This window comes from Primulina tabacum, chromosome 8, assembly GCF_025594145.1.
Source record: "Primulina tabacum isolate GXHZ01 chromosome 8, ASM2559414v2, whole genome shotgun sequence".
NCBI lineage: Eukaryota > Viridiplantae > Streptophyta > Magnoliopsida > Lamiales > Gesneriaceae > Primulina > Primulina tabacum.
Window position 1 is genome coordinate 31807562 of NC_134557.1, and position 72089 is coordinate 31879650.

The 72089-nt window shown below is 37.6% G+C and overlaps 2 protein-coding genes and 1 non-coding gene across 4 annotated transcripts; all 3 read right to left on the reverse strand.

Moving 5' to 3' along the window:
- Window positions 1-5377: 5377 nt before the first annotated feature.
- LOC142554887 (small nucleolar RNA R71) lies at window positions 5378-5484 on the reverse strand. The gene has a single exon (XR_012822252.1). It is a non-coding gene; the product is annotated as a small nucleolar RNA R71 (small nucleolar RNA).
- A 14285-nt stretch (window positions 5485-19769) lies between these two features.
- On the reverse strand, window positions 19770-28108 carry LOC142554679 (uncharacterized). The gene is made up of 5 exons (XM_075665345.1): window positions 26398-28108; window positions 25471-25788; window positions 24738-25185; window positions 23702-24653; window positions 19770-19886 (listed from the first exon to the last, which is right to left on the reverse strand). Exons 1-5 carry the CDS (start codon window positions 28106-28108, stop codon window positions 19770-19772), a joined length of 3546 nt encoding a protein of 1181 aa, XP_075521460.1.
- Window positions 28109-35930: 7822 nt separating this feature from the next.
- Window positions 35931-57257, reverse strand: LOC142553911 (protease Do-like 2, chloroplastic). 2 transcript variants are annotated; one of them, XM_075664449.1, is made up of 21 exons: window positions 56968-57257; window positions 56161-56307; window positions 55741-55791; window positions 54784-54857; window positions 54506-54569; window positions 51557-51601; window positions 51281-51388; window positions 50619-50696; window positions 49909-49975; window positions 49595-49653; window positions 49281-49380; window positions 38798-38877; window positions 38448-38504; window positions 37656-37759; window positions 37420-37507; window positions 37231-37316; window positions 37136-37160; window positions 36961-37032; window positions 36617-36667; window positions 36371-36431; window positions 35931-36237 (listed from the first exon to the last, which is right to left on the reverse strand). In XM_075664449.1, exons 1-21 carry the CDS (start codon window positions 57151-57153, stop codon window positions 35984-35986), a joined length of 1857 nt encoding a protein of 618 aa, XP_075520564.1. In that variant the 5' UTR covers window positions 57154-57257; the 3' UTR covers window positions 35931-35983. The 2 variants fall into 2 exon arrangements, with proteins under 2 accessions (XP_075520564.1, XP_075520566.1); XM_075664451.1 differs by having other exon boundaries at window positions 56161-56298; window positions 56968-57256.
- Window positions 57258-72089: the final 14832 nt, after the last annotated feature.

Consider the following 72089-nt stretch of genomic DNA (forward strand, 5'->3'; position numbering starts at 1 on the left):
TTGATGCGACTGAAGGATTATGCAGCTGTCATTGCTTGTGCTTTTTAAGCTGAGCAAGCCTGGAAGTATATTGATTTTGACATGCAGCGCAAGAGGCAGCAGCACCAGCAGAATTCTCAGCTGAATAAGCGGCAATTTATGGGACCTTCCGAAGCTCAAGGGCGGCAAAAGCCCCAAGGACAGCCGAAGAAATCGGGGCAACAGAATCCACCACAGTTTGGAGCCCCAAAACCTGAAAACTGTGAAAAGAATGAAATCGCCTTCACTTTGCCAAGTGCACGTGAAGAACACACAAGTGTTTTATTTGCAAGGAGGAAGGATATAAAGCCATAGATTGCCCAAAAAAGAAAGGACACACTGTTGGCAGAGCTTATGTCATGCACGCTGAAGAGGTGAAGCATAGCCAGACACGACTATGATTACTGGTAACCTAGTTGTTTAAAATATTTATATTGCTTTTATTATAAGAAATGTTAAATTGGTTATTGAAACTTATTGGGATAATGAAGAACTTAGAGGAAAATAGGTTGCATGCTTTACTTTAGTTGGAATTAAGGATGATATTGAAAATTATAGAAATTGGGCATAAAACATAAGCTTTAAGAATGTAAAGGAATGAATTGAACCAAATAAGAATTTTAGGGCTTAAAATGAAGGGACCGAAAAGTTAAAGGATCAAAGTGCAAAACCGAAAGTTTAAGGATTAAATTGCACTAGGCCGAGAATTTCAGGGGTCAAACAGTAAATTTTAAGAAGTCCAGGGATTGAATTGAGATGACAAAAATTATAAGGTGAAATATGGAAATTTCGGAAATTCAGGGGCTAAATTGCAAAGTTTTGAAAGTTCAGGGTTGTGTTGCTGTGACACCTCGACCCGTTTACAATAACAGTAGCAGCGGAATTTAAAATTTTCTTATAAAATGAAGGAAGGTTTCAAAATACATCACCATAAAATGTTTAAAAGTAAATAAATGATCATTCAAATGATATAACAAAATACAAAATATCATTCCTATGATCATGATCCAAAAATACTTGCAAAATAACATCTTCCTTCCAACATTCGTATGCATATGACTCCGGGCCACAATCAACGTCCTGGTCCGTCGCTCTTATCTGCATCACATGAAATAACTGAAATGAGTATAAAACTCAGCAAGTGGAACTCTTACATAGCAATGATACATAGTATATTCTGTAAAACATGGCTTTGGAAACATAAAATACCATCACTTCTGAAACATAAATATCGTAGCAATAGCATAACAATGAGATGGTATTTCTCTTTACTATGGTGGATTGATATCAATAGTAACTCTGTCTGTGGTGCTCTTATCCCATCGATATAAATCGACAACTCTGAGGGATATAAGCCTATGGTCGTTGATCAACTAATTGCATGCAATCTCTGACTATGTATCTATCAATCCATAAAACATTTAAACTCTTTCTTTGGGACATTTCATCAAACACTTTGATAATCTTTCTCTTTTGTATTCCCTTCTCAAAGTTGAGACATCAATTGCCTCCACAATATACAACAAAGGTATCAATACATAATAGTGAATCAAATGAAGGGAATAACACAATAAAACCTTTGAAACACAATACGTATATAATCATGTGAGCACAAGAATGAAATTCCACTTACAACCACTTGAAACCTTGATTCTATACACTTGGTAGCAATCCTACAACAATAAACCATAATTTGCACTATCAATAACCCAATAACCCAACAACAATAACATAAAAGCCAAAGAATCAACATCATCACAAACCCATAACATCTCCAACACAAAAAACTAAGAAATAACCAAACCAAAAGCTTACCTTAGCTTCCTTGATCCCAAAATAATCTTGCTCTCAACACAAATAACTAACAAGAAGCTTGAATCAAAGGAAATGAAGAAGGAATGAGAACCCTAGCTCTACTTTGAAGTGAAGAACCGAGAAGAATGGAGGAAATGAGAGAAATGAGGGCAAACACTTGTATTTAAACACTAAAAATACCAAAACACGATTTTAAAAAATCGCTGGCCGCTCGGGCGAACAAATTTTTCCGCTCGGGCGCGGAATTCACTGCCAAAACACAATATTTTCGAGGTAGGAGCCGCCCGGGCGCACAAACATTCCCGCCCGGGCGCGCACTCTTCGCACTGCCACTCCAAAGATCGCTTCTGAAACGCCTCTTTCCTTCATAACTTGGAAAAGTGGTAAACTACAAAGTTTTAGCTCTGTGTCTTATCTTGAATCCCTCAAAATTTCAGATCAATTGGACGTCTGAGTAAAACGTTATGCCCATTCTCCCAACATGTGTCACTGGAGGAACGTCGAAACACACGAAACACTTCGGGGCACTTTTGGCTTACCTTCCACAATGATTTGAACAAAACTCAAAATAAGAAAGTTACACCTCTATGTCTTATCTTTCTAATGGAAAAGGCCTCACCTCATTTGGATCAATATACAATTTATCATGAATTTAATCGTAACGCCGCTACAGAAGCACTACACATCATCTATAACCAACCATACTATAAATCATAAATCGAAACTCTTAACATCCAAACTATACCTAAACTTGACCAAGTAGTCAATAAACTTATGAAAACATTAAACCGTACCGTACACCAGGCTTGGCTATTACAGTTGAGAATTCTAGATTAACAGAATTTAGGGACCAAAACAACAAATTCTAAGGGGATAGGTTTGAAATGGAGTGAATCCAAAATTTAATGGAGCTAAGATGCAATTTTTTAAAATTTCAAGAACCAAATTGAAAAAATTTTGAAACTTTAATGGGCTGAAATGCAATTTCGAAAACTTATTTTGGGTAAATTGTGCATTTTCTCCACGATTCTAGTACTTTTCCTTTCTTTATTTATTTTTATAGAGATTGTAAGACTAGCCATGCGTGACTAATTTTCTAGTTTGATTTAAGAGTTGTTTTTACTGTTTAATTTATTATTGTGAGGTATTCGTTCTTAGATTTAATATGATTGTTATTCCAAGTATTTGTCGATTTATGATTTAAGCCTATGAATATTGTATATCGATTATCTGACAATTTAATTCGATATATGATTTTCTAGTGCTAACAATGAATTCAATGATTGGTACACGAGTAGCATAAATTAGATGTGTTGTGCTATCATAATATATTTAATCTAAATAAATCAACAAAACTGGATTTATCAATTGCAGCTATCACGGTTGTTAGATTTCAGGATTAACTGTTTTCACAAATCTAAAAGCTATCATTATTTCATTTGGAACGCTATCGTGCTCAATTGGTTATTGATAAGTTTTGACGGGATGCTGGGTTCGGTCAATTAATTTAAGAAAACACAAGAATTTTAGCGGCTATCCCTATAATTATAAGGTTAATTGCTTGGAACAACTTGAATAAATTATTTGTTAGCCGATGAACAATTATATAATTAAATAGTTGAACTCTCTTGAATCAGATCTTGCTCGTATTAAATTCTTCATTTTATTCTACTTGATTAATTATCATTTTAATTTATTGTTTTTTCTTTCTTGGATAAATTTAGTTTAGTATTTTATATAATACATATACCAAAATCCCCATTTTAATTGCATTTTACTCGAAAGAAATCATGCCCCATTCTCTGTGGATTCGACCATGCTTACCATTATACTAATTTTATTTAGAGATAAGGAATATAAGTTTGGTGGCTCAACGACAACACACCAAATTTTGGCGCTGTTGCCGGGGAACGGTGCAAGGTTCACTACAAAAAAATATGCCTTCAACAACACTCAAAATACAACGGTTTTATTGGAAAACCGTTGTGTTTTTACTTTTAACAAGCGATTGTTGTTAAAACCGTTGTGGATTAGCGTGTTTTTTGGACAAACGACAACATTTTTAGAAAATCATTGTGGATTAGTGTGTTTTTTGGAGAAACAACAACGTTTTTAGCTAACCGTTGTTGATTAGCATGTTTTTTTTTTGACAAACAACAACGGTTTTAGCTAACCGTTGTTGATTAGCGTGTTTTTTTAGAAACGACAACAGTTTTAGTGAACCGTTGTTAATTATATTTAAAATCGTTGCAATTTTTAAACTAGCGACGGTTTAAACAACAACCTTCGCTAATAGCGATGATTTTTGCTTAACCTTCGCTAATAGCGACGGTTTTACCGAAAACCATCGCAAATTATCTATAAATACTCGTATTTTCGATACATTTTCCTCCACACTGTCCACAACTACGATAAATTATTCTCTCTTAGACGATTTTAGTTTCGATTTAGGGTAAGTTTTTTCGCTTCAATTCTTGGTAAATTTCTAAGTATTAGTTAAGATCATTAATATTATTAGCTTAGTTAGATTGTAATTTTTTTTGGTAGATTTATTAAATTATAAAAGTAATTTTTTTATTTTACTTAAAAAATTAACAACGGATTATGTCTAAACCGTCGCTAGTTGTTTCTCTAAACTGTCACTAATTAGCGACAGTTTAGTCAAAAACCGACGGCTTAGTCTAAAATCGCTAATTTTATTGATAGTCTATCCTAAACCGTCGCTAATTAACGACGGTTTAGACATAATCCGTCGCTAATTTTAGCGACATTATATAATAAACCGTCGCTAAATAGCGACGGGTTTTACCCATCGCAATATGATAGCTACGACAACGGTTTTACCGTTGTCGTTGAGCGCACTTTCAACAACACTGCCAATTACAACAGTTTTCTGGCATCCGTTGTCGTTTTGAGTTTTTGTTGTAGTGGTTAGTTTCTTTCGAGTTTATTTATTTTCTTTTCTTTTATGTCTCGTTCTTCTCGTACAGGTGAACTATAATATATTTCGGAAATCAAGAATACAACTAGAAGATTGAGAGAAAAAGCAAGGCTACGGGGTAAACAACCATCATCATCATCATCTCTTGGTTTAAACATAGCATTGGAGTCAACTGACACTGAAAGAGAATTTGATCTTGATCTCAACACTGAAAGAAGCGAGAGTGATGAAGAAGTAATGGCATAACCAATTCAAAGAACTCTCAGGGAGTTAGCTAATCCTAATGTTATTCAGCAGCCATTATGTATTCAATTCCCTACTACTGAAGCTACTTTTGAATTAAAATCAGGTTTGATTCATTCATTGCCTACCTCCTGTGGTCTTGCATGTGAAGATCCTCACAAACATCTGAATGAGTTTCATATTGTGTACACTAAACCACAAGGGATTACGGAGGAGCAAATCTCATTGCGAGCTTTTCCATTCTCTTTAGCCAACAAAGCTAAGGATTGATTATATTACTTGCCCTTTGGGATGATAACGACTTGGGATAATATGAAACAACAATTTTTGGAGAATTTCTTCCCAGCTTCGCGAGCATCAAATATCAGGAAGGACATTTGTTGGATTAGACAGCTGAAAGGGGAGACTTTATATGAATATTGGGAGAGATTTAAGAAATTATGTGCCAGTTGTCCTCAACATCAGATTCCAGAACAGCTCCTAGTCCAATATTTCTTCTACGAGGGTCACTCACTTTTTGATAGGAACATTATTGATTCTGCAAGTGGAGGTGCATTGTTAAACAAAACGCCTCAAGAGGCACGAGCTCTAATCTCCAACATGGCTGCCAATACACAGCAGTTAGGAACTAGGCAAGATAACACCCCCCCCCCCCCCCCCCCCCCCCCCCCCCCCCCCCCCCCACGACAAGTTAATGAGGTAAGCAGTAATCCTATCGATCAAAAGTTAGATTCTTTGACATCTCTTTTCGAAAAGTTGGTTGTAGGACAGGTACAACATGCCAAAGTTTGTGGTATATGTGCGATTGTTTGACATTCGACGGATATGTGCCCGACATTACAAGAAGATCCAACACAACAAGTTAATGCAATTGACAAATTTTGTGACACCTCGACCCGTTTACAATAACAGTAGCAGCGGAATTTAAAATTTTCTTATAAAATGAAGGAAGGTTTCAAAATACATCACCATAAAATATTTAAAAGTAAATAAATGATCATTCAAATGATATAACAAAATACAAAATATCATTCCTATGATCATGATCCAAAAATACTTGCAAAATAACATCTTCCTTCCAACTTCGTATGCATATGACTCCGGGACACAATCAACGTCCTGGTCCGTCGCTCTTATCTGCATCACATGAAATAACTGAAATGAGTATAAAACTCAGCAAGTGGAACTCTTACATAGCAATGATACATAGTATATTCTGTAAAACATGGCTTTGAAAACATAAAATACCATCAACTCTGAAACATGTATATCGTAGCAATAGCATAACAATGAGATGGCATTTCTCTTTACTATGGTGGATTGATATCAATAGTAACTCTGTCTGTGGTGCTCTTATCCCATCGATATAAATCGACAACTCTGAGGGATATAAGCCTATGGTCGTTGATCAACTAATTGCATTCAATCTCTGACTATGTATCTATCAATCCATAAAACATTTAAACTCTTTCTTTGGGACATTATAACAAACACCTTGAATACTATATCTTTGTATTCCCTTTCAATACAATTGAGACATACAATGCCTCCAATAGATATAACAAATGAATCAATACATAACTATGAAGCAAATGAAGGGAATAACACATTACAACCTTTGAAACACAATACATATAACATCATGTGAGCACAAGGGATGAATTTCCACTTACAAACCACAAGAACACCTTGAATCTAACTCCTTGGTTGAAATCCTACAACAATAACCCGTATATAACACCATCATCAACTCAATAATCAAGAACCCATGCCAATTAATCCATAAAACCAACATAACAACAAACTCATATCATCTCTCTTCCAAAACCAAGAAATAACAACACCAAAAGCTTACCTTAGCTTCCTAGCACCAAGAAGAACTTCGATCTTAACTCAAATCACCAACTAAAAGCTTGAATCAAAGATAGGAAGTGAAAGAAATAAGGAACCCTAGCCTTCCCAAGGAGAGAAATCCGAAAATGAGAGGTGAGAAATGAGAGAAATGGAGCAACACTTGTATATAAGCACTTAAAACTCCAAAAACACGCTTTTTAAAAATCGCTGGCCGCTCGGGCGGACATATTTTTCCGCTCGGGCACGGAACTCTCGGCCAGAAATCCAAAATTTTTGAAGTAGGCTCGCCCGGGCGGACATTTATTCCCGCTCGGGCGCGCACTCTGCGCACTGCCACTCAAAAGATCGCTTCTGAAATGCCTCTTACACTCATAGTTTGGAAAAGTGGTAAACTACAAAGTTGTAGCTCTATGTCTTGTCTTGAATCCCTCAAAGTTTCAGATCAATTGGACGTCTGAGTAAAACGTTATGCCCATTCTTCTAACATGTGTCACTGGAGGAATGTCGAAACACACGAAACACTTCGGGGCACTTTTGGCTTACATTCCACAATGATTTGAACAAAACTCAAAATAAGAAATTTACACCTCTATGTCTTCTCTAACCACTCCAATTGGCCTCATACCAATTGGCTTAACATACGAATTATCATGAATTTAATCGTAACGCCGATACAAAAGCTCTACACATCATCTATAACCAACCATAGTATAGATCATAAATCGAAACTCTTAACATCCAAACTATACCTAAACTTGACCAAGTAGTCAATAAACTTATGAAAACATAAACCGTACCGTACACCAGGCTTGGCTATTACAATCTCCCCTCCTTAGAGGAATTTCGTCCTCGAAATTGACGTCATTGCACGAACAACTCAGGATACTTCTCTCTCATCTCATCCTCTGGTTCCCACGTAGCCTCTTCAATCAAATGATTCCTCCAAAGGACTTTAACGATGCCGATATCTTTGTTCCTCAAAACTTTAAATTTGCGGTCCAGTATCTGAACCGGAATCTCTTGGTACGTCAAATTCGGCGTCAAGTCCAATGGCTCGTGGCGAAGAACATGGGAAGGATTCGCAATATACTTCCTGAGCGTCGATACGTGAAAAACATTATGGACTCTGTCAAGATCTGGCGGTAGGGCTAACCTGTAGGCTCGATCACCAACTCTGTCCAAAATCTCAAAGGGGCCAATAAATCTCGGACTCAACTTGCCCTTCTTGCCAAACCGCATCACACCCTTGAGAGGTGCTATCTTCAAAAACACGTGATCGCCAACCTCAAACTGCAAAGGTCTACGACGTACATCTGCATAGCTCTTCTGTCTCGACTGCGCTGTCTTCATCCTCTCTCTAATAACAGCAACTACATCAGCAGTCTGTTGGACCAACTCTGGACCCAACATCTTCCTCTCACCAATCTCATCCCAATACAAGGGAGATCTACACTTCCTGCCATAAAGTGCTTCGTACGGTGCCATCCCAATCGTCGCCTGGTAACTGTTATTGTACGTGAACTCCACAAGAGGCAATTTAGAATCCCAGCTACCAGAATAATCAATAGTGCAAGCTCTGAGCATATCTTCTAGAATCTGAATAACTCTCTCTGATTGACCGTCGCTTTGAGGGTGATATGCTGTACTGAAAGCTAACCGTGAACCCATAGCTCTGTGCAAACTCTTCCAAAACTCTGAGGTAAATCTAGGGTCACGATCAGACACAATCGACACAGGGACACCGTGAAGTCTAACAATCTCTGCTATATAATCCTCGGCATACTGGTTCATGGAATACGTCGTCTTGACTGGGAGAAAATGCGCTGACTTGGTCAATCGATCCACAATAACCCAAATAGAATTAAAACCCTTCTGCGTCCTTGGAAGACCAGTCACGAAATCCATCGTAATATGCTCCCATTTCCACTGAGGAATTGGCAATGATAGCAATGTCCCAGCAGGTCTCTGGTGCTCAATCTTCACCTGCTGACAAGTTAGGCACTGAGAAATAAACATGGCAATATCTTTCTTCATACCTGGCCACCAGTAGAGTCTACGAAGATCCAGATACATCTTGGTGCTGCCTGGATGTATCGAATATGGTGCGGTATGTGCCTCTGTCAAGACGTCTCGTCGAATATCATCACCAGCGGGAACACAAATACGGCCTCTGAAAGTCACCAAACCATCTCCATTCACCCCAAACTCTGAGTTACCTTTCTCCTCTGCTCTAGCTCTCATCTCTGTCAACTGAACATCAACAGTCTGCTCTCTACGGATCCTGTCCGTCAAAGTAGCCCGAATGACCAACGCTGAAAAGCGAGCAATGGTTCCAGGGACTACCAAAGAAATCTCCTCTCGCTGCAAGTCCAACAACAACGGCTTCTGAATCATCGAACTCAAGGAAGAACTCGATTTACTGCTCGAAGCATCAGCGACTACATTCGCCTTCCCCGGGTGATAACTGATCGTCACATCATAGTCTTTGACAAGCTCTAACCACCTCCTCTGTCGCATGTTGAGCTCTTTTTGGGAAAACAGATACTTCAAGCTCTTGTGGTCCGTGAAAATTTCACACTTTTCGCCATATAAGTAATGTCTCCAAATCTTCAAGGCGAAAACCACAGCTGCCAGCTCCAAATCGTGCGTAGGATAATTCTTCTCATAGTCTTTCAACTAGCGAGAAGCATAGGCAATGACCTTACCACGCTGCACCAAGACCCCTCTTCGATGCATCGGTGTACACAACAAAATCCTCTGAACCACTGGGCAATGAAAGAACAGGAGCTGTCGTCAACTTGTCCTTCAACTCTTGGAATGCACTCTGGCAATCATTGGACCACTCGAACTTCACAGTCTTCCTCGTCAGATTGGTTAACGGCAGGGCAATCTTAGAAAAATCTGAGATGAAACGACGATAATAACCTGCCAACCCAAGAAAACTGCGTACCTCTGAGACAGTGGTAGGAATAGGCCACTTCTGAATCGCCTCAATCTTTGCTGGATCAACAACTATACCATCCTTCGAAACAACATGGCCTAGAAAAGAAATCTGCTCCAACCAGAACTCACACTTCTTCAACTTAGCATACAACCTCTTCTCTCTCAACAACTGAAGAACAACTCTGAGATGTTCTGCATGAAGCTCTCTGGTCTTGGAATAAATCAAAATGTCGTCGATGAAAACAATGACAAAGCTATCCAAATACAGCTTGAACACACGGTTCATCAGATCCATGAAAACTGAAGGAACATTGGTCAGACCAAAAGACATCACAAGAAACTCATAGTGACCATACCTGGTCCGGAACGCTGTCTTAGGGATATCAGATTCCCTAACCTTCAACTGATTGTAGCCAGACCGAAGATCAATCTTCGAAAATACAGTAGCACCTTGCAGCTGATCAAACAAATCATCTATCCGTGGCAACGGATACTTATTCTTGATAGTCACTTTGTTGAGCTCCCTATAGTCGATACACAGCCGCAACGACCCATCTTTCTTCTTGACAAAAAGAACCGGAGCTCCCCAAGGCGAAGAACTCGGTCGAATAAAACCCTTGTCTAAAAGATCCTGCAACTGCGTCTTCAACTCCTTCATCTCGGTAGGAGCCATCCTATACGGAGCCTTAGAAATAGGAACCGTACCTGGAGCTAGATCAATCACAAACTCAACATCCCTGTCCGGCGGCAAACCCGGCACATCATCCTCAAACACATCAGCAAACTCCCTCACAACATCGATATCATCTATATTCAACTTAACCATTCTATCCACATCCACAATCGAAGCCAGAAACACATCACAACCTCTACACAGCAACTTCTCATCCTCAAGACAAGAAATAAAAGGAAGGACCAGCGAAGTACCTGCACTGGCGAGCGTACCTTCCCTATTGCCATCATCTACAAAAGTCACCGTCTTAGCAACGCAATCAATCACTGCACGATAGGTTGATAGCCAATCCATGCCAAGAATAACATCAAATGCAACCATCGGGATGACAATCAAATCAGCAAAAACCATACGCCCATCAATTTGAACAGAGCACGCATACACAATCGATGTCGGGCACAACACATCTCCCGAAGGCAAAACAACATTGAACTGGAGGGAAAGAACAGAAGGAACTATACCCAAAGATCTCAAAAACAATTCAGACATAAAAGAATGAGTAGCACCAATATCAATCAATGTCGTAGCTACTCTGCCTGAAATTAAAATAGTTCTAGAGATCACAGAAGAATCATGGTTTATACCTTCCTTGGTCATCGTAAAGATGCGACCCTGCACCTTATCCTTGCTCGCTCCCCTTGGACAATCTTTAGCAATGTGGCCAGCCGTGCCACAACGATAACACATATGAGTACCAAATCTGCACTCTCCTCGATGATGTCTGCTGCATTTAGGACACAGCGGCTTCTCAGGATCAACTGGAACTAGAGGCGGTCTAGGACTCGATTCCATCTTGCCCTTCCCTTTGAAACGATCCTTGCCTCTCTGATTCGAGCCCTGGCCTCTCTGAGCAATGGCCTGCTGTCTCGCTTGCCTCTCTCTGGCTATGTCTTTCTCATCTTGCTCAGCCAACAAAGCCTTAGACACAATTTTCTTGAACGTCACAGCCTTGGACATGTTGATATCTCTTCTGATCTCCGCTCGAAGACATCTGATGAGATGAGCACCTTTGTCCTTGTCGTTGGAAGCAATATACGGAGCAAATAGACAACCCTCCTCGAACTTCAAGATGTACTCATAAACGTTCATACCTCCCTGTCGAAGCTCCAAGAACTCTGTCACCTTCCTAGCTCGAAGTGCGTCTGGGAAGTACTTGTCGTAAAACAGATCAGTGAACTCTGACCAATTCAAAGCCCGTAGATCAACACTAACCTTGGTCGCATTCCACCAAATACGTGCAGCCTTGACCAACATGAACACTGCACAACTGATTCGGTCCTTGTCCTCGTAGTAGAGATGATCAAAGATAGCCTCAAGAGCCTTGATCCACTCCACAGCCACTAACGGATCGGTGCTCCCTACGAATTCCGGTGGATCCATTCTCTTAAAAGCAGAAAAGACGGCATCAGTGCCAACTGCCTGAGCTACTTGGCCTCACACTTGACCTCTACCCTGCCATGTTCCTTGCAATCGAAGCAGCTACTGAATTTGCTCGCTATGGACTTTGGTCTGCTCTTTAAGCAACTTGCCGAACTCGTCGACAACCCTCGAGGAAGAACTATCTTCACCCTCTGACGCCTTACGCTTAGGAGGCATACACTACAATGTGCTCGCAAAAGACATATCAATAAATAACAATGAATAGATGCAAAAGAAAACATACCCGGACAGTTGAAAGTAGACGAAGTCATATGCATTGGTCCGAAGAACGGTGCTCTGATACCACTAAATGTGACACCTCGATCCGTTTACAATAACAGTAGCAGCGGAATTTAAAATTTTCTTATAAAACGAAGGAAGGTTTCAAAATACATCACCATAAAATGTTTAAAAGTAAATAAATGATCATTCAAATGATATAACAAAATACAAAATATCATTCATATGATCATGATCCAAAAATACTTGCAAAATAACATCTTCCTTCCAACTTCGTATGCATATGACTCCGGGCCACAATCAATGTCCTGGTCCTTCGCTCTTATCTGCATCACATGAAATAACTGAAATGAGTATAAAACTCAGCAAGTGGAACTCTTACATAGCAATGATACATAGTATATTCTGTAAAACATGGCTTTGAAAACATAAAATACCATCAACTCTGAAACATGTATATCGTAGCAATAGCATAACAATGAGATGGTATTTCTCTTTACTATGGTGGATTGATATCAATAGTAACTATGTCTGTGGTGCTCTTATCCCATCGATATAAATCGACAACTCTGAGGGATATAAGCCTATGGTCGTTGATCAACTAATTGCATGCAATCTCTGACTATGTATCTATCAATCCATAAAACATTTAAACTCTTTCTTTGGGACATTATATCAAACACCTTGAATACTATATCTTTGTATTCCCTTTCAATACAATTGAGACATACAATGCCTCCAATAGATATAACAAATGAATCAATACATAACTATGAAGCAAATGAAGGGAATAACACATTACAACCTTTGAAACACAATACATATAACATCATGTGAGCACAAGGGATGAATTTCCACTTACAAACCACAAGAACACCTTGAATCTAACTCCTTGGTTGAAATCCTACAACAATAACCCGTATATAACACCATCATCAACTCAATAATCAAGAACCCATGCCAAATAATCCATAAAACCAACATAACAACAAACCCATATCATCTCTCTTCCAAAACCAAGAAATAACAACACCAAAAGCTTACCTTAGCTTCCTAGCACCAAGAAGAACTTCGATCTTAACTCAAATCACCAACTAAAAGCTTGAATCGAAGATAGGAAGTGAAAGAAATAAGGAACCCTAGCCTTCCCAAGGAGAGAAATCCGAAAATGAGAGGTGAGAAATGAGAGAAATGGAGCAACACTTGTATATAAGCACTTAAAACTCCAAAAACACGCTTTTTAAAAATCGCTGGCCGCTCGGGCGGACATATTTTTCCGCTCGGGCGCGGAACTCTCGGCCAGAAATCCAAAATTTTCGAAGTAGGCTCGCCCGGGCGGACATTTATTCCCGCTCGGGCGCGCACTCTGCGCACTGCCACTCCAAAGATCGCTTCTGAAATGCCTCTTACACTCATATTTTGGAAAAGTGGTAAACTACAAAGTTGTAGCTCTATGTCTTGTCTTGAATCCCTCAAAGTTTCAGATCAATTAGACGTCTGAGTAAAACGTTATGCCCATTCTCCTAACATGTGTCACTGGAGGAACGTCGAAACACACGAAACATTTCGGGGCACTTTTGGCTTACCTTCCACAATGATTTGAACAAAACTCAAAATAAGAAAGTTACACCTCTATGTCTTATCTAACCACTCCAATTGGCCTCATACCAATTGGCTTAACATACGAATTATCATGAATTTAATCGTAACACCGCTACAAAAGCACTACACATCATCTATAACCAACCATACTATAGATCATAAATCGAAACTCTTAACATCCAAACTATACCTAAACTTGACCAAGTAGTCAATAAACTTATGAAAACTTAAACCGTACCGTACACCAGGCTTGGCTATTACAGATTTCCTGGAAAACCTCAGCGTCTTTACGATCCATATTCTAATAGCTTCAATTCAGGATGGAAATATCACCCGAATTTCAACTATAGAAATCAAGGAGTTCAACAAGTATATCCACAACAAAATTTTCACAAACATCCATCACCTGCACAAGCCTCTAACTCAGGTATGTCCATAGATGAAATTGTGAAGGCTTTAGCTAAGAACACTCAAAAATTTCAACAGGAAACGAGGGCTAGCATTCAGAATTTTAGCACTCAAGTAGGACAGTTGGCGACCGCAATTCACAAGTTGGAAGAACAAAATTTAGGTAATCTACCTTCTCAGACAGTGGTGAATCCAAGGGAGAATGTGAGTGCAATTACTTTGAGAAATTGTAAAGAATTGGAGGTTCAATAATTGGGCTACAAGCATCAGCAAAGCAAAATGAAGAAAATGAGATAAAAGTTGAGGATAAAATAATCAATCAAGATGATGCTCCTCGGAAGGTAAGTTTTCTCCTCTATGTGAGTATAAACCTATTCCCCCGTTCCCTCTTGCATTGAATAGGAAATTTGAAAGTATTAAGTAGTTGAATGACACTTTTCGTAGAGGAGAGGTAAATATTCTTCATTAGATGCTATTAAACTAGTATCTCGTTGTTCTAATTTTTTTAAAAAATTGTGTACTACACGAAAGAGACATAAGTTTAAGGGATGCAAAAAGGAAAATGTAGGAGAACATGTTTCTGCTGTTATTCAAAAAACTATTCCCTTCGAATGCAGTGATCCAGGTATGTTTTTTATCCCTTGTACTATTGGCAATACTAGACTTAAAAAGGCTATGTTGGATTTGTATGCTTCTATCAATGTCATGCCTGTTTCTGTTTATAATTATTTGGAATTTCGACCTATGACTGAAACCGGCATTGTGATTCAGTTGGCTGATAGGTCCACTTTTTATCCTAGAGGTGTAATTCAAGATGATCTTGTGAAAGTTGAAATTTTGGTTTTTCCTGCTGACTTTTATGTGCTTGACATGAAAAATGATGACTTGAATAGTCAAATTTTGCTAGGAAGACCATTTTTAAAAACTTCAAAGTCTTTCATAAATGTTAATAGCGGTATCCTTACTATTGAATTTGATAGTGAGATTGCTAAGTTTAATATTTATGATACAATGAAATATCCTCTTAGTGAAAGCATTATTAATACTCTTGATATCGCTTATCACTTGTCACAAGAAAACTCAAAATTTGTGGATAAGAATGATTTAGAGGAGATTATTGAAAGACATGTTGAAAATTATAATACTAGATTTTCTCTCTCTGATTCGTAGACATCTAAAATTGAGCGAAAACTCCCTCTAGATCGACCCAAGCATGTACTCATGAAAAAAGGAGGAAATATTAAAGGGATAGCGATTTCCAAGAAATTCAAAGAAAACAGGCACATGCTGAAATTTGCTATGAAAATACTCAAGTGGAATAAAGTGGACAAAGTGACCATCTATGAACCACCATGAACAACAAGAAAGAATGAATGTCAAGCATAACGACGTAAAAAAGTTGCGCTTTTGGGAGGAAATCCAAATTTTTTTGGTTTTTATTCTTTTGAATTTTTTTCCTTTTTGTTTTTTTTTTCTTTTTTTAAAAAATAATACAATTTTGTTACCATTGTGCAGAAGATGTCTTCTAACAATGCGTGACCACGCTTTATAAAAATTCCACTTCTGTATTTCGAAAAAAAAATTTCCTTACGCGCACTAGATGTTTTCTTGCAAGGCTTGATCACGCCTTGTGAGAAAACATCTCCTGTTTTTTAGAAATATTTTGGCCTTATATGCAGAAGATGTCTCTTAACAATGCGTGATCACGCCTTGTGCGAAAACATATTTTGATTTTTAAATTTTTTGGCCCTATACGCAGAAGATGTCTCTTAACAAGGCGAGATCACGTCTTGTAAGAAAACGTTCTTCTGATGATTGTTTCAAGGGCAAATTTAAAAAAAAATTTAAAAATTTTATGTTTATTTTATATAACCCCATTTGTTCTCACCCCTCATTTATCTCTTCTTAGCCGCTTCCATCAAAGTGCACGAAGCACCGTTCATCCACCCCTGTTTATGCAAACGTTCGCACCGCCCTATGACGCCCAACAATTTTCAGGGGAGTTCTCTAACTTCCTTTGTGTTTTTACTGTCTGCGTTGTGTATCTACTTTTTGTGTCATTGAGGACATGGCCACATATAGGTGTGGGAAGGGATATATAGCCTTATTTCTAATTTCAATTTCTATTTTTTCCCGTTTTTTGCATGTTTATTCGAAAAAAATTATGATAAGTGAAAAGAAGAGAGAGAGTACGGCAGAGTGAAGATGTTTGATCCATAAAGCATTTAGAATTTATTCGTTATCTCTCTCATTTGAATTTTGAATGCCTCTGATGCGAGTCTGTGAAAAAACCTAATGTTTTCTTTTTATGCAACTGATTTTGCATTCTTACTGCTACATTTATGGGTAGTTGCTTTGGATGATGTGTTGAAATGATAAGTTTATGGGGTCTAGCACACATATCGTTTTCTTTGGCGAGCTTTAAGCCTATGAGCAAACGTTATATCATGCTTAATTTTATTTGGTTGTGTGTTGGTAATGCATTGTTGATTTTTCTAGAAATTGCATTGTTATACATGTCTTTGTTGACAACTTGTGATGTATTAGAGGCATAAACAAAGTAAAGGGCATTAGGTTCAAACCGTTTTCTTTCGCATCATCAGTGCGGTTCTTTTGAGCCTACCCTGATTCATTTACACCTAGTAAGCCAAGTTCGAGCCTAAGCCTATTCGTTGGAAAATAACCACGTTACAAGCCATGATAAATCCCTTTTGTTGGTTATCCCTCTATTTGAACCTTGAATTAGAGAATCATACAAACTTTTCGCATTTAGCATCGTTTTGAGCCAAGAAAGTGCAAATTGTTAAGATAGAGTGATTCATGCTCGAAGTCGTTGTCTCAAAAACTTCTTATGCAAAAAAATAAAAAATATATAAGAAAAAAAAGGAGAGTGAGAAGGAAAATAAGAGCAACAAAAAAAAAATGTGTTCTTGGATATTATAATGAGATTGAAGATGTTATTGTTAGCTGGATGCAATTGTCTCTGTGGAAAGTGAGTATGTGTTCTTCAGTTCCATAAACCGTTGTACTTCGTTCCTACCTGAACTATAGCCACAGTACAACCCATTTCTAGCCCTTGTTTGTGCATTTCAATCCATTCATTTGGTGAAGGATGTGATATATATGCAAGCTTATGGTAAAAAAATTTCAGTGTTTTGACATGAGAGCTCCATGACACATACCTAGACACTTAGATCACATACCTAGACACTTAGAGTGAAATGAGCGAATCTTGTTAGGAGTGTTTGCACCCTATGCATTTTTATTTCTACACATTCGGATGGAACTAATTGTTCATGATGTTGGATGTTAGGTGCTTAACAATTAAATTGCTTTGGTGCATGAAAAAATATTTTACGGACAAGTAAATGAAGCAGAAAGAGGATAATGAGTTGAAATAATGAATTGAATTCTTTTATGCTTGAAGACAAGCATGGTTTAGGTGTGGGAGATTTAGTAGGCTCATAATAGTTTGTATTTTGTTGTCGTATCTCCCATTGTTACAACTTCCAGGGTGCTCAATTGACACATTTTTGTGTGATTTTATTGTAGGAGGAAGTTTTCTCATCTTGCGATAAATTTGGGCTGAAAAGGATAATTTTATATCACAATTAAAGTTGCCGATATGAACTTAGTGGAAGACTTGAAGCAGAAAAATTCAGAAGTGATTTTTGGACAAAGCTTGATCACGCCTTATGACTACTCTTCAGCTGCCTAATGAGATAAAGAATTGTTATATCAATGAGGAAATAAAAGATAGAGTTTTTCCATAAAAAAACTCTATATTCTTGGAAGATATTTTCTTAGTATCATTTAAATTTTATTGATTAGATTTTATTTTAGATTATTGGGCTTTTATGCTTTTGGAATCATTTTTCTTTTGATTTCCCTACTATTCACGTGAACAAGGGAGGCGGCATAAAGAGAAAACACAAGAAAAAAGTCTTCCTAACCTTCTCCAAAGAAAACTCACATGAAAAAGAAGAAAAGGGCTCAAGGATTTTTTTTCTCCAATTTTCTCCACGATTCTAGTACTTTTCCTTTCTTTATTTATTTTTATGGAGATTGTAAGACTAGCTATGCGTGGCTAATTTTCTAGTTTGATTTAAGAGTTGTTTTTACTGTTTAATTTATCATTGTGAGGTATTCGTTCTTAGATTTAATATGCTTGTTATTCCAAGTATTTGTCGATTTATGATTTAAGCCTATGAATATTGTATATCGATTATCTGACAATTTAATTCGATATATGATTTTCTATTGCTAACAATGAATTCAATAATTGGTAATTGTCATGAATGATTGGTACACGAGTAGCATAAATTAGATGTGTTGTGCTATCATAATATATTTAATCTAAATAAATCAACAAAACTGGATTTATCAATTGTAGCTATCACGGTTGTTAAATTTCAGGATTAACTGTATTCACAAATCTAAAAGCTATCATTATTTAATTTGGAACGCTATCGTGCTCAGTTGATTATTGATAAGTTTTGACGGGATGCTAGGTTCGGTCAATTAATTTAAGAAAACACAAGAATTTTAGCGGTTATCCCTATAATTCTAAGGTTAATTTCTTGGAACAACTTGAATAAATTATTTGTTAGCCGATGAACAATGATATAATTAAATAGTAGAACTCCCTTGAATCAGATCTTTCTCGTATTAAATTCTTCAGTTTATTCTAGTTGATTAATTATCATTTTAATTTATTGTTTTTTCTTTCTTGGATAAATTTAGTTTAGTATTTTATTTAATTAATATACAAAAATCCCCCTTTTAATTGCATTTTACTCGAAATAAATCATCTCTCATTCCCTATGGATTCGACCATGCTCACGATTACACTAATTTTATTTAGAGAGTAGGAATATAAGTTTGGTGCTCAACGACATCACACAAGTTGGACCTGAAGCGAGACATCTTGCGTTTTGTGTCCGAGAGTTTGACATGCCAGCAAGTTAAGGCAGAGCATCAGAGGCCAGACGAGAAGCTTAAGCCACTTCCTATTCCCGAGTGGAATTGGAAAACATTGTTATGGATTTTTTTTTTGGATTGCCAAGGACTATCAAGGGATTCAATGTCATTTGGGTGATAGTTGATCGTCTTACGAAATAAACGCACTTTCTACCTATTAAGACGCATTCACCATGACTCGGTATGCAGAGCTTTACATCCTTGAGATAGTCTGACTGCATGGAATTCCAGTGTCTATTTTTTCTAACAGAGATCCGAGGTTCACATCCTCCTTCTGGAAGAGTCAGCATTCAGCGATGGGAACGAACTTGTTGTTCAGTACAACGTTTCTTCCTCAACCCAATTGTCAATCCGAAATGGTGATTCAAACTTTGGAGGATTGACTCTGCGCTCTTTTGGTTGATTTCCAAGGAAGTTGGGAACCGAAGTTACCTCTAGTGGAGTTCACCTTTAACAATAGTTATCAATCGTCTATAGGTATTGCTCCTTACGAGGTACTTTATGGAAGGAAGTGTATATCACCGTTACATTGGGATGAGGTTGGTGAAAGAGGAGAATTTGGTCCGGACTTGATCAAGCAGACTGGAGAGCTAGTAGCCAAAATCCGAGATAGGATGAAGACTGCTTAAAGTAGCCAGAAAAGCTACGCGGATAAGCGACGAAGGGAGCTAGAGTTTGCAGTAAGTAACCCTGTATTTGTGAAAATAGCACTTACAAAGGGTGTTATAAGATTAGGCAAGGAAAGCAAACTCAGTCCGAGGTTCATAAAACCGTTTGAGATTTTAGAGAAGATTGGAACATCAGCCTATAAAGTGGCTTTGCCACCAATGCTGGCTAGATTGCATAATGTGTTTCATATCTCGATACTACGAAAGTGCATGTCAAATCCTTCACATGTACTGAATTATGAACATTTGCAGTTGATTCCAAATATGTCATATGAGGAAATGCCTATACGAATTCTGGATAGGCAAGAAAGAAGGCTCCGGAATAAAGTTATTCAAATAGTCAAAGTCAAGTGCCTAAATCATTCGGAGGAAGCTACTTTTGAAATTGAAACGGACATGAGGAGTCGCTACCCGAAGTTATTCGGAAAGTCTTAATTTCGAGGACGAAATTTCATTTAAGGAGAGATGAATTGTAATGTCCAAAATACGATAACATAATCCAGTTGCATGAAAATATATGAAAAATGGAAAATGACTAATTGAATTGTTTTAATAACATTAATTAAATATGGTGGGTATGTTTAATATATAAAATAGGGTTTTATGTTAGAAAGCATAAAAATGTGTTTTAAGTGTTTTTCGAGACGCGACCGAGGAACGGAGACCGGGGAACATAAAGGGAAAATATTTTTATTAAATGATTATTTTTAATTATTTAATATATGGTATATTTTAAATGAGAATTTCGAAAACAAGGCTTTTTTATATGTTTTTACAAGTCGAATCGTATTTTAAACCGGTAATCGATTTTTGACGAAAATAAGGACTTTTTGGGAACTCGGATAATATTTTCGAAAATTTTCCTAAATGAAATATTTTACATACACTATAATGGGCTTAATGGGCCTATTATAATAAGGTTATTAAGCCTTGGTTTCTATCCAATTATTTATATCAAAAGATAGATTTTCCTAAACCCAAAACACTTCAACCACATGTTTAGAATACTAGAAACCTAGGGATTTTTCCACCATCAACAAACAAAAACACACCATAATTTTTTTTAAAGCTATTCACGTGGATTTGAAGGAATTTTAGCAAGGTCTTCTCCCCGTTCTCCGTCAACGTCTCTCGCATCAAGTATTGTTTTTCGTGTGTGAAATACGCAAAGGCACACCTTAATATTTCTTCACTCATTGTTCATACCATATTATGTGTATTAAACAGGATTGCATGAAAAATATGATTCACTTTCTTATTTTTTTTGTTTTATGGCAAAACATGAATAAAACTTGAGTTCAAGTGTTTTTAAATCAATGATTATGTTGCACAAAGAGGCTACCATGGTAGGGCTATGGACAGTACATTTTCAACATGTTTAAGAGTCCATAGAAGCTTGGGTAAGGGCTGGACGGCAAGGGAAAAGCAAGGAACAAAAATTGGGATCAAATGGAAACTAAGGCACGGTTTGGGTCTATTGTAGGGCGCGGCTGTGTGCTGCTGTTGGGATGTGTTCAAGGATCCTAAGGGGTCTATTCATGGTCCTAGAGGGGGCTGTGGAAGGGTTGGAAAGGAGGTTAAGGGTTGCACCTTTTTTTGGGTTTCAACAAGAGCAAGGGCAAGGTTTGGAAGGTTAAAAGGGAGATGCCGCGCGGGGTGCTTTCGAGGCGAGGGTCTGGGCTTGTGATGGTCCTATCATCGAGTCATGGTGGTCCATGAAAGGCTAGAGAGGCTAGTAAAGGAGGGGCGCACGGCTAGGGTGCAACCTAGGAGTGGTCGTGCACAATAGGAAGAACCATACACGTCCTCGTTCATGGATCACTAGGGTTGGTCCAAGTGGGTCTTAAGGGGTTCAGTCTATGTCCTATGAGGGTAGGTCCGGGCCTGGTCCAATCGGTTAGGGTCTAGAATCGAAGGAATTGACAAATTGTTAGGGCTATGTTTTGTTCAACAAGGGCAGAAATTTTCAGTAGCATTCTAGGCCTTTCTATGGTTTTAATTGGCTTGATTTGGGATGGAAAAGTGTTGAACATTTCATGTTTGCAATCTTGATTTTGATGTTAAGAAAACTTGTTATTTTGTTTCTAGTAAATTTACCTAATTGCGCAGAAAGCTACCAAGCCTAAACTGAAGCTATCGAGACGCAAACTGAAAGCGCCAACTGATTGCACAAACTGAACCAGTTCAACAGATTGTCCAGATGATAGGTAGTTCAGCAGAAGACCTTCAGAAGCTCGGCCAGCTGATGAAAAGCTCAACTGATGAAGAGCCCAGCTGACTAGTTCAACTAAAACCGTGAAATCAGTTCAGCTGATGAGCCAACTAATTTCACCAAATCAGTTCAAGACTGTCACGCCCCGAAACTCGGGATTGACACCGGCGTCGTTTACAACCACACAATTGAAAACCACAAGCCTTTGTAGTACAGTTTAAACCGAAACCAGTCTAAGATTCATATCTCAAATTAAATAACCAATGTCTTTACAGTGACCAAAAAAAATAAGACGACATAGTTTTAATGCGGAAACGTAAATCTACTTAATAATAACTTAAACTGAATTCCTTGAGCGTTCACCATCCCCAGAACTGTTCGGACTCCTCATCCTCGAGTTCTTCTTCGGGCTTATCTGGGAAGGGTTGTAAGGGGGGTGAGTATTTTGGGAATACTCAGTAAATGGGGGAAAATCGAGCACAATGAAGACAACATGCATAAATTTCGAGAATAAAACATGACTTGCATACATACTTCATAAACAGGTATAACATCGACACAGCACTGCGACTCATCTACCTTCTACGGTTTACTGACGTCAGTCCCTAATTTTTACTTCTCTAAGGGGGCGAGACCGTATAGCGGTTATGTCCCCCACCGCGTAAGGGTACGTCGTGGTTGGGATTCCCTCCCGTATACAGTCGACTCCTCACAGTGCTTTTGAAATCGTATGACAATTACACGAAAAGAGTAGAAAGAAGATTGCACTCGACTATTTATTTTTTTTTTCAAAATCGAACACATGTATGCATAAATTCGATGCTAAAGTTTAAAAATAGCCCACTTACTGAATATTTGATGCTAAAAACGTGGATGATTGGCTTAGAAGATAGGTCGCTCCTTGATCCTCACTTCGACGGCACTTCGGCGTGATTTTCCTTGGACGACTTTGAGTGGATTTCGGCTGAGGAGAGGATGCTGAATTTCGAGAGCCTCAGCAAGGGTTTTCGAATTTTTTTGAGTGTGAGAATGAGGGGGAGTGGTGAAGTATTAATAGGTGGAGGGAAGGGTGTTCAATATGGTGCTCAAATCTTGCACAAAATTGGCTTAAATCTCATATTTTTGGCTCAAAAATATCCTTCCATGGCTGCTGATTATCTACCAAATCGAGTTCTCCTCCCTCCTAATCTAATGGTTCGAAATTGAGGTGCAAAGGAGGGGAGGATTTGCTTCCCCTCTTGAGGCTTATTCTAGCATGACATTACATCCTTAGGCAATACAATATTTAGGCAAAATATCTAGTTGATTTTCGAAATTTGCTAACTCCATACATTGATTCCTTTAGCCTTGCATGATATCTCCCCAAATTTTGCAATATATCCTCCCAATTTCGAAAATATGCATGCCTTCATAAGAATATTGTTGACTTGATCATCAAGATTCTCAAAAATAAAATCTCCCATACAAGGATTTCCAATAAAAAGATCTTAGCTAATAAAATTTCTTCCCAATATTAATTATTGTAATATTTTCGGTTCTCACATCCCTCCCTCCTTATGAGGAGTTTCGTCCTCGAAACTGGAGTTGGCTTGGTCTCCAAATAGGTAGGGATATTCCTTTCGCACCTTCTCTTCAACTTCACAAGTTGTTTCCCGCTCAGTGTGAATGGACCACTGCACTTTGACGTAGGGAATGATGCGTCGTCTGAGGACTTGTTCCTTGGTGTCCACGATTCTGATAGGAACTTCTTCGTATTTCAGTTCTTCTCCCAAGTTCCCTTCGATCACGAGCGGTTCTACTTCTAATACGTGACTCGGGTCTGGAATGTACCTTCTTAGTTGGGACACATGGAACACGTTGTGTATCCTTGACATGCTTGGTGGTAATGCCAGTCTGCATGCTAGCGTGCCCACTCTTTCCAAGATTTCAAAGGGTCCAACATATCGAGGGTTCAATTTCCCGGACTTACTGAATTGGACAACTCCTCTCATAGGCGAGACTTTTACATAAGCCTTCTCGCCCACGTTGAACTCTACAGGTCTTCTTTTAAGATCTGCCCAGCTCTTCTGTCGGTCTTGAGCTGCCTTGAGCTTTTCTCGGACAATTTTAACCTTATCCACTGTCATCTGTACTAGCTCGGGTCCCACCACTGCTTTTTCTCCCACTTCATCCCAGTAAAGTGGTGACCGACATTTCCTCCCATAAAGGGCTTCGTACGGAGCCATTCCGATGCTGCTGTGATAGCTGTTGTTATAAGCAAACTCAATTAAGGGTAGATGAGTGCTCCAGTTGCTACTGAATTCAAGAGCGCACGCTCGCAGCATATCTTCTAAGGTCTGTATGGTTCTCTCCGTTTGCCCATCGGTTTGAGGATGATAGGCCGTACTTAGGGTCACTTTCTTTCCCATGGCCTCTTGAAAGCTCTTCCAAAAACGCGAAACGAACCTCGGGTCTCTGTCAGATAAGATGCTAACTGGCACTCCATGCAGTTTCACGATGTTGTCCATGTACAGTGGAGCCAACTTGTCGAGGTTGTAATTCATGCGGACGGATAGGAAGTGTGCAGTCTTTGTGAGTCTGTCCACGATCACCCATATACCGTCGTGGCTTTGCCTAGACTTTGGCAATCCTACCACAAAATCCATGGAGATATGCTCCCACTTCCATTCGGGAATTTCCAAAGGTTGCAGTAATCCCCCAGGTCGCTGGTGTTCTGCTTTGACCTGCTGGCATACCTGACATCTGGAGACGAATTCAGCTACATCTCTCTTCATGCCATTCCACCAGAAACTATTCTTGAGGTCCCTGTACATTTTCGTACTGCCTGGGTGGACTGAGAATTTTGACTTGTGCGCCTCTGCCATTATCTCTTGGCGAAGGTTATCACTGTCGGGCACACACAGTCTCCCTTTCATCCACAATATTCCCTTATCGTCAATCTGATGATCTTGAGACTTCCCTTCTCTGACCTGCTCCTTAAGTTTAGTCAGTACCGGGCCTCGATCCTGGTTTAACTTGACGGTCTCCTGTAGGCATGGCTGGGCAGAGAGGGACTCTAGAGTTACCTTGCCACGGCCCTTCCGACTTAGCGCATCGGCCACTTTGTTCGCTTTACCCGGATGGTAGCTTATGGTCAAGTCATAATCTTTCAGAAGTTCGATCCATCGCCTTTGCCTCATATTAAGTTCCTTTTGGGTGAACAAGTACTTGAGGCTCTGATGGTCTGTGAAGATTTCACATTTAGCACCATAGAGATAGTGCCTCCAAATCTTTAAGGCGAAGATAACCGCTGCTAGTTCCAGGTCTTGAGTAGGATAATTCTACTCATGCGGTTTCAACTGCCTTGATGCGTAGGCGATCACTCTTCCTTCCTGCATGATTACGCATCCCAGACCTTCCTTAGATGCGTCACTGTAGATGGTAAAATCTTTATTCTCTGCAGGCAATATTAACACTGGTGTGGATGCGAGTTTCTCCTTCAATGTCTGGAAACTCTTCTCACAATCGTCATCCCAGATGAATTTAGAATTCTTCTGTGTGAGCTTCGTCAGTGGCACGGCTATCGAGGAGAACCCTTCGACAAACTTTCGGTAGTAACCCGCCAATCCAAGAAAGCTTCTGATATCGGTGGCGTTCTTAGGTCTCGGCCACTCGGTAATTGCATCTACTTTCCTTGGTTCCACTGACACTCCTTCTCTCGAAATCACGTGTCCTAGAAACGACACACTCCTTAGCCAGAATTCACACTTGCTGAACTTAGCGTATAGCTTATTCTCTCTTAAGGTCTGCAGTGCAAGGTGAAGGTGCTCTTCATGGCTCGTCTCGTCAGGAGAATAGACGAGGATATCGTCGATGAATACCACTATGAACTGATCCAGGAATGGCTTGAACACTCTGTTCATCAGGTCCATGAATGCTGCTGGTGCATTGGTCAGACCAAAAGGCATCACTCTGAATTCATAATGCCCATACCTGGTTCGAAAGGCTGTCTTGGGGATATCTTCAGCCCTGACCTTCAACTGATGGTAACCTGTCCTCAGATCCAGTTTAGAAAAGACGGCGGCTCCTTTAAGCTGATCAAACAGATCGTCTATCCGAGGTAGAGGGTACCTGTTCTTGATTGTGATCTTGTTTAATTCTCTGTAGTCGATGCATAATCTCATACTACCGTCCTTCTTCTTTACGAAGAGTACTGGAGCTCCCCACGGAGACACACTTGGTCAAATCTGCTTTTTATCTAGCAATTCTTGGAGTTGTTCTTTTAACTCCTTGAGTTCGGCTGGTGCCATTCTGTACGATGCCTTAGAGATCGGTGCCGCACCGGGAACCAGGTTGATTTCGAACTCCACTTCGCGGTCCGGGACCGTCCCTGAGAGTTCTTCTGGGAAAACATCTGGGAAATCTCTCACCACCGGGATGTCCTCCAGTTTCAGCTCGACTTCTTCTTTTGCCTCACTGACCATTGCTAGGTAGATGTCTTCTCCGGATTTTATGGCTTTCCAAGCTTGAGATGCGGACAATAGTGATTTTCGTCCCTTGGATTTACCGTGAAACACTTCTTCTTCCTGATTTGGGGTTCGGAGTTTGACTTCTTTTCCCTTACAATCTACTACTGCGTTGTTTCTTGCTAACCAGTCCATCCCTAGGATGATGTCGAAATCGACCATGATCAATTGTATCAAGTCGGCGCTAAAAGTCTGGTTATTGATACTGATTTCACAATCTCTGTAAATCTCATCAGTTTCCATGGCTCTACTCGTAGGTGTGGCTATTCGGAAAGGTTCGGTTAGCTTATCGGGCTTACGTCCTAATTTCTTAGCAAACCTCTTAGACATAAAGGAGTGCGTAGCGCCACAGTCAAATAATGCGTAAGCAGGCACTGATTGAGTTAGAATGGTACCTGACACGACTTCAGTTGCGTCGTCAGCCTCTTCCTGAGTCATGGCAAAGATCCTAGCATTGGGTTTGTCCTCCTTTGGTTTACTAGAGCCTGCTCCCGTATTTGGCCCAGTTCCTCTGTTTGGCCCTGCTGGTCGGTTGGCGACGGTAGGACATTCTGCAATTCGGTGCCCCGCTTTCCCACATCCAAAGCATACACCGCTGGCCCTTCGATATTCCCCGGAGTGCTTGAAGCCACATGTTGAGCATGGCTTGAGTCCTTGATAGTTAGTGGCGGGGAATTTCCCTGAGGGAGGTCCACCCGACTGATTAGGCCTCTTGAACACTGGTCTCCCTTGAGAAGGCTGGCTGTTAAGGGGTCGCTTGTTCCTGTTTTCCCCTTCTCTTCGACGAATATCAGCCTCGGCTCGGATAGCCGCACCCATCAAATCTGAAAAGTTGGCAGGTTGGTAGACCGCTAGAGCTGACTGGATCCTGCTGTTCAACCCTTTCTTAAAGCGGTGCAATTTCAGAACTTCGTCTGCCATGATTGCTGGAGCATAAGATCCGAGGGCATTGAACTGAGAGGTGTATTCGACCACTGACATGTCTGGAGCCTGACTGAAATTTTCAAATTCACTTAGCTTCTGCAGTCTGACTTCTGCTGGGTAGTACTGTTTCAGAAACGTTTCTCGGAAGATTCGCCATGTGATTGGTCCAGCAGCGGTCATAGCTGGCGAGACTGCTTCCCACCATTTAGCTGCCTTGTTTTCCAAGAAGGGCACTATCACGTCCACTTTTAGTGCATCCGGGACTTCCAACAGTCTCAACTGAGTTTCCACGCTTTTTAGCCAACTCTGGCTAACTTCGGGGTCGGCAGCACCACTAAAGGTTGGGCACCTGTTCTTGCGCAGTGACTCGTAATGAAACTTGACCCCATGCTGTGGTGGAGGTGGGGGCTGCTGATTTGCATTGGGGTTCACTAACCCCTGAAGTGTCGTCGCCACGATCGTGGCTATGGCCATTAGGTCTGCTTGATTGAGATTGAACTGAGGTGGAGGCCCGTTGCCTTCTTCATTAGTGTTGTTGTTGTTGTTGTTGTTGTTGTTAGCATAACGGGGGTTGCGGTTCTGTCTTGGTGGTCTACCGGCCATTTCCTACAAGTCAAACGCTTCTAAGAATTTGTGGTATAAATCGACAAGATTGAATAGGTAAGTTATGCTGGAACAACTGAGTAAATAAACAAAAATAATATAGATGCACGACTGAGATAAATAATAATCATATTTTATTAATTTTCGAATTTAAAGAAACAACTGAATGAACAAAGCGTACTGAATGGAAATAAGTCATGCTGACTGAAAATAAAATAGCAACAATGGAAGGATAAACTCCTAGTAATAAGGAAAGGTAACTAAGGAACTCTAATCATCTATCTCTCCATCTCCTATGGCAGCTATGGGCTCATCGATCTCTATCGGCTCTTCTTCTTCCGGCTCTTCCTCTTGCAGTATCTCCACCATGTGGGTGAGCTGGGCGTTCTCTTCATTAAGCTGGGCATTCTCTGCATTAAGCTGGGCCACCTGCGCCTTCCACTCTTGAACATCTGCCTCTGCCTCGTCCAACAGATCTATGGTGCTCTGGTGGCGTAGTTCGTACCCCTTCTTATTCTCCTTGATCTTGTTCTTCAGTGCTTCACCCTGTTGAGTCAGCTGATGGTTCACTTTGGCAATGCAGCTTATCGCCTCACTTAGATTTTCGAGTCTCCTCTTACCCTTGGCATTCTGCTGTTTCTCCTCTTCAAGTTCCTTGCGACAGCGCTCCGCATCCTCTCGTAGCTTTCCATTTTGATATTTGCATTGCTCTATGACGTCCCGTAGGTCCATGTTATCTCGCCTAACTAGTTCACCCTGATAGATAGACTGATTAAGGCGGACCTGAATCTCTTCTTTCTCAGCGGTTAAGGTTTCGACCTCACTCCTCCTCTCACTTAATCAGGCTCTAAGTCGCCGAATCTGGCGTGACTGGTAGTGAAGGGCAAGCTCCTTCAAACGAAGGGCAGCTTGGACACGAGTACGGGGTCGCATGGGAGTAGATGGAGCCATTTCCTGAAATCAAAAATGGAAATGCTCAGAATCCGAAATAGACAGTATATAACAAGTGAGAATATGCAATATATATGAAATTTTCGAAATTTAAATAAATATATAATTTTTTTTTTCAAAAATGGAAAGTTTGGAATTAGACATATGGGTTCGAAGCATATGTCGAGAGGATTCCAGAACAGTTGACGGAATCGAATTCGGAGTTTCCTACGAAAAGTTATAAGGGTTGCAAAACTTTCCTAAAACGGCAAAAACGACGTTTCAGAGGCCTAAACGAAGGATTTTCGCGATTTCAGCGTGGTGCTCACGACTTTAGGGTGATGAGCCATGCTCGTTGGGCCATTTCGGAGGGGGTAGCATCGACCTCGAGTGAAAATTCCACCGAAAATTTTTAGGGTTTTTTTTTTTTGAAATCGATTTTTCCCAACCGGACTACGAACTTGGCGGCTCTGATACCACTTAAATGTAACGCCCCGAAACTCGGGATTGACACCGGCGTCGTTTACAACCACACAATTGAAAACAACAAGCCTTTGTAGTATAGTTTAAACCGAAACCAGTCTAAGATTCATATCTCAAATTAAATAACCAATGTCTTTACAGTGACCAAAATAAATAAGACGACATAGTTTTAATGCGAAAACGTAAATCTACTTAATAATAACTTAAACTGAATTCCTTGAGCGTTCACCATCCCCAGAACTGTTCGGACTCCTCATCCTCGAGTTCTTCTTCGGGCTTATCTGGGAACGGTTGTAAGGGGGGTGAGTATTTTGGGAATACTCAGTAAATGGAGGAAAATCGAGCACAATGAAGACAACATGCATAAATTTCGAGAATAAAACATGACTTGCATACATACTTCATAAACAGGTATAACATCGACACAGCACTGCGACTCATCTACCTTCTACGGTTTACTGACGTCAGTCCCTAATTTTTACTCCTCTAAGGGGGCGAGGCCGTATAGCGGTTATGTCCCCCACCGCGTAAGGGTACGTCGTGGTTGGGATTCCCTCCCGTATACAGTCGACTCCTCACAGTGCTTTTGAAATCGTATGACAATTACACGAAAAGAGTAGAAAGAAGATTGTACTCGACTATTTATTTTTCTTGTCAAAATCGAACACATGTATGCATAAATTCGATGCTAAAGTTTAAAATAGCCCACTTACTGAATATTTGATGCTAAAAACGTGGATGATTGGCTTAGAAGATAGGTCGCTCCTTGATCCTCACTTCGGCGGCACTTCGGCGCGATTTTCCTTGGACGACTTTGAGTGGATTTTGGCTGAGGAGAGGATGCTGAATTTCGAGAGCCTCAGCAAGGGTTTTCGAATTTTTTTGAGTGTGAGAATGAGGGGGAGTGGTGAAGTATTTATAGGTGGAGGGAAGGGTGTTAAATATGGTGCTCAAATCTTGCACAAAATTGGCTTAAATCTCATATTTTTTGCTCAAAAATATCCTTCCATGGCTGCTGATTATCTACCAAATCGAGTTCTCCTCCCTCCTAATCTAATGGTTCGAAATTGAGGTGCAAAGGAGGGGAGGATTTGCTTCCCCTCTTGAAGCTTATTCTAGCATGACATTACATCCTTAGGCAATACAATATTTAGGCAAAATATCTAGTTGATTTTCGAAATTTTCTAACTCCATACATTGATTCCTTTAGCCTTGCATGATATCTCCCCAAATTTTGCAATATATCCTCCCAATTTCGAAAATATGCATGCCTTCATAAGAATATTGTTGACTTGATCATCAAGATTCTCAAAAATAAAATCTCCCATACAAGGATTTCCAATAAAAGGATCTTAGCTAATAAAATTTCTTCCCAATATTAATTATTGTAATATTTTCGGTTCTCACAAAGACCAGTTCAAATGACCAGTTCAGAACATCAGTTATGAACCGACCAGATTGCAGAACTCGACAAGCTTATCTAAGTGTAATCCAGCTGTGTGCATTAGGGAAAGCAATTATCCAGTCAAAGGACAATAATGAACGTTGCAGCAGAGCGTAAAGTCAAGGTGTTCATAATGGCTTTCAGAAAGGACAAGCACAAATATCGAGGAACATATTCAAATAGCAACTGACATATTTGATGTGTCTTAATGAACGGTTTGGTAGCCTCTATAAATACAGACCAAGATCATCGACAAAATATAGAATATATAGAAGTGTGTGAAGAATAAGGGCACACTCAACTAATATCAGGTTACAATAAGAAATCAGCCCAGATTTGAGGGAACACTTCAAAGTATTATCAGCTTAGATTAGAAGCACATTTTTCTCAGTGTGTAAGAACATTTTCATATCAGTTCTCTCATATTCACACACACCATCACTCACATATACACAGAAACAGAGCGCTTTGATAAGTTGAGTGAGTCTTGCACAAAGACAATAAACTAGTGTATGTAGTCTTTAACACATAGACGTTAAATAAGTGTTGGCTGGAAGGTGCTGCCTTCAGTCTAGGCTAGGAGTTCAGTTAGGCAGTAGAGTAAGTCCTAAGTTGAGTGGATTTGTACAAAACATTGTATAAATCAAAGTCTTCTAGTGGATCCTGTCCAAGGTCGTAGAAGGGATTACGTAGGAGTAGTTGAAGTCTCCAAACATCCATTAACATATCTTGTGTACTTAACTGTTTAATATTGTTTTCAAACTGATTTGATCAATTCGTCATTTTATCAGTTCAGTTTTCACCATAACTAAACTGATACATGCAAAAACTGACCCCCCCTCATTTTATTTATTCAGTTCACACAAGGTAAAAGGCTTTCAAATTAATCAGATTTCTTAACGAAGGATTATTTCGAGTATTTTCTGCTTGGTTTAAAACCAGACTCGATTTAATTCATCGATGTTTACATTATTAGAACACGAGTTATTGAAGCTCATGGAGAATATTGTGTTTGAAGCTCCCTCGTAGGTGCTAGAACATATCCTTCAAAAAAGGTTAGTAAGGTGTTTTAAAAGCTTTGGTTCAAGTTTGGTTAAGTTTCGAGTCGATTCGGGTTAAAATCGGGACATAAGGTTAAGTTTTAAAACGAATTGGGAAATTAGTCAAGGAGCTTAAATTTACATCTAAGAAAAATTTATGGGTGTATTTTAAAGTGTTATGGTAAGTTTGGATGGATTGGGCTCGTCGTTTAAGGTCCAAGGGTAAAATGGGAAAGTTCGAGTTTCAGGGGCAAAACAGACATTTAACACCTAAAAAATGTTAGACGTCCTGGCAATGCCATGAATGCTGAAATGAATACTAAAAATGTTTATTTTGAAAGGTTATGGAATTTTATGATGAAAAATGATAAATGCTATAAGACGTGTTGCATGTTTAGTTTAAAAGAAAATGATAACATTGCATGTATTTTTCTAAAATGATGGAAATGCGGAAGAATGTTTGGAAGGAAGTGATTTAATTGTGACGGTAAGGAGATAGGGATTCGTGAGGGAACCAGTTTATGAGACAAAGCCCTGTGGGAACCCAACGACCGAATTTCCATCAAAAGAATATGATGATATCTAATGCCAAGACTCAGTTGACGGGTGAAAGTGTCGCTGATGTCCCCGCCGTCTGCAGGCCAAGGCACATAACGGAAAAGTGGCTAATGTTGCATCGCAGCCTGGTACCATGGCTACAGCTGGGATTGATTAATCGACCGAATGATGAAAGGATAGTTACAATTAGTGAACGTCATTCACCTTAATGGAAATGTATATATATATATATATATATATTTATGATGAAAGAAAAGGATATGAGGAAAGAAAAAAGGTTTAAAGCTTATGCATATTCATGAAAATCTATTTTTATTAAAAGTATGTTCATTGTTTCATGTGAATATATATGTATTACTTGTTATAACGATTAAGGTTTGCTGAGTCAATAGACTCACTAGGTGTGAATGATGCAGGTAAGCATGATGTTTATAATGTTATGGGAGGACTTGATGGTTGAACTAGCTAGACTGATGCTGCACACAACCCGAGGACCGTCACTAGTTTTCCGCAATATTATGATTTAAGAGTACTTTAAAGATTTTTATGACTTTTATGCTAATGAGTGGTTTTGAGAAGATTTAAGAGTTTATGCTGTTTTGAAAATGCTAGCTTTAGGTTTTTAGTTTGACGATTTCAGGTTTTGCACTACGTTTTTTTAGGGATTTTAAAATAATAGGTTAGTTGTTTTATTTTGATAACAAAAATATTTATATATATGTAAGTATATTCGGCCAAAATTGTTAAAGGAAGGAAAAAAGGTTTCTAGTATATTTTAAAGAAAAACGAATAGTAGACGTTTCACTCTTCTCCATTAGTTGCAGCTCCAATCAGTCCCTCCAATTCTTGAAAAAGAGTATCCCTCTGATCTTAACTCAAATGTCTTATCGGAATTCGACAATAATTCTTCCAAATCTCTACTCGATCAAGTTTACATGCAAATCAAGAATCTCCCCAAAACAGCCAACAATGTCGAAAGCTGTTTGCTCATATTTTTGCTTTTGACAACTTTCGGAGAGACGTTCTACGTGAACTTGGTTCTCAAGAAAAGAAATTCACGCTACTCACCATTGATCAAGTCGCAACCAAGCGTCATATTGAAAATTTGGGTATAACTCTATCAAGTCAAATACATCACATGGATGCTCGATTTGATCATATTCAAACCACCATTGACAGTCAGTTGCAAGAAATTCTTGATCTTATGCAACTTGGTGATCTCAAAAATGGGGAAGTAGTTGATTTCAAGAAGCTTGAAGAAAAAAAACGGTGAGCAGAAAGAGCTAAATTTGAATAATTTAAGTGTAATGATAAAAAAAAAAATTGGAAGAAGAAGAGAGAAGAAGAGCTGGTGGAAGCAGTGGCTCAGGTCATTGAAGATAAAAAATAAAATTGTGTAGGTGTAATAGGAAATGTTTTAAATTTTATGCACCTATAAAATTATATTTCATTTTTTTAATGAAAATCTTCTTGCTCAAATCCTCGTAAATTTTGCTTTATGTAACTTCTTGTATAGACTTGCAGCTAGGTTTTGTCAACACCAAAAAGGAAGAAATTTTTAGAATATTCAAGTACCCTTAAGTTTTATTGATTGACAAATAACAATATCAGCTATTTCGAGGCCAATCGCTTTTAAATGTATTTCAGAATTCGGACAGTTGAACCAGATCAAATCTTTCAGACATTAATTAAGAAGATTAAGTCATAATGGGATAAGATGTCTAGACACATAAGTATATGAACTTAAGCTGCAAAGTTATCATCTGTCAAAATTGACCGACGCACTGCTACAAGTAAAAAAAGAGTTAAATCTAAAAGGATACTGAAGTCAAGTTGTTCAATAAGTTGTCTCATTTGGAAAGAACACACGAGATGGTGTGTTAGCTTCATAAAAATAAAAAAACTTGAAGTAGCAAAAGCACAATGAGCATTTAATGATATGAAAGTGACACGTCCATTCTCTCAGGGAACATTACAGATGATCGTTGAAAAGAAAATCATTGGAGTTTTTCAACTATAAATTTGTAGATTTCGAACATGAAGAACTGCTTAGACCAACCACAACTATTCTTAATCCTGCAATTTCAGAGATCTCGAGTGCACTTAATCTTTTGATTTCTAGCTTATCAGCATCATATCAGATCATCAAATATCAATATGTGTTACACTAACAACTCAAGACATCAAGTCTGACCGCTAGGTTTTGTGTTTGTTGTATAGTGAACCAAGAGTTCTTAAATATCCAGAATTGTAAACTAAACATAAAAGTTACTGTTAGGCAGTGTTAAGTTTTAACTGAAGTGAGTTGTTACAAAACGTAAAACTAGAGTATTTTAGTGCAAACTTTCTTAAATGGAATAAGGGGTGACGTATGAGTTTTATCTCCGACCATCCATAAAAATATTTATGTCATTACATTTTGTATTTACATTCTTGCAAAAGTCCATTTCAAACCATTTATTGTTAAACTATCAAGTACAATCTATCATAATCAAGTCATACCGTTTTCGCACTTACACTTTTTATTGGTCCAACAAATCTGGCCGTTTAAAATTACTTCTTGACACCCTGAAAATTGTTAAGAACGGTTTGAAATCAAGAAAATTTTAAAAGATTTTATGCACCCCCTCTAAACTCTAACCCGATCCCAACAGGTATGATATCCATTAAATTTAAAAACCTTATTAGAAACTAGAGGTAGACACATGTTTGTAATAGGGTAGTTGTAATATGGTGTAAGTAAATCTTTAAAGCATAACAAAATACTAAGAAAATTATACAAATAATTTCATCTAGTTTCAACAAGAAAAGAAAATTTCTTATATCTAAATTTGTTAGCAATGACTAATGTTTTTCAATCACAATCAGATGTTCTTTCATGTAATAAATTCTCACATACTTTGAATTTTTCTATCGTAGTATTCAAGTGTTCATCAAAGAAATTTCATCTAATTTCAACAAGAAGAGAAAATTTTTTATATCTAACTTTGTTAGCAATGACAAGTGTTTTTCAATCACAACCATATCTTCTTTCATGTAATAGTTTCTCACATGCTTTGAATTTTTCTATCGTAGTATTCATGTGTTCATCAAAGCAATATTTAACACATAAGTTGATAATATGACATGTATATTTAACATAAAAAAAATTACCTTCTAAAATTTATCTTAATAAATATTTAAGGTATTTAATCACAAAATTATTGACACTCGTATTACCTAATGTTAATAACATTATTTTTTTTTGTATGTCATAAATTTTAACAACATTTAAAATATATCTAACTATAGTATTTTCGGTGTGTGACGATTATAGTTTGTCTTACGATAAATTCTTTTTTGAATAGTTCAGGTTTTATCTATACTATGAGAGTGATTTAAATGAATATGAACAAAATGTAAGAGAAAAAACTCTAAATTTTAAGCCCAAAGAAGACCATCAAAACCAAAATCCGAATTTGAGACGGGAATGTCACCATACTCATTATGATCGATTATAGCATCGATTTTTTGTTCAATGGAGTCCAAATATGGTTCTGACAGATATTCCGATCTTTCGGATGGAATTCCATACCCTTTGAGAATGCTGGCTGATGAACCTAAAGCTTGCTCCCTCTCCAAAACAACCAAAAAGTTGTCTTCAAATTCAAAGATTAAATATTTGTCCTTGCATGCTGATCAACGAACACATACTCGAAAATTTAGTAGACAGTGATGGCTATCAGTCTAATAGCAGCTCCGGTCCGAGCTGCTATAAGAAAATTAATATATAGGCGATGAAGTATTGAAGTGGCCAGTAGCACTTACAATCAATTAGATGAGCCAAGTGGCGAATGTTTCTGATCTGAGTACCATTCAACTTCAAAACCTGGCATTGATTCTACTTACTTCTAGTTGAAATCAAGAAATCATGGAAGCACAAGCACACAAGGGTAGACCCCCATATGGAATTTTTAACTAAACTTTTCGTCATCCATAATCAAAATTCTCGATTCTATTTTTGCCTACAGATGCACTCATATGAATTTAACGTATGGGTATTTTTTGACATGCCTGCTCGTTGCACATATCTTCATATCCTATGTTTACTTCATTTGCCAATACCTGTACAAAATACAACAAAACAAACCGTGAGCCAAAAAATGCTGCACACAAGAATTAGAACCGTAATAAATATTTTTTCTTTGTTGGTAAAAGTTGATGATAATCCTAGATTTTCTTGAAAAACTTTCATTTTGATCCTCGACGGGGTTCAAAGAAGACAAGTGATGGAGGGTTCTAAGCTTGTGTAAACCAATCAAACCGCCGTCCGCACATGTCCAGAAGTGATATCAAAGGGTTTGAAAATACAAGAACAAAATTCTTCAATGAGGGAAGGCTCGTAGCAATGTACATACCTGTGATAAGATTACTATCTGTTCTCCTTCAAATCTTGCCATAGAGTATCGAGCTTTCGTTAACAATTTTAACTGAATATAAGAAGAAGCTAATCAACAGTAAAACTCAAGAATACATGATAATGATGTCTGTGTTGACGGAAGAATAACAAAAGGAAAGAAGAAGATAAAATACCCCAATGCTATCTTCGCATTCTTCTCTGTAAAATACAAACAAATCAACAATATAAGTTTTTCCTATACTTAAATGAACGAATCTCAGAAATGTACCCAATCAGAGGCTCTGAAAGAGGAGTAAACACCAAGCCAGCAACAATCAAATATGAAGGCTGGCCTCCATCAATATGGCAAGGAACCTTCAGGTAAAAATAATTGAAAAGAATAAATTAGTATCAGAGATTTAATTAATATGAAAGGTAAACAGTCAACCCAGCCACCACAAAACAAAAAAAAAATTACCAAATGAACTCGTGGATTTAAAACTACTTGAACTTTCATTGATTTTCCTCCCCTAATAATGCCAAGCTCTGCAACATCACCCATAAACCTAACAGAGTATGATATTAAACTAGATTCATGTTAATGAAACTAAACTGTATTTGCACAGAATCAATTTAGACTTGAGTTTCAGTCACAGAAAGTTCTAAGTTTACGGGGAGAATGTTATTAATAAAATTACAGAGAGGTAACCTTACTTTTGACTAATAAGATAACGAAATGCAATACGCCCTGTTGACAGGAACGGTACTGTCCCTTCGCATCCAACAGAAACATCATCGAAGCTTAAAATGACATCCCCCTGGAAGAAAAACAATACTGATAGTAGACAACAAACAAGGTATATAACATGATAACACGACTAACTCTATCACCTCATTTATCTAATTTTTCCATGGATTTGTTTATGTTAGTGAATTTTTAAATCCACTAAAAACATGACAATCCTACAAACATTTTCCACTAAACACAGAAAATTTTAATTTATTTCAATTTTTAATGTAAAACTTGAATTTTCCAGAAATCTGTCAGTACTTATTTAGGAAACTTCCCACAAATCAAGAAGGCTAACATGAACTAGGATACAAATTTAGTCAATTTTATGGCATTTAAACAATCAACTTTGTCTTGAAGACTGCAGGAGCTCCTAATATCAGTATCTTCTCAAGATTTTATTTCCAGGAAAGCAGCAAATGCAGTTGGGGAATTCAAAGACCAAAACTTAAACTGTGTGCTTCAGAATCTAATTGAGAACATCAATAATTGATTTGAAGCACGTAGGAAGACAGGAAAGGCGTCAATATGAAAGATGGAAAAGTTCATCAATGACACAAAAAAATTAGTATATCGGATGGTGAATGAAAGTGGAGTAAACACGCAAAGCGTGGACAAAAATATCAAAGTACCAAGGTAAATAATAACTTGACGTAAACTCAACAACAGAGAAAGACAAACAGAAAGCCCTATAAGACTTACGAAGGTAGACATACCTCCTTCAACACATTACTAGCATTGGAGGTTGGCTCAACTTTCCGCACAAGTACACCCTGAAAGACAAACGGTTTGCCGATAATAAGAGAAACCAGCTTTTCTGTATCAATGTAAATCTTGAAAACAAAATTTCTTGAATGGACAGTCAAGGATGATCACTCAAATAACACTACTTGCTGCTCATCTGACAACATCGGAGAATAGAATACAATTTCAACTAAGTCAAAGGTGAGCTACCCATCAAATGCTATCAGTATAATCTTACGTGGCTGGACACACAAATAATATAATCTTAAATGGTTGGACACACAAATCTATGTTTCCTTCTAGTTCATAAGAAAATAGGGACCTCATTGGAGGGCACATTCAAGCATGTCCTCAAAGCTGGGTTCTCCAATTTCTGCAACAGCACTCCAAGAGAAGGGAAACCTGACATTTATGCAAAGGTATTTGGTAACAATCTATCACAAGCAACAGAAACTAACATACTTTGTTTTGCCACATGCTTACAAAAGAGAGAGTATCCAACAAATGAAGAAACTGAATATATGTAGATTTATAAAATAAATATATGTAAAATGAGATAAATAGCCATGATGTTTTCTCAGTGCCATATTTTTTAGGCATAACTCTAGAAAGGACATAACTTAGTGGAGAGAAAATTAACTCAATCAACTCAGCAAGCCTAATACCCATCCAACAACTCAAATTTTTAAAGAATGGCCCCATGTGATGAAGTATGAAACAAGGCTGGGTTCACCCCTAACCAATGTGCATGTACATAACTCAAATGGTTGTGAATTTCTCCTCTACTTAAACTACATGGAGAAATGAGATAAATTTTTGTTTCATGCCTTTATCTTACTAGCATCTTGCACGTGCATTGCACGTAATATCAATTATATTATAAAAATTAAAAAAATTGATTTTCTAAAAAACAATTTGAATCATTTTGTTATTTATCTGGGCTTAATTTCTTATTATATTAGACGATTTATAAGAACTTATATAACTTACTTTCAAAATTGTTTCCCAAATTAAAATTCAAGCAATTGATTTTATGTTATATAATAAATTTTAATGAAAATAATATATAGAACAAAATTGTAAGGCCCGAGAATTTGATTACCGTAATCTGAAATGATTTGGGGATAATCGATGTGATTATAGACGTAAAGGATTATACTGGAAAAGACGAGAAAAGACACGCAAAGTAGGTGTGAGGGTGTGCCATTCGCGCACATGCGCGATGTGATGCGCGAGCCATGCGCAATTGGGCAGAAGACCCCGCGCATATGCGCGGCGTGAGGGCGCGCATATGCGCGAGATGTCCAGTAGCCAAGGAGCTATAACAGAACATTGCGCGCACATGCGCGACGTGAGCCGCGCACATGCGCGAGGTAGGCAGAGAAGTTGGCGCATATGCGCCGGATAGAGGCGCGCATATGCGCGAGTTGCATTGCACGAGACAGTAGGTCTCGCGCATATGCGCGACGATGGGGCGCGCATATGCGCGAGCTGCCGTGATGTTACGCGCCGAGACTTTGTGTCTCGCGCATATGCGCCGATGCTGGTCGCGCATATGCGCGAGACGTGCAGTATGCACAATACTCCACTTGCCTTACATGCACGAGATGTATGTATATATATATATATACACAATTCATTCTCCTGTAGCAAATGAAGAAATCGAGAAAACTTTGGAAAAATTGATTCCCGACTTTAGAATTCGATTTGTGCAAAATCCGTCCGTCAGATTTTGAATCCGACTTCAGTACTGAATTCCTATCGACGCAGGCTACAACTGGACGTAAGTTTTGTTACGTTTAAATATGATTTGAAATTATGATATTGTCAGAATTGAATAGGAATCATATATGGTGTTTCTGATACAGTGGACATCGTATATTTGAAGTCAGATCGAAGAACAGACTGTGTATGTATTTGTTATGATTTTCGGAGTCGATTTGATTGAGATTTGATATCAGATTTGTATTATTATCAAGTATGAGTTACAGGAATTGATATCTGTTGATTTATATTGCGTGGTATATTTATATGGTACCGTTATGCCGTTGAAACCGAATTCGATTAGGTTCTGATTTTATCTGATATTGATTATGAGCCGTATTATTATATCAGTGATGTTGAAATTGATGGGGTTATCGAGGTTGTATTATCATGCCGTCGAAACATCAGTGAATTGATATTGATCAGATTCAGTATTGATTGAGATTTTATTATGGTGTCGTGATATCGATCAGATTAGGTATTGAATTGAGTTATACATTGATACAGTATATTCGATATTGTTATTGCCAGATTGATATCGACAGACAGTGAGTCCAAAGCTTCGACAGAGTCAGACTGAAGATGGACAGAGTTGAGTTTGAGACTTCGTCAGACCGAGAAGAGAAAGGTATAAGTCAACGTGGTACCGGGAGATCGACTCGAGTATAGTATGATATACTTGAGTTTCCCTAAATCACATATTTCTTATTATTATGTTCATTGATTTGACTGGATATGCTTGTTCTATGAATGTATAGAAAGCAGGTATTAGTCGAGTGATCTTGTGACAGAAGTACCTGATAGTGGCGGGATCGCCACGGGCACATTGCACGATGTCACAAGATAGTAAATTGGCGAAAGTGCCAATGTCCATCACGTATAGGGCACTGGACGATTGGCAATCGATGTGGATAGAATTGGAGTTTCTTCTATTACTGGTTATCGATACCATATCAATGTGGATAGAATTGGAGTTTTTTCTATTACTGGTGATTGATATGGAATGCCAATGTCTGGAAATCGGGATCCCTAGACTAGGATTGAGTCTAGTCTGAGTTTAAGAGTTACGGATATTGATTTATTGATTGATGTTGATTTATGTTCCTGATTATGGTACATGTTTAGAGTAAGGGTTATTGTTGATATTAATTCATGTTTCGGATTATGATACATGCTACGAATATTTGATTCATGTTCTGATTTTGATACATGTTATGAATATCTGTTATATGCTTTTATATTGTTTATATGATTGCATGTATACATGATTTATACTGGGAATGTAATTCTCACCGGAGTTATCCGGCTGTTGTCTTGTTTGTATGTGTGCATGACAACAGGTGGGACAGGATCAGGGTCAAGAAGAGAACGAGGCTGGACTAGATAGCGTGGAGATCCGGGCTCAGAAATAAATTAGGAGTCAGCACTGATATGTAGTTGAACCTAGTTGGATTATTGTAGACAATACAGGACTTGTATGTTTATATTTAATATGTAATTCAGAATGATTTACATTACGTTTCCGCTTTGTATTTTAAAAGAAAAAAATTAGACCCTGTTTATTATAATTGATTGATTAATTCTAAGAACGATTAAAAACTTTAATTAGCGTCCGGGTCTCCACAACAGGTGATATCAGAGCAATAGGTCCAGAACTGTAGGTTTTTGAGACTGAGATAGAGGCTAGTGAGCGGGGTAGATTGAGTTTTCTTTCCCTGCATGTGATTTATTATAATGTTGAATTACATTGTGTATGCTAGCATGATATTATGTTTTACTGCTTTTAAATACATGTTACCTGAATATCTGAGATGATTTGGTAATATGTATTATTTGAAAAGAGATCAGAACCAATTCTTGATCAGAGGTAAGCTGATCAGAAAGGGACCGAGACAGATTTATCCCATGTGATCGCTAACTTTTATGATCATCAGACATACCTCCTTGAAGAATTCCAGAAAGAGGTAGTACTGCGGTGGATCAGATAGATGAGTTGGAAATTCCGATGGAAATACAGTTGAAACAGTTTCAATCATTTCAACCGCCGATTCTGAAGGGTACTGAGACGTCTGATGATTGTGAGAATTGGTTAGATGATATAGAGATACTGCTTGATTCACTTGATTACCCAGATGAACGGAGAGTTAAACTGGTGCCCAAGCAGTTACGGGAAGTTGCAAGGAGTTGGTGGCTGGTAACCAAAGAAGCCTTAGAACAGCGTAGTTCAGTGATTCCGTGGAAAATTTTTAAAGTTGAATTCTATCAAAGATTTTTCCCCGTATCATACAGACAGGATAAAGGTGCAGAGTTTGTAAATCTGAGACATGGTCAGTTGAATGTTGATGAGTATGTGGCTCAGTTCTTCACCTTGCTACGTTTTGCCCCTCAGGTGGCTAGAAATGATGCAGCTATGCTTGATCAGTTCATCCAGGGATTGAATCCAGAGATACGTACATTGGTGAATGTGAAGCAACCGAATAATTTTGCTGACACTCTGAACAGAGCTAGAAGAGCAGAAACAGTTCTGATGAGACAAAAGGAAGCTTCGTATGTTCTTTCAACCCCGAAACTACTGCAACTACCTCCCCGAATCGAGATTGGTAGCAGCAGTAGTGAAAAGAAAGAACAGTTGAAAGCTCGAAAGAAGCAGTTCAAGAAGTTAGGGAGCGGTTTATCTAGCTCCAGTAGTTCTAGCCCAAGTTATACAGGAGTTTATTGTAGCACTTGTGGAGGAAGACATTCTACAGAGCAATGCCGAGGTGTGTCTGGAAGTTGCCACATCTGTCGTCAGCCAGGACATTTTTCTAGAGTATGTCCACTGAGAGACTTCCGAAGATCTCAGGGAGCAGAATCATCTGGTGGTAGTGACCGAGGAACAGATCCAGGATGCACTTGATGATGTAGTGACAGGTATCTGTTCTTTTATGATTTTGTTCCATATGTATTGGGAGATTCTCGTACATCTTATACATGATTCTGTATGAATTGCATTGACATATGCTTTATTCGGTTGGGTCTGTATATACTGTAGTATTGATTTCTTTATCTTTTGGGGGAAAGATTGATACCAGTGAATTCTGTAAATATCGTATACTGCAGTGAAGTGAGAATGAGATTGAGTTATACTGTGTTGTACTTGTGTGGTCTGATTTTGACTGCATTATTGATATTGATGTATTGACAAGTACAGAACTATTATAGATTCTTGCCAGGAGATGGTAAGATCCGGACCTGAAATGGCCGAAGAATGAATAATATATGGTAAGGATTTTCGATTTAAAATTCCTTTGATATCTGTATTATTTATGACTCGATGATTATCGAAAGGAATGGAGTAATTCCTTATGTATTCAGTGGATTACTGAAACTAAGCGTATCATGGAATGATTTGTCAGTAGCAGGAGAATTGCTAAAGTCTTCCTAGAAAAGATTCCGGGTTTGCTTTATATCAGGGAGAGTGATTTCAGCCTTGATCTGATATCAGGTTCTGTTCCTATTGTTAGAATTCCATACAGAATGATGTTGATTGTATCGGAAGAATTGAAATATCAGTCAGAAGATTTATTGCCTGAGAATTAGAGTTACATCTGATTGTGCGTTTCTCTGTAAAATACTTCAGTCCTGTTTATCAGTTCAGTTATGGATGGATGAATCCTGTGTTCAGAGGTATTCTAATGATTTTATGCTCGGTATATTCATGATATTTTGATTACTCGCAGCAAATGACCGATTGAATCGAATATTTTGTATTGAATATTCTGATAACTGAGATTATGGTAGATAAGAACTGTTGAATTGTGAATCTGGCCTGAGACATATTGTGTTCAGAATATATGACATCTGAAGACGATATATCTGTTGAGCTGAGTACAGTGAAGCCGTGATCAGTGGCTGAGATTGATATCAGTGTCAGATATTGATGGTTGTATGAATTTAGCAGGATATTATATACGATGGTTGTAGTAAATCTGCTTGAGACTTCTTATCTTTTAACTCAGTATTTGATATAGACTACATATCGTTGAAATTCTATACAGTGTGAGTCAAACCAAAGCTGATTTCGGGAATTAAAGCAGTTCAGAAGTTTGATCAGAATGTTCAGAATGTGTAGACCTTGATTTCAATGATCAGAGTAGAGGATCGATCAGAATATCAGGTATGTGATACTGTATGGCATATGAATAACTGATTTGTGGTGTCAGATGTGTTGGATTTGGAAACGACGGGTATGATCAGAAATGCGCCATCTTTAATTCAACATTTATTCTGATGATAGAAAAATGTAGACTGACTTGAACTAACTGATGTTAGGGAAACAGATGAAATCAGTTGTAACAGAATTTATACTGAAATGTCTAAATTGCCGACAAGGGAAAACAGGAGATTGGTTATATCGATTATCGATTCTTGAATAGAAATGGGAGTACATTTCTATAGATTTCGTAATGAAACTACCGAAATCTTTTCAAGATTGGGATGCGATGTGATTGTTATTAATAGATTGCGTGAATTTGCATATATTATTTGTACATGAAGACTTACGGATATGACCAGTCGATGGAGATTTATATCAGAAAAGAGGATAGATTGTACTGAATGCCAAAGTTGATTATATCAGACTGTGATTTTCGTTTGATTTTGTACTTTTGGCAGAGTATACAATAAACTCTTTCACTTATCGTCTATAGATCGACAGATAGTTGGAGCAACTATCCTGGAACTGGAGGATATCCAGGAACTGTAGTGCTGGATTTTAGCACTAGTTGAGGCGATGTGTTGTCACTTTGTGAATGATTGTAAGACAATAGCTATCAGATGAGTATTGAAATAGCATCAGTCGAGGCATTGTACAATGAGGACTGCAGATTTCCTTCGTATAGGAATAATATCTCCGAGATACCTGAGATTGGATCGGATGGAATCAGAGATATGAAAAAGAAATTGAAACTGATTCAGAGGAAAATGAAGACAGCTCAAAATAAATGGACTGAATATGTCAACGTCGGATGATGACTGTTGATATTTGAGGTTGAAGATTGAATATAACCTTGATTGGAATTATCAGAGTTGATAGGAGATGTTAATGTTGATTTATTATGAGCTGTTGATGGGTATATATGGATGCTGTATAGCCAATATTGTGAGATTAATTCTGTTAGAGCTATTTCGAGTGGTATTATGAGATTATACTTCTTGAATGATTATTCCAGAGTGAAATCGGAGATTCGTGAAAGAAAAATATTTCAGGATGAAGAATATTCCGCTGTTGGAAGTATAGTACAAACATCAGGGCATCGAAGAGGCTACCTGGAAGACTGAGTCTGATATGAGGTAGCGATGTTCAGAATTATTACACTGAAAGGAATTATGATTGATTCTGTTATACATTTCTTTCCTTGTCGGACTTGCTATCGGATTTAATTGTCTGTGATTTCGGGGATGAAATCGTATCTTAACGGGGGAGAAATGTAAGGCCCGAGAATTTGATTACCGTAATCTGAAATGATTAGGGGATAATCGAAGTGATTATAAACGTAAAGGATTAAACTGGAAAAGACGAGAAAAGACACGCAAAGTAGGTGTGAGGGTGCCATTCGCGCACATGCGCGATGTGATGCGCGAGCCATGCGCGAATTGGGCAGAAGACCCCGCGCATATGCGCGGCGTGAGGGCGCGCATATGCGCGAGATGTCCAGTAGCCAAGGAGCTATAACAGAACATTGCGCGCACATGCGCGACGTGAGCCGCGCACATGCGCGAGGTAGGCAGAGAAGTTGGCGCACATGCGCCGGATAGAGGCGCGCATATGCGCGAGTTGCATTGCACGAGACAGTAGGTCTCGCGCATATGCGCGACGATGGGGCGCGCATATGCGCGAGCTGCCGTGATGTTACGCGCCGAGACTTTGTGTCTCGCGCATATGCGCCGATGCTGGTCGCGCATATGCGCGAGACGTGCAGTATGCACAATACTCCACTTGCCTTACATGCACGAGATGTATGTATATATATATATATATAAACAATTCATTCTCCTGTAGCAAATGAAGAAATCGAGAAAACTTGGGAAAAATTGATTCCCGAGTTTAGAATTCGATTTGTGCAAAATCCGTCCGTCAGATTTTGAATCCGACTTCAGTACTGAATTCCTATCGACGCAGGCTACAACTGAACGTAAGTTTTGTTACGTTTAAATATGATTTGAAATTATGATATTGTCAGAATTGAATAGGAATCATATATGGTGTTTCTGATACAGGAATTGATATCTGTTGATTTATATTGCGTGGTATATTTATATGGTACCGTTATGCCGTTGAAACCGAATTCGATTAGGTTCTGATTTTATCAGATATTGATTATGAGCCGTATTATTATATCTGTGATGTTGAAATTGATGGGGTTATCGAGGTTGTATTATCACGCCGTCGAAACATCAATGAATTGATATTGATCAGATTCAGTATTGATTGAGATTTTATTATGGTGTCGTGATATCGATCAGATTAGGTATTGAATTGAGTTATACATTGATACAGTATATTCGATATTGTTATTGCCAGATTGATATCGACAGACAGTGAGTCCAAAGCTTCGACAGAGTCAGACTGAAGATGGACAGAGTTGAGTTTGAGACTTCGTCTTCGTCAGACCGAGAATAGAAAGGTATAAGTAAATGTGGTACCGGGAGATCGACTCGAGTATAGTATGATATACTTGAGTTTCCCTAAATCACATACTTCTTATCATTATGTTCATTGATTTGACTGGATATGCTTGTTCTATGAATGTATAGAAAGCAGGTATTAGTCGAGTGATCTTGTGACAGAAGTACCTGATAGTGGCGGGATCGCCACGGGCACATTGCACGATATCACAAGATAGTAAATTGGCGAAAGTGCCAATGTCCATCACGTATAGGGCACTGGACGATTGGCAATCGATGTGGATAGAATTGGAGTTTCTTCTATTACTGGTTATCGATACCATATCAATGTGGATAGAATTGGAGTTTCTTCTATTACTGGTGATTGATATGGAATGCCAACGTCTGGAAATCGGGATTCCTAGACTAGGATTGAGTCTAGTCTGAGTTTAAGAGTTACGGATATTGATTTATTGATTGATGTTGATTTATGTTCCTGATTATGGTACATGTTTAGAGTAAGGGTTATTGTTGATATTAATTCATGTTTCGGATTATGATACATGCTACGAATATTTGATTCATGTTCTGATTTTGATACATGTTATGAATATCTGTTATATGCTTTTATATTGTTTATATGATTGCATGTATACATGATTTATACTGGGAATGTAATTCTCACCGGAGTTATCCGGCTGTTGTCTTGTTTGTATGTGTGCATGACAACAGGTGGGACAGGATCAGGGTCAAGAAGAGAACGAGGCTGGACTAGATAGCGTGGAGATCCGGGCTCAGAAATAAATTAGGAGTCAGCACTGATATGTAGTTGAACCTAGTTGGATTATTGTAGACAATACAAGACTTGTATGTTTATATTTAATATGTAATTCAGATTGATTTACATAAAGTTTCCGCTTTGTATTTTAAAAAAAAAAAATTAGACCCTGTTTATTATAATTGATTGATTAATTCTAAGAACGATTAAAAACTTTAATTAGTGTCCGGGTCCCCACAAAAATGAACTGAAACCAATTTTTTTAAAAAAAATTATATATTCAAACATCACGTATAAAGTATAATAACCTAAAAATCAACCAAATTATGGATTTTATCAATGTATAAATCATAATCTACAATAGCGAAGCATAATAAAAAACAAATAATTATTAATTTAAAATCACTATGACTAACTCATAAAAACAATATTAAAACAAATGAAATAGTAATATTGATAGTAAAATATAACTTATAATATTTAATTTAACCTCCTAAAGAAATTTTTTACTTTTTATTTTTACAATTCTATATTGATGACTATTAATTTCTTAACATTGATGACTATTGTAGACTAACATTGATGACTATTAATTTCTTATTAAATAAGTTTTAAAATAATAAATAAATCAACATATCTAAAGAAATGAACATTCAAATAAGATTATATGGTAAATATCAAATAAACTCATGTAATAATTATTAAATATAGATTTTAAACTATTGGTATGATTTTTACTATTAAAATTTGAAATATAACAAAAGAAATAAATATAGATTTAAACTATTGGTATGATTTTCACCATTAAATTTTGAAATACAACAAAAGAAATAAAATTTCATATATAATTTTATGATACTATAATTTATTACTTAATTAGAAATTGTACTAAAAATATAATTACAAAATTACAATAAAATCATTGGAAAAAAATGTAGAGATAAAAGTAAAAGGAAAAACATTTAAATGTAGTATAAAGATGAGTTATTTGATAAAATTAATATAGGAGTTACATGCTATTTTTAAAGTGTGTATAAAAGGTTAATTTTGTCATTGCACAATTGGAAAACAATGTTCTTCATCCACACTTTTATAGGTATACAGATTATTAATTTCTTTCATAAAAAATTCAAAATGTTTTCTTGGAAGTCGTGATGTCCAACAATCAGGATTGAGATCTTGACAATTGTTTTTTTGCAAATAGAAGGTAACAGGCTCACCTTAATGATTAAAAGCACATATATCTAGCAGAAATATGTACAAAATAAGCTGTTTTGGGGATGAATAATGATGGTTTCCTCTCATAGAGATGTCTAGCAAAATTGTTCATTTGTAAAAATATGCTGAAATGTACCTCAAACATTTAATAGAGTTCCACAATGATATTCTCAGTTTTTCTTATCTGCTTTTTAGTTTAAGCTTTTATGTTAATAAAACCCAATCAAAACTGAAATGTCGTAACAGGTAGCTCGATAGCTTGAATAACTCTTTCTCACAAGCATCATAGTTTGAGACATTTAAACTTGTTATAAAAGCCAAGACACATCAAATAACACCAAATATGATTCATTAACATGAAAAGACATGAAAAGGTTATTTCACGAGGTTGAAGGCTCACCAGTGTATTTCCCATTCCTTTCATAGTCTTCAAGAAAATGAGATACAACAGTACTAGGAATAACGTAGCCAATATTCTCAGCCTCATCGGATCTGTATACCTAAAGGTAAGGTCCTCTGAGGATATGATGTTATAAGCAAACAACTGTACAAACTATGACAATGGGGCACTTTAAAGTCATGACATAAGTCTATACATCATGACTTAGAAAAAGTATCGCATTAAAAGGATAATTCCCACGGCAAAGCTGATAAAAAGAGAGCTAACATCCGACTCTAAAATCCATAGATTTTCACAGTCAAATCTAATTAAACCTGAAATGCCACTCCAATGCACTCCCCTTGGTCATTGAATGCGGGGCCGCCGCTATTACCTAAATAAGGAATTAATGATTAGCAAAAGCAATGACAGAGCACAGCGCTGGGGTAAGATAAAAATAAGAGAAAAATATATTCATATTATTAGCTATAAAAAACCAAAGAAATATAAAGCCATAATCAAAGAAATAAAAACTCAAAACTAGAGTTGTGTTTATAAAAGGGAACTGGAATATATGGCACATCTGACCAACAACAAATTTGTTCCCCTTGGAAAAGAAAAATTTATAGTTTTAAAAATATACACTTACCAGGATTTATGGCAGCATCAATTTGAATGCCAAGTAGCTCAGAAGATCCATGAGCATACGATGTAACCTGAAGACGTGTGATAAGTATAAACAAAAATAGCAAGCCCTAAATACAAGTACAAGACCCAAGACAGTTAACATTATTACTACTGTTCCATTTTTCTCATCGAAACAGAAAATATGACATGCAAATATCTAAACTGATAGAATATAAATAGTAAATAAGCCAGTGACTTGGTCAATAGTGGAGAAAGTTACAGTTAAAACCGAGGTAAATGTTTGCCAAAGATTGAAGCTTGAACAGCGAACAATTATGTCCCAGTCAAAATTTATTACAAAATCCTCGGGATCTTATAAGTTATGGAACGGTGCAAGAATTATTTTGTCATTGGTCCTGCAAGAGAGAGAGACACTTTCCACCAAGTTTCCAACATCAAGAGACACTTTTACTTTTTCCATCATATTGCCGGTAAAAAAGACTCTTGACATTTAATTTTTTTGTCTATCAGCAAATAAGCGAAATGAAATTTTGTATCAACTTCATAATATTATTTCATCATTGTGAAAAGAAAAAGGTCAAGCAATTGCACTTTCTAAATAAAACTAAAGTTACATTTTGAATTAGGCCGAGGAATCAAAATCCTGAAATAATGAAATGCAAATTTCTGGTAGAAAATATATAGTCTGAGATATTGATAGAGTGAACAAACCTCAATTCTTGATACTACACCCTTAGACACTGATATAGTTTCTCCTCCAAGTGGATATCCTACAACAGTCACTGAATCCTGCAAATTTGAAAGGGAAAGTAACGAAGCTGTTCAAGGACAGGTACTGAAGTTATCTTCTATGGTCATGTCAAAACAGACGGATGTAATTCCATATGTACTTGGAAGTTCATCAACATGCAATATACTGCAAAGTGTAACATATGACATAACAATTTCATTCCTTTTGGTTTCTCAACTTAACGAGTCCCACAAAGGTGACGAACAAACATTGATTCTCAATTCAACACTTCACAGAAAAGACAAATGCATTAGTTATGAAGGGATGGCATACATCCAACCCAAGGAATATATTATCATTCAAATGCTGACTTTGAAGTTCTTGTTCATGTATATATGAAGTTCATTCACAAAAATATGATCAACAGAATATTCAATACAGGTAACATGAAACGAAATTACTTCAGAATCACACTTTATAGAAGTAACCCTGCTGAGCTTGATGCAGACAGCGTCAAAAATGAAAAATATTCAAATCCTAGAGTTGAAGTTGACAAAAACTTGAAATCCTTGTTTCTATGTCAAAAAGAAGGCGGAAAAACAAGGAATTATAATCCTGGATAGAGAAATATGATCAAGTGGACCTGCAAATTAGGCAAGCGCCCAAAGTGAAGGGGCTCAGATCCTTCCCAAAATTCCTCACACTCAACTGAAAGCAGAGCAATGTCACATTCTAAACCCCTTGCCAGAACCTACAATAATACCATTTGATCAGAGAGTAAGTGGCATAATCAGATCGAATTATAGGCTAGTATACATATAGTTTGTATTAGGGATCATACTTTTTAATGACTTTATCAGTTGAAGCATAAAGAAAAGGTTCATAACAGCTGTGAATAAATGAATTCTAAAGAAGCTACCTTGGCAGCATATTTCGTATCATCCCCCCTTCTCTTTACTTTGACCTGCAATCATATCAAAAGTACCGATCAAATAACTATTACACACCTTTGGTGCAGCTGAGTACATGAAACAAATGATGTACAGAATAAAATCCCCAGCATCCAATGTCTGCCAGAAAGTATCAACACAAACTGACTCACATACTCGAAATACAATCACAGCAAAAGACCTTCAAGACCAAGTTCTTGAAATACAATCACAGCAAAAGACCTTCAAGACCAAGTTTAGAAGGTCAAGTATATAACGAATGCTAGAGGGAACGAGCAAAACCATCAAATAGAATGAAGAAATTGTTTTGAAACAAAATTTGCTTTAAATTTGACGGATTTGGGATGTTTGAACGTCGAATTTATTGTTAGGTATCTTATGCATGTGCTGATCATTTCACTTCACTTATTGCATCAAACCAATACGTTGTTAGAGTAGATGTCCTGTAAGCCAATTGTTGGCTAGGGATTTTATTGACTCAACATAGATAAAAACCTTGATTATACTTTAATACAAATGAATCGTAATTCGATGTTGAAACTCATTTGTAAACACTGTATGATCTAAATTCGTTCCTAGTCGATTCAGCCGCCTAAAACATGGATAAAGGTCGCTTGAGCTCGAGACTAACATTTGTGATGTTGTGTACTGCGTTTCTTGGTAAGGGCATAGAGATGTCCAAACATGCAGATGGGTAGGGATGTAACTGAGTCGAGCCGAGCCGAACTCTTGAATGTTTGAGCTTGGTTCGTTTATAATCGAGCCGAGCTCGAGCTTTATTTAACGAATATATGCATGGCTCACGAGCTTATTCAAGCCTTTATCGAGCCTAAACAAGCTTAATAAATATGAATTATACATTTAAATTTTCATTAAATTAATTAAAAAGTAAATTATATATTTAAAGAAAAATATATTACTCTTATTAAAATTTGTAAATTTATTATAATAAATAAATTTAATAGATTTTTCTATATATTTCATAAATAATATGCAAAATCAATAAATCAAATATCAAAACTATTATTTTTTCATCTAAAAGATTACTCATGAACTTACCAACGAACATGTTCACGAGCTAACGAGCCGAATACTGTAAAGCTTGAGTTTGGTTTGTTTATCTTAACGAGCCTCATTAAACGAGCTCAAACGAGCTTTTATCGAATCGAGCTTCGAATAGCTCACATACGGTTTGGTTCGTTTACATCCCTACAGATGGGTAGTCATATGATTATTATACCGAACAACTCTCCTTCGGAGTTTCCAAGTGGTTATCATTCATCTAGAGGATAAGTCCGTGGTTATGATTGTACACTATTAGTCCTTACGACCCGGGACAACACTAAGGCTCTATATGCTAGGGCTGTGCTTTGACTCGTTTATCGGCTCCAGGAGAGTCATCAGGTGGCGAGGTTGGGGCGACACATATAGGAGCCAGTGCATTGTAGTCGGGATTCACCGCTCACCTACGGGTGTAGATATCCTATATTATCTGATGAAATAATAGTGCGTGGAATCTCTGGCCAGAGTATGAGATGTACATTGGAGAAGGAGTTCTCCAATGGTACATGCGATGCCACTATTTATATGTATCACATAGTTATCGAATTTATATGCAATCCTCGGTGAACCAATGGTTGCAGATTCGATTGGGATATATGAGTTGAAGGGACCGTACTGTACGCTAATCATAATCGACTAGTTCTTGCAGGCACTATCAGTGATACCTAGGGAATCATGGGGCAATGCTACTAGACGCTCTTACCATGGTTCGATGTGTTTAATCAGAAATATGATTTCTGACATTCTCATGATCAATTGTTGATACACAGAATGGGGCAAATAAGGGTAAGCCCGAATAAAGGATTATGTCCTGAATCACAAGGAGTTGTGAACCCATGGCTAGCTGTATCCCTGAACCATTGAGGGTCACACAAGCACTGGATCGTTTATTCCCGTTTGAGAGAATAAATTCAAAAAGTTGAATTTATATTATGGTATAGTAAATTCAAGGAGTTGAATTTATGATAATTAAATTTTTGAGAGAATAAATTCAAGGAGTTGAATTTATAAAATTTGAAAATTTAATTTATTAAACTCAAAAGTTGAGTTTATTAAATTTTGGAGGTGATAAATTCAAGGAGTTGAATTTATAATTTAAATATTAAATTCAAATGTTGAATTTATAATGGATTTAATTTGTTAACCTCAAAAGTTGAGTTTATTAAATATTAAATTAAATATAGTGGAAGTATGTTTAATGGGCTTGTATGAGTACAAGTCCAACATATTAAATAATTAAAGTTATTAATGGACTTTGATTAATTAATTAAACTAGTTGGACTAGCCCAATTAATTAATCAAACCCATTTATGTTAATTATGGAATTTAGGTCAAGGCTATTGTTTTTAAGGAAATAAAGAAAAAAAATGACATAGCCTCCACAATTCCCAATTGTGATTCACGAGAATTACATCTCCAACTCCTCCAAATATTTTTGGCCACTTTTCAAGAAAAAGAGATTTGAGTTCTCTCTCAAATTTTTGATCTCAACGTAAAAACTTCTTTCAAATATTCTAGTGCTATTTGAAAGAGGAACAAATCTTCTGGTCATAGACTTGATAGAAGGAGACTCGAAGAAAGTTTGTAGGGAATTTATCAAGAGTTATCTCCGTTAACCCCGGAATAGTTGGAGCCTCGTGAAATTTCACCGAAGGTATAAATTCTAACATCCTATGTCTGTTTCATTATAATAAACCTTATGAGTGCTCAAAACAAATATATTTTGATTGTCAAAATAAAATAAAAATTTTAAAATTTCCGCTGCATTTGGGCACGAGAAAACCTAGATCCAACATATGTATTGTGCAATTCGCTTAACAAAAGAAGCGTTAGGGCGGAGAAGCTTTAAATATTACCTGTGTATCATGTTCAACACAATGTGCATTTGTCAAAAGCATTCCATCCCCAATCATGAAGGCACTGTGTAATAGAATAAAAAAAATTATCATGGTGATTTTAAAAAAAATAATAATAATAATAATAATTAAACTCTTCAGAATGATTTTTAATTAGTTCCAAGAAAGCGAGCACCAAACCAGTTAGACACAAAAAAGGTGCTAGTGGGAATGAAGGAGATGTAAAAGTCGCATTTTCTGGAGAAAAAGAAACATGAGAAAATGTTACTCAGACATGCCTTCCGGTACTTGTATACTGTCTTTGTTTCTGACACGGAAGGGAATAGTCTGGTGCAGTATGAGTACAATAAACCTACACAGAGGGAAAGAGGAATAAAAAAATACATGTCAAAGGAATGGTCTTCCAAATCACGACACAATTTAGAATATTGATAAATTTATTGTTTGCAGGGACACTAACAATTAAATACTGAAAAAGGAAATAAATTTTTGAGTATGGTCATTAGAATAGATTTTGAGTTGTACAACTGTATATTTTCTGACAACATTGACAAGTTATTAACCTTATTAAGCAATCTTAAAAAAAATTAATAACATAAATCAAGCTTCTTGAAACAAAGAACATCTTTTTAGCACAAAAGAAAGAAAAAGTATTATGCATGTCACTACAATTCATCCTGAAAGCAATTATTGGTAAGAGACATCACTTAATCATGTTATCAAGGAACATATATAAAGTACTTGGGATAGAGCATTTATTTGAATGATTCAGCTATCAACAAGGTGAAATGAGATCGTTGAGAAGGGCATCTTGTAGGGAAGATAGGTGCTCCAGTATATCACAAACATAGGTCAGGTCCTAACAAGCTGCTAAAATTAGAGATAAATGATAAAATATTTCACGCAGAAAAGTTAAACAAATTTAGTCTTTTATCTAAAGCATCACAGAGAAATCAGTTAAACTAATCACAATGCAGAGTAACACTTGAAAGGTAGATTGTTAGTTGTGACAAGTAAATTGTAAGAATGTTTCGATCAAGGATTAGACCATAGGCTCTATATGGCTTATCTATAAAGATTAAACCTGCAAGAACAAGCTGGAATGAATTAAGAAAAAGTTTGTCCCTCTTACGAAAAACAATAAGACAAAAACCAAACAGCAACTCCGAGAAAAACGAATAGCGAACTGGAATCAAAAGTTGTATTCAAAACGTTTAAATAGTTGATGTACTTACCTTCACAACACCATTAAGGAAAGCAGCATCTTGAAGATTGTCGGCCTCTACCTAAAAATTATAACCGATCAATTTGAAGGAACTTAACTATCATCTTAGGCCAATAATGCTTCAAATAATGAAAACATAGATTTTGGCAGACCCCAAAATGCAAATATTTACTTCCATCAGGTTTCAAATACTGTCACTATTTTACATTCGCACGCAAATTACTGAACAGCTTTGACCAAATCCTACATTTCGCTATTCCTTTTGACAACAAACTTGTGATTTTCAGGTTCCATGCATTGCCTCATATTTCTCTCAATGAAAAAACAATGAATTAGTTAAGACAATACAGGAATTAAATGCCATATAAGTGAGTTGTACCATAATTGAGATTTGAAAAGGACTGAGGAATTGGGTATCGGGTACACGTACCTGCTGTTCCTTCGAGTCAACCAGAATTCCCTTGTTCCCTTTCTTCTGTACACCAATTGATTTAAATGCTGACAGTCCAGTTTTATTCCGACTACCTCTACCGTCTGACTTCCAAAATGTATTTTCTTCAGTTGATCTCTGTTGAAACTTTTGCCTAATATCATAACTTAAAATCATGAACTAGTAATTATAGTGCTTCATAAGCTTGGTGGTCATTTCGCTTTAGGTGCCTACACTAAATTCAATAAGTATTCTCTAGCCAGAATGTTCCAATTTTTGAACTTTATTTCTAATATATAAATTCCACGAGACAAATATTCCAATATTACTAATGTATTCTTAATTTTTTGGCTTATAAGTTGAGGTAGAGAACAGGGTCGGCATTTAGTTTCATTCGTCTGATCGGTTGCAAGAAGATGAATATAAATCAATAACATTATGACCTAATTAAAGGGTATGTCAGCCACTTAATCACAAGGAAATAAAGGGTGGATTGTGGAAACAAACTATACAATTAATATATTAACGTTTGTGTATTTCTTGTATTGAAGTCTTTTTAAATTTTAAGAACAGGATACCAAAAAATTCTTAACAGGCTAGTGCTGTTTGTTTTCTCGATGAAGCATTAATTCGAAAATCTAGTGCAAGAAGCCATATTTTTCAAAGAACGTAAATATGTATCAACTACTCCCTGCTACTCTCTCTTTATTAAATAAATTTAAGAAATCAACACTTTTCATTCAATTAACGAGGATTGCTAAAACAAAAGAAACAATAAACCAACCTAAATAGAAATAATTAGAGTACCTCATTGACGAATCTCCTCTTGTATTTCTTCGATGCTCCTTCGACCGGAGCTTCAGAAGACTCGGAAACGCAATAAATATAAGGTCTGCGCGAAGTGCACAAGAGTTGACTGGAGGATAAAGAGATATGGGAGTCGGCGCAAGCAATGGAAGCGGAGAACCACCAGGTTCCGGCTGCGATTGCCATGTAAAAAAAAAACAGCAATGCAGCTGAGTTCTGTGGAATGGAAGTTCAATAAAAAAAAAAGGGAGAGAGGAGAGTTTATCGTATATTATCTTATCCTCTGCACTATTATATTATACAAAATATGTTTGAAATTTATTCGTAAATGGTATGAAAACAACAAAAAGAAATAGAGTTCTATATATCAATGGATAGCTTTTTGGAATTTAGTAGCTATTTTGTTTGGAATAAAATTATAAATTGAATATTTAGGTTTTGACGAAAGTTATATAATTAAAAAGATTTCAGGATCCAAGTTAAGAAGTGATTATCCACTACATGCTAACGATTGTCATTTGCATAAACGAGACTTCACAATTTTCACAGTAAAAATGAGACAGAAAATAGGACTCAATTGTCTTTCGAAAAGTGATACGACATCTCAATCACAAACATTTCTGCATATGATTAGTGATTAACCCGATATTGTAATCTTCATATACAGCCAACGGGAAAATAAAAGTTTATACACGTTTTATTTATTATTATTATTATTATTATTATTATTATATTTTTTTTGAAAAAAAGACTTTAAATAACCTGGGCACTTGATCTGGTGGTGAGATCGATTCTCAGAATGCCTCAAATTGTTGAAATATTGTTGCTCGCATTCAAGGCGCAACCTAAGTTTAAAATTTTGGTTTTGACATTCAAAACATTCATTGAGCATCGTATGATTAAAACATTCATAGGGTGTTTAGAATTGTTTATTTTTTCGCATTTAATGTTGGACACCAAAATCAGTCCAAGATTAGTTGAGTTGGTCCTTCTTGTAAATCCTTACGAACATATATTCCTACTTTTGATCGCATAATCAAGACCACGATTGGAGACTGGATTTCTTCTTTAAATCGCACTAGAGATCTTAAACAATCTTGCGTCGAGACAAGATAGCTGGAATTTAAGATATCATGTGGCTATGTGACCGTGAAATTATTCTTGTGGAAATTCAATATGACAGAAATTTTGAGTGGAGGAGAGGGAAGAAAAAATTTTGTGTACAAAAGTTTGTGTGCAAACAATGTCTCTTTTCATATAATTCTTAATAAAATATTTATAGACTTTGATTCGTAATCGGGAGTCATTTTCCTGTAATGATTAATAATCCTAACTCTATTAGTATTAATATTTTCATTAATTAATTAAATTATCATGTTGTATGTATCATGTAGAGTCAATTTTTGATAACACATGAGTTGGAAATTTCATGTTTGCAATCTTGATTTTGATTTAACAAAACTTATTATTATATTTCTAACATATTTACTCACGTATAAAGTTGCAAATACAAGAAGAAAACTGAAACTGAATTTAGCCAAATCGAATTTTTGGCGAGGGTCGGTGTTTTGATAATATCTCTCAGCTGGATGATTCAAATGACAATCCGCTAACTTTACTTATCAGAAAACCCAATTTGAAACAAGTCGTATTCACGCCAGTTGGGCAAAATCGGATGTTATCTAGGTCTAACTGATCGCTTAATCAACAACCTTATTGCACGAAAATAGCAATCAGTTGGGTATGAGCAGTTGCGGTATTTTGACAATATCTCTCAGCGCGATTATTTGAATGAATCGATTCAGTATAAGTTACAAAAAAAAACGATGATATACAAATTATCTTCAGAAGTTAAAGTCTGAATCGAAGTTTAAGATGCTGATAAATGACGATAAAGCTACTGGTTTTGCACAAACTGAAATCAGCAAAACTGATATCAGCACACCAGCTGAAACTGAACAAGTTGAGCAGCTAACCAGCTGAAACTGAACTATTGAAGCAGCTAACCAGCTGAAACTAAACCAGCTGAGCATGTGGGGACCCGGACGCTAATTCATTATCTTCGATCATTATTGGGATTAAATGGATCAATCAAATAAGCTAGGTCGAATTTTTTTTTAAATCGAGCACCTTATAAACAATTGTCTAAAATACTACAACAAGTTATGCTCCATCTTATTCCATTTACCAGATCAAGTTCAATATCTACAACATGATCAAAGATACAAAACTTGTTCAAAACAAAGTCATAACCAACTAGTGTTTATCAACCACATGTCAAGTGTTGAACAACCAGTTTCTACATCTAAGCCTGGATCACCAATCTAATCTCGATCTGTCATGCTCTTCTCCACCTTGATCTTGTCCCACCTATTGTCATGCATACATTCAAACACAACAACGGCCGGATAAATCCGGTGAGAAACATATTTCCCAGTATAAACAATGTATACATGCATTTCATACAAGCATATACAAAAGCATAAAACAGTTGTCAAACAACATGTATCATAATCTAAGAAAACATAAATCGATATAAAGCTCTAAATCAAACTATTTAACTCTTAATCTTTGACTCGACTCTTATCTAGGGATCCCGATTTGAATAAGAACGTAACAAGTCTCCCACCTACTCTCCCATTCGAGGTAGTGATACGTCCTTATTCCCGGACTTCGGCACACTATATCGAGTATCTACAATAGGAGTCGATCTTCTCCTAAGCGCATCGATATAAACCAAACGTCCAGTGACTTGGCACCTCTACCAAAGACTCATAATACATGCTTTTCTATAACTCAATAGACTAAGCATATTAATCTCAAGAAATTCAAACACATCAAAGCAATAACAATTTAGTATGTGGTTTTGGGAACTCAAGTCATATCTTACTCGAGTTATCTATCCTGGTTTAACATTGATTTATACCTTTCTTTTTGTAGTCTTGGTTTGACGCAACCAATCTCAATCTTGCTTTGTTCGTTCTTCTACCGGTTTCGAAGTTGAATTCTCGAGTTCGAAGCCTTCAATACCAAAACTGGAATGACATTTTTGAGAGGCACAATATCAACATACACCTCAAAGCAAGACATAGTATGATCAATCTCAATCTAATTACGTTTCGACGGCATAACGGCACAATCTCGAGATACCCGGCAACTCAAACATCAATAGATACAAATCACAACTCATAACCAATAATCATTACAAACCACAATTCCAAAATCTGCACAACCCCATTCAAACATGGGCTGGAAAAATGGTAACAATTGCATATGCTATCCGTTCTTCGATTCGGTTTCGATTATATGTTTACCATAATCTCAAGAACACATAATATCAATCAAATTTTGATTCCTTCAACACCAAATTTTTGAACCATGCAGGAAAGTAATAAAACTTACATCCTTTCGAAGCTTTTGACGAGAGAAGCACGGAACTATGCTTGGATCAAAAATCAGATGGTCGGATCTTGCACAATCAAAATTCTAAGATCCAAGGAAGTTTGAGGATCTAGCCATGGAGGGTCTCGTTTCTTGGCTGAAATTCTGAATGGAATGAGGATTGTTACATGTTAATATGCATGGCAAGACATGTGTCACATTTTCATACAGCACTTCTCGTGCATATGCGCGTCCAATGCTCGCGCATATGCGCGAGACTTACTGTCTCGGCGCTTAGGATTTCACTTGCTCGCGCATAGGCGCGCCTCGTCTCCGCGCATGTGCGCGAGGTCTTCTGGACCAACTTTCATCTGTTCGCGCATATGCACGCCGCGTCTCGCGCATATGCGCGAGTTCTTCTGCCTCCACATTCATCTTCTCGCGCATATGCGCGCCTCGTCTCCGCGCATGTGAGCGAGGTCTTCTAGCCTCCACACTCCCATGCTTTCTCACGCTTTCCTCAGAGCTTGTCCTTCCATGATCACATAAATTTGTCAATTACATAATCTCGGATTAAAATGATATACTCTCGGGCCTTACAATTCTCCCCCTCTGAGATATGATTTCGTCCTCGAAATCGCAAGCAATCAAATCACATAAGATAAGAAGATATAAATGAAACTGAATAAGAACTCACATTATTGGAACAACTCTGAAAATTTCTGTCTCATGTCTGATTCAGTCTCCCAAGTAGCTTCTTCAGTGCCATGACGACTCCACTGAACTTTCACTAGCGGAATAGTCTTCGTTCTGAGCTGCTTTTCTTTACGATCTAGAATCTGAAGTGGTTTTTCAAAATAACTCAGAGTTTCATCGAGTTCTGCCTCGTCAGGCTGAAAAACATGAGAAGGATCAGGAAGATATTTCCGTAGCATAGACACATGAAAGGCGTCATGTATTCCAGATAGAGAAGGAGGAAGAGCGAGTCGATAGGCACGATTACCTATCTTCTCAAGAATCTCATACGGACCAATATAACATGGAGAAAACTTCCCTCGCTTGCCAAATCTGAAAACGCCTCTGAAAGGAGAAATCTTCATAAATACTCTGTCTCCTTGCTCAAACTCTAAATGTCGACGTCGAATATTTGCATATTAGGCCTGTCTATCCTGAGTAGTCTTCATTCTCTGCTGAATCAACTTTACTTTTTCAGTCATATTTCGAATCATGTCAGGCCCAATTTCAGGTACTTCGGAGATATCATCCCAGTAGAGAGGTGATCTGCACTTCTTGCCGTACAAAGCTTCAAACGGAGCCATCTCTATACTCGTCTGATAACTTTTGTTGTACGAGAATTCACAAAGTGGTAAAGAATCTTGCCAACTAATGCCCAAGTCTAGCACTATAGCTCTAAGCATATCCTCAATGTCTGTACAGTTCTTTCTGATTGTCCGTCTGTCTGAGGATGATTTGCAGTACTAAAGTGTAATTTCGTACCTAGAGCTTGTTGCAAACTGTGCCAAAAGTGCGAAGTAAATCGAGGTCATGATCTGATACAATGGACTTTGGCACTCCATGCAATCTAACCACTTCTCTGACATAAATTTCTGCCATCTGATCGTGTCTGTACGTCATTCGGTATGGAATGAAACACACTGATTTGGTCAATCTGTCAATAACGACCCAAATTGCATCACAACCTCGGGAGGACCGTGATAGCTTCGTAACAAAATCCATGGAAATGTGGTCCCATTTCCATTCTGAAATAGATAAGCTATGCAACAGACCTCCTGGTTTCTTCTTTTCTGCTTTCACCTGTTGGCAATTCAAACATCTGGACACAAAATCCGCAATATCTGATTTCATCTGTTTCCACCAAAACTGTTTCTTCAAACATTGTACATCTTTCTACCACCAGGATGAATACTAAAACAACTACAGTGTGCTTCTATTAAAATCCGTTGTCTCAAGTCTGAAATATCTGGCACAACAAGACGATTATTCACATATAACATATTATCATGGACCTTATATTCTGATTGATACCCTGATCTGACCATCGCAATCGAATTCTGAATATTCTGATCGAATTTCTGTGTTTCTTTGATTTTTAAAATCAGCTCTGGTTCAACTTGAATGGTACACAGTCTCAGAGGTTGATAATCTGTCTCAAATACTAGTCCAGAAAGACAGCAATCTTCAATCAAATTCGAGACACCAATCGTCGATAGGGATAAAGAACATACCTTTCGACTCAGTGCATCAGCTGCTGCATTTGATTTTCCCGGGTAGTATTTGATTTCACAATCAAAATCTTTCAACAAATCAAGCCATCTACGTTGCCTCATATTCATTTCTGACTGTGAAAATAGATATTTCAAATTCTTGTGATCAGAATAAATTCAAATTTCTCACCATATAGATAGTGTTGCCAGATCTTCAATGCAAATACGATGGCAGCCAACTCGAGATCATGAATCGGGTAGCGAGTCTCATGTGGTTTTCATTGTCTCGAGGCATAAGCAATAACATGTCTTCGCTGCATCAAAACACAACCTACTCCCCTGTGAGAAGCATCACAATAAACAACAAAATCACCAATAAAGATAATCACAAAGTCATGAAGATATTTCTGAAATATAAGGTTCATCAAACCTATAAATACAGCTGGATCATTCGTTAAACCAAATGACATGACTATAAACTCATAGTGGCCATACCTGGTTCTGAAAGCTGTCTTCGATATATCAGAATATCTGACTCTCAACTGATGATATCCAGATCTCAGAACGATCTTGGAATAAACAGAAGAACCTTGCAACTGATCAAATAGGTCGTCAATACGAGGCAAGGGTATTTATTCTTTATCGTAACCTTGTTCAATTGCCGATAATCAATGCAGAGTCTCATTGAACCGTCTTTCTTTCTGACAAACAGTACTGAAGCGCCCCAAGGAAAAACACTCGGTCTAATGTAACCCTTGGCTAGTAAATCCTCTAGCTGATCTTTCAATTCTTTCAATTCAATTGGTGTCATTCTGTATGGAGCTTTTGAAATAGGTACTGTACCTGGTAACAGTTCAATGCTAAAGTCTATTTCTCGGACTAGAGGCAAACCCGGAATATCATCTGGGAAGATATCAGCAAACTCACATACCACAGGCAGATCTGCCAATGAAGGGCTCGACTTCAGTACATCTACTAAATACACAAGGAATCCCTCTGCTCCCTTCTGCAATAATCGAGTTATAGACAAAGCATATACTAAAAGAATTCGAGCTCTGGAACCTTTACCGTAAAATTTCCATTCATCGGCCATCTCAAGTCTGAATCTTACAATTTTCTGGAAACAATCTACGGTAGCTTTGTACTTGGTCAGCATATCAATACCAATAATCCAGTCAAAATCAGACAAACCGAGTACAATACAATCTAACTCTATCTCATTACCTTCAGACTGCAGCATACAATGTCTAACAGACTTCACTAATATAAGACCTCTCCCCAAAGGTGAAGAGACAGATACTACAGTAGATAAAGACTCAACAGGGAAATCATGTATCAATGCAAATCGCTCAGAGATAAAAGTATGGGATGCACCCGTATCTATCAACACATAAGCATGGTAACCACAAAGAGAACAGTTACCTGCAACCACATCATCAGGTGCGTCTTGGGCCTGTTCCTCGGTCAATGAAAACACTCTGGCCTGCTGTCTCGGAGGTTGACTAACAGTCTGACTTCCTCCTGGCCTCGGCTGTGACTGGGTAGTTTGTGGCTGGAAAGAGTGAACAGAAGATGGTCGTCTATCAGCCTGAGCCACTGATCTAGATGATCCTGCTCCCTGGGATCGTTGAGAACCTCACTATGGACAGACTTTGGCAAAATGTTCCGACTGTCGACAGATATTGCAACTACCAAACACTCCTTGGCATTGCTCTGTTAGATGTCTACCTCCACATGTTTTACAATATACCCCTGTATAATTATGGCCAGAACCGGTCTATCGTGAACCATTGGAACTAGATGAGCTGCATCCAGATTTCTTAAACTATTTCTGACAGGAACTGCTATGGAAGATGAGGTCTTCCACAAGATTCTCCGATACTGGGAAAAGCTTCAGGAACTCTAGTTCCTCTAGGAGTGTGGAGTGGCTACCACCCCCAAACTGGTGGCAAAAATGAAGAAATATCGGCAGCACTTGCACGTTGCTGATGAGGTGGACATCTTCGTAGTTGACGGTGTCTACCTACTAATGTTCCAGAAGGAAGGGAAGATCTTAGAACAAATTGCTGAGTCAGATAGCTTCCTTAAGACTTCCACCGGAGTTTTAACCGGTTGGTTGGCCAAGTGGAGGTTTGCTGTTCAGGAAGAATATTTCACTGTACTCCGTGCTTATTACTTTTAAATGAATAAAATGTTTATCTAGTTTATCTTTGTCTTTTATCTTCCTGCAAGAGTTAATCTCATCAGTTGATAAGTAAATCACGAACTGAACATAATAGCTGACAAATAACAAATTGACAAGCTGACATCAGTTAAAAATTAAGAACTGATAGATGACACAAATTAATTAACAACTGATATATTAGCAGTAAAACTGATTAGGATAAATCAATTAATCCAAGTATATTGCGAAAGTGAGAAAACTTAGTCTCGGGCAATGATTTGGTGAAGATGTCAGCTGCTTGTTGTTCAGTTGAGACATATTCCAGTCTTATGTCCTTCTTCAAGGCATGATCTCTGATAAAGTGATGTCTGAAATCTATGTGCTTGGTCTTTGAGTGAAGAACTGGGTTGTAGGTAATAGCAATCGTGCTTGTATTGTCACAAAATATGGGCGATTCTTTGGCAATAACTCCATAGTCTTTCAGTTGTTGCGGAATCCAGAGCAGTTGAGCACAGCAACTCCCAGCAGCAAGATATTCTGCTTCAGTTGTGGAAGTAGCAATGGATGTCTGCTTCTTGCTGAACCAAGAGATCAGTCTGTCTCCTAGAAACTGACATGATCCACTTATACTTTTACGATCAAGCTTACATCCTGCATAATCTGCATCTGAATATCTAATTAGATTGACAGAGGAGTCTTTAGAATACCATAACCCAACATTTTGAGTGCCTTCTAGATATTTTAAAATACGTTTGGCAGCTAAAAAATGTGATTGCTTAGGGTTTGCTTGAAATCTAGCACACATACAGATAGCAAATACAATATCAGGACGATTAGCAGTTAGGTACAATAATGAACCTATTAAACCTCTGTAAAGTGTCGTCTCAACTGATATTCCCCCTTGATCAGTGTCTAGTTTGGCTGATGAACTCATGGGAGTACTTGCAGCTGAACATGATTCCATGCCAAATTTCTTCAGCAACTCCTTTGTGTATTTAGTCTGACTGATAAAAATACCTGTCTCCAGTTGCTTCACTTGTAGTCCAAGAAAAAATGTCAGTTCACCCATCATGCTCATTTAAAATTTATCCTGCATCAACTTAGCAAATTTCTCGCATAATTTGGGGTTAGTTGACCCAAATATAATGTCATCAACATAAATTTGAACGAGTAAAATGTGATCATTCTTTGAAAATTTGAACAATGTCTTATCAACTGATCCAACAGAAAAATCGTGATCAGTTAGAAATTTTGAAAGAGTTTCATACCAAGCTCTTGGAGCTTGTTTAATACCATACAAGGCTTTGTTCAAATGGTAGACATGATCAGGAAAATGGTGATTGATGAAACCTGGAGGTTGTTCGACATAGACTTCTTCTTGCAACTGACCATTTAGGAATGCGTTCGTTACATCCATCTGGTAGATTTTGAAATTCTTGAATGATGCATAAGCAAGGAATATTCTGATAGCTTCCAGTCTTGCAACTGGTGCATATGTTTTATCATAGTCAATTCCTTCTTCTTGCCTGTATCCTTGTGCTACCAGTCTCGCCTTATTGCGCACAACTGAACCATCTTCGTTCAGTTTATTCGTGTACACCCATTTTGTACCTTGTAACGCCCCGAAAATTTAAAGGTCCACGCGAACCACATGCATATGATTTATTAAATTCTCTTGTATTTTAATTAATTGTTTTAATTGCATTAAATTAATTATGTTGTGCATATTTGCATGTTTAAAATATATTTTTCTACATGGTTGCATTAAAATTTATTTTTAAAAGGTTATTCGAGTTGCGATCGAGGAACGGAGACCGATGGCTGAAAAATAGAAAATGTTTTTATTAAATAATTGTTTTTAATTATTTAAAATATGGGTGTTGGTTTTTCTTATTTTGAAAATAAGGGGTTTTTAGGTGATTTTATACGCCGGGATGTAAATTTTATCGGTGTTGGTTTTTCAACAAAAATACGAACGTTTTGACAACCCGGATAATAAATTCACTAACTTATTTAAGCAAAATTATTTTAAATATTTTAATTAAATACTAATGGACTAAGTAGGCTTAATTAAGTTGTTAATGGGCCTAAACTAGCAATTAGAATTTAATTTGGATTCTAAACATTATTTAAAAGCTAAAACCCACCCATTAAACCTACAACCCCACTCCCCACAATCTCACAAATTCAGAATTCTTTTCCTCAAACTACACGGCACACAATATTTTGAAGGAGAAAAGTTCAAAAGTTTGCAAGGGTTTCAAGCCGTCGTTTTCTCGTTGCCGTTTCTTCGCAATCGTCAACGTTTATTCGTGCGTAAATTACGCAAAGGCACGCCTATTCTTTCTTTCAAACATCATCACACCATATTATGATTTATTGCATGTTTTGAATGAAAAATCAAGGGCCATGATAATTATTTTCGAAATTTCATGCACATGAGTTCTAAACTTGAGTTTTTGTTTACCAAAATCATGTATTTGTATTGTCTAAGGGGCTGCCATGATTAGGGTATGGATTGAGGGTTGTTTTATACAATTTTAAGGGCCTAGAAACATGCACAATAAGCTGCACAAAAATTAACAGAAGCTGGAAACCCATTTACGATTATGTGAATCTTGAGGGCTCGGTTGATGGGTGCTTGTCGCTTGGCTTGGCTGGGGCTGGACCAAGCTGGGCTAGGGTCATGTGTGTAAAGGCCCATAAATTCGTGTTTGAAAATTTGCGGAAAAATTTAATAATTTTTTTTTAATTAAAGTGTCTTATTCATAAGATAAACTGATAAATAAAGTTTAATATTCAAAATAGCAGCGGAAGAATTCAATGTTTGCAAAGTATCAATTTAAAATAATTCATCAACAGATAAAAACTGAGTTCGGAAAATAACAAATGCTAAAAAAATGAGATCCTCGGGTTCCACTACTGCCGAACCAAGCTAGCTCACTGGTCCTCGTTCTCGGTCCCGACATCATCAGTACCTACAACAATCAAGTCTAATGAGTCTAAAGACTCAGAATGCATATATCGTAAATAAAAAGTATTTAAATAATAAAATCGCGTGCAAGTGAAAATATCATGTCATGAGTTGCAACGTAAAATATCATTTCATGAGTAATTATAATACGTGCGTAACTGAACTGAAAATATCATGGTAAAAATGTTTGCTCCTTGGAGCCCTGTAATGAAATAACTTGTAATAATTTTCTTGGTGAGATTATTGTCTACGCAGGTGGCACCTGAACTGAACTGAACTGACCGGTAACTGGCGACCGGATGGTACCAAACTGAACTGACCGGTAACTGGCGACCGGGTGAAGTAATAATCCCATGACAGTAAAGTGACCATAAGCAATATCGCATAAATCTCAAAATGAATATTTTGCACGTAATATAATTGAATAACATCATTAAATATCCTGTAATAATTTTACTAATTGGGTTGAATCGCTCCAAGGCTCGCTGTGACTTAAATCTAACATGAAAATTATACAATTGATTTAACTTGACCAAACTTTGTAATTGAATCCAAAAACTGAGACAACTACACCTATCGACTTCGTATTTAATCATGACTCCGCCAACCCGAACCAACACCGAACCATCACTTAGTCATGATTAAAATACGCCTAAAATAATGAAATAATGTTCCTAAATTTACAGTACTCGAATTTTCGTGAATGGAGGCCAAAAACACGAAACGCTCTTTCGAGAGTCATTTTGGCACCTTGCACCGTAAATTCTCGTACGACCTCTAAAATGATCCGAATCACAAACGGCCAAAAACGTGACCTTCCTAACTCAATGAGGCACTGTCCAGTTCAAGGCCATAGGCTAAAAGCCAACCAAGAACTAGAAATGCACCTATGAACCGCCGACCACTTGCTGTCAAAAATTACAGCAGCGGTGTTTTGGTTCCCTTGCGTCGTTTGCGAGCCCAATGGTCATTGGGGCTTGAACCACTGACCATGACCTCTTACCAACATCCTAAGGAAAGGTTTGAACCATGGCTAAGGGCCCTAGGCCAGCCACAATCCGAACCACACCAGAAACACGACCACACTCCTAGCCGAGAACGTAATCTGCGCGGTTGAGGAGTTTCGCTTCGTTTGCTGTCATGGACCTTTCCAGTGGCCATTTGGTTGACCATGGCACGATTTAGACATCAAGGGGTATGGTGTGAACCAGGGCTAAGGGCGAGATTCCAACCGAGGTCCATCCCAAACCACCCAAAACCGAGGGACACATGCAGAATTCAAAGGGGCGAAGGGGCTGTTTTTTTTTTTCTTTGATTTGAAAACCGATGCAACCATGGACCAAGCCTTGAAAGGCCGACTTGGACACGTCTTAGACATCATAAGGAGATGTTATAACAATGGCTATGGTGTGAGGCGCCCTCTAACTACTTGCTTGGAAATTTGCGGAAAATTAAAAATTTTCTTTTTAAAAGAACTTAAATGGCCTCATTCATAAAATCACTGGTGAATCAAGTTCAATATTTCAAAATATTGCAGCGGAAGAAAATCAAAGTTTTGCCAACAACAACGATTTAAAAATATCCAACAACTGATAAAAATTGTTTGCGAAGAAAATAACAACTGCTGCTCTGAGGTCCTCGGGTGCCACTACTGCCGACCCAAGCTGGCTCACTGGTCCCCGCCCTCGGCCCTGGCCTCATCAGTACCTACAACAATCAAGTCTAGTGAGCCTAAAGACTCAGCATGCATAAATCGCAGGTAACGAGTAAAAATCTGAATTTAAAATATGCATGAGATGAAATATCCTGTCCTGAGGCATACTGAAAATAATCTGTACTGAGCAATTATAATACGTGCATAACTGAACTGGAAGTCACTGTAAAAATATTTGCTCCTTAGAGCCTGTACTGAAATATCTGGACAAATTTTCTGTTGAGATTATGTTTTACGCCTGTGGCCACTGCACTAAGCTGAACTGATCGGTAACTGGCTACCGGGGAGGCTGAAACTGAACTGAGCTGGCCGGTCACTGGCGACCGGGTGGTACCATACTGAACTGATCGGTCACTGGCGACCGTATAAAATAACACTCCCACATAGTGAATGAACCACAAGCCATATCGCATAAATCTCAAAAATAATCATTTTCTATTTAATGCACGTAAAATAATTAACTGGCATAATGAAAATTCCTGTAATTTTACCAACTGGATTGGATTGGATCGTTCCCAGGCTCGCTGCAACCTAACTGTGCCATGAAAAATATGCAATAGCTTAAACTTGACCAATTACGCAATTTACGTTCAAAAGATGCGACTACGACGCCTAATGACTTCGCATTTAATCATGACTCCGAGCCAACCTGAACCGACACTGAACCAACGTATAGTCATGATTAAAATACGCTGAAAAATCATAAAATAATGTTCCTAAAATGATAGGGTCGAAATCTAGGTGAAATGGAGGCCAAAACACGAAACGCTCTTTCGAGAGTCAATTTGGCACATTGCACCGTAAATTCTCGTACGACCTCAAAAATGATCCAAATGACGAACGGTCGAAAACATGACCTTCCCAACTCAATGAGGCACTGTCCAGTCCAAGGCCATGGGCTAAAAGCCAACCAAGAACTCGAACGAGCCTCTGAACCGACACAGCAACTTGCTGTAATTTCCAGCAGCTGCGACCTAGCTTGCATCGCGTCGTTTGCGAGACTTTTGGCCATTGGGGCTTGAACCACCGACCAAAGCCTCTCCACAACGTCCCAAGGAATGATTTGAACCATGGCTAAGGGCCCTAGGCCAGTCACAATTCGCCTCATTCCAGCAACCACCCGAAAGTTCTCACCGAGGGCCCTCATGCGTGCGTGTGTAGTGTTTATGCTATGATTGATGTCTTGCGTCGTTCCAGTGGCCATTTGATTGACCATGGCACGATCTAGACATCTAGGAGCATGATATGAACCGTGGCTAAGGGCCATAGGCCAACCAAGATCCACACCAAGCCACAAAAGAAACGAAACAAAAAGCTGAACAAATGAAGAAGCCGAATGGGGAAAGGGGCTGTTTCGACGTTTTTATTAAAAACCGATGAACCATGGACCAAGCCACCAAAAGGGCAACTTAGTCACGTCTTAGACATGCTAGGGAAGTGATCCAACCATGGCTAAAGGCCCTTGGGGCAGCCAAGATCAGATCCACAACCCTTGACACAAAACTGAAATTTCGAATCACATTTCTGCACCTATGGGGAACTTGCTGTCATTTCGGTTTTCCAGCAAGTATGGGGCTGGTTTGAATGGACCAACATGGTCCTAATGCATCCTACTACATGTATACAAGCCGCCTTGGGAGCCTGGAGTCGATCCAATACCTGAAACCATCAAAACTCAGAAAAACGTGAAGCTTGCCATGAAGAGCCGAAAATTCTGCATGTGTTTTCCCAAAATATTTTGACATGTATCTCGGTTTTTGCTTGCTAAAACATGATCATGTACTGAAAAATAAATGATAATATGACTTGATTGAGGTTTGAAAGAAATCTAGACATGCCTGGTTTCGTTTTGAAAGAAAACGAACGAAACAACGACGACTCGGCACGGAGGAGGTGGAGCGCTTCTTGTCTACCTTTCTTGAACTCGATTTCTCTCCCTTATTTTCCTACTGGATTCCCACGGTTCTCAGCTTAAAATTTCACTCAGATTTCGAAAGAAAAGAGAGGGGGAAAAATGGTTAGGAAGGTGAGGAGAAAGGGTGCAAGATATAAGGAATGAATCAAGACTAAGTCCACCCTCCTTTTGAATTTGAATTGTTGTTTGATATCAAGTCTTCTTGGGGATAAGGTGGCCGAATATTGGCTTGATTCTAGTCTAGGATATGTCCATTTATTTAATTAAATTGTGCTCCCAAAAATCCTAGAATTATCCTACTAATTATATGCAAAGAATTGGTCAAAGTTGGTGAGTTGGAAAATGAATCTTCTAGCACTAAGTGTGGCCGAAAAATGCATGATAAAATAAAGGGAAATGTTGATTATCTAGTCAACTAATAATCCTTGAAAGCCTTACTAATCCTTTAAATAATTTAGTGAGCTAACCCCCTTAATTTAATAACTTAAATGAGTTCATTTCTTAATCACCTCAAACAATTAAATTAAAATCCTCAACTAACTTAAATAATTCCTTAAACTTCTTTTTTTTTTTTAACTTAAATGAACTTACTTGCTAGCTAAATTAACTTCTGGAAATATTTCTCAAATCTTAAATTCTATCTCAAAACTCCAACTCCGGTCCGGCCTCACTGAAAATACTGAAATGCTAAAAATCAAACTGCTGAACTGAAATAATAAATAATTAACTTCAAACAAATGCATTTAAAA

What these genes read in the sequence shown, in the direction of transcription:
- LOC142553911 (XM_075664449.1), bottom strand. Translation starts at nt 57,153, where the DNA reads ATGGCAATCGCAGCCGGAACCTGGTGGTTCTCCGCTTCCATTGCTTGC. An exon ending in GTGTAGTATCAAGAATTGAG is followed by an intron (nt 49,976 to 50,618) that starts GTTTGTTCACTC and finishes ACACGTCTTCAG; the next exon opens with GTTACATCGTATGCTCATGG. An exon ending in AGATAGTAATCTTATCACAG is followed by an intron (nt 36,668 to 36,960) that starts GTATGTACATTG and finishes TATTTTGTACAG; the next exon opens with GTATTGGCAAATGAAGTAAA.
- LOC142554679 (XM_075665345.1), bottom strand. Translation starts at nt 28,108, where the DNA reads ATGGCCGGTAGACCACCAAGACAGAACCGCAACCCCCGTTATGCTAAC. An exon ending in CAGTGACGCATCTAAGGAAG is followed by an intron (nt 25,186 to 25,470) that starts GTCTGGGATGCG and finishes ATCCGGGTAAAG; the next exon opens with CGAACAAAGTGGCCGATGCG. An exon ending in TTGGAAATTCCCGAATGGAA is followed by an intron (nt 24,654 to 24,737) that starts GTGGGAGCATAT and finishes GATCGTGGACAG; the next exon opens with ACTCACAAAGACTGCACACT.